At 40.8% G+C, this 72,089-nt stretch overlaps 2 protein-coding genes across 2 annotated transcripts in view; both read left to right on the plus strand.

Moving 5' to 3' along the window:
• Positions 1–20,511: 20,511 nt before the first annotated feature.
• Positions 20,512–47,500, plus strand: T265_13108 (hypothetical protein; the record flags this gene model as incomplete). Its single annotated transcript, XM_009167219.1, has 9 exons — positions 20,512–20,750; positions 26,070–26,196; positions 28,201–28,316; positions 28,973–29,501; positions 30,448–30,663; positions 39,387–39,839; positions 43,480–44,196; positions 45,790–45,826; positions 47,388–47,500. Coding segments are annotated over 9 exons (2,544 nt in total), but the record flags the coding sequence as incomplete, so codon positions are not given.
• A 19,553-nt stretch (positions 47,501–67,053) lies between these two features.
• Positions 67,054–72,089, plus strand: part of T265_02859 (hypothetical protein) — a gene marked incomplete at both ends in the record, with an annotated part of 20,698 nt that continues 15,662 nt past the window's right edge. The window contains one exon of the mRNA XM_009167203.1: positions 67,054–67,114. Coding sequence (XP_009165467.1) covers positions 67,054–67,114 — 61 coding nt within the window. The remainder of the gene's footprint in view (positions 67,115–72,089) is intronic.

The following is a 72,089-nucleotide window of genomic DNA, read 5'->3' on the forward strand; positions in this document are numbered from 1 at the left end:
AACTGTGGTGGATGAGCCATGCATGCGCCACAAGTGATGTAGGTTGATACGCGCTGCTCCGTCCTTCCCAACCGCATAGGAGTGTCACTTTTGTCTAAACCATTAGAGTAGATACAGCTATTTAGGTTGAAAAATATGTCCACTACCTCAACTGGTCCTACCCAGTCTAGCTGCAACAGTATACACCTCGTAGGTGAGAGGCGCATCCAAAACCATGAGAAAAAATTATTTAGGCTGATATCGTCTGCATTAAGATGGCATCGGATGCAGAAAAATCGGTGCCGCCTGAGGCGACGGTATATTTCATTCTGAAGTTGGACGTCCTTCACTCATCTGCTGTTCGGCGATAGGGTTTTGGTTTACCGCAGAAAAAGCTAGCTCGGATTAATACTGCTGATCCTAATAGTTTCTCGAGGCTGATGGATTGGTGTACTACTCGCTGATTTCCAAGAGCATCAAAAATCGGACTATTATGTGTGCTTGCACTATGGAGCGCTCGGAATTATTCTGTGCCCCGGAAGATGGGGCTTTCTTGGACTGTGCTTCTTTATCAGTGGCTGTTGGCCGTTCGGTACGTTTAAGTTAGCGATTTATTTGTACTCAGTTGCCACTAGACTGCACGTTGCGATTGCCGAAAATTCTTTCCTTTCAGAAACTTTTGAAAGTCAGGATAAAACTGGCGAAGTCACCATCCCTTTTCCAAGCATCGATTCCGGATTACGCCTATGTGTGATTTCAAGGAGCTCAGACAATCACCTTGGGCCTTTGTAGCATCCTTCTTCAATTACGAACAAGCCAGGATAAACCCCAATGGAAAATGTCGTTTTAAAATTAACCGACATTACACACAGGCACCAAGTTTTCTGTTGAGTAGCATTGAAGCCAGTTGAGCTGGACAAACGGATAGAAGGAAGCCAACTGTCAACGGGAAACCAATCAGTAGCAGTGCGTTCAAATATGGATAGGAGATGGGTGAAGAACCCCATTAAGGTTTGAAAGCAACCACCATCCCAGCTAACCATCACACTACTATCAAGACAAAATTACAATTTATTCTCTCGCCAGAATGCTCTTTGGTTGCTATTCATGGTGCTGCGTGCATTACCTTAAAAGTTGGTACAGCTCGGTTGTGTATTTCTCCTTCAAAATCTCATTCACTGGTTTTCAAGTACAGGACATGAAATGCAAAAACAATTCCTAAAAGAAGTTTTCCAGAGTTTTGAAGACTAAAATGACGTTGCACACCTAATTTCATCGCTCAGCTTGTAATGGCCACCGAACGCCTCACACCATTCTAGCGGGCGACAAGTTTTGTACTTAAAATCTGCCGTTAAGTATGAATGACTCAAATATCAATGTTCTCAAGGTAAGCAAGAAAGCTGAAAATTCTGGTAAAACGGGTGTGACAACAGATGAGTCTTCAGCTTACCCGCGCCTTAAAATCAGCTGTTAGGAATTCTTTCACTGCTGGTTGTGTGCTATATGTTAACCACTTTTAACAAACGGTCCTTTCTCCCAATGCGTGTCTACCAGCTCAACTTAAACTACTCTAAACTAAGCCGCAGAAATATACGTTCAAGTTCCATGTTTCAAGGGAGCAGAGGTGATGTCCCACTCTAAAACAGACGAAAAGTGAAATCGCTCACATTGTGTCTGGAAAAGCCGTATAAGTCGGTCTCTTTGATTACAAAACCTCATGCAACTCTTCCATCCATAAGAATACCCAGTTCACTACCAGGGATATTTTTTTCCATTAATAAACATAAAAGGAAGGTAAACACAGTTGATTGTGTTGAACAAAGTTCGATATTCTGTACGGAAACATGAAAAGAAATGATTTTCTTTGTTTTTTTTTAAAAAAAACTATGCTTTCCAGTTTTATGAAAAATGGATGGGGTAAAACAAGTGATAGCCAACCTGCTATTTTTGTTTGTTTCACGAGATATTATTTCCTCAACTTCAAGACATTCATGGAAGCAGATAAAAAATTTTTGACTGCTCATTCTCAGTGTTGCCTTTTCAACGATCACCAAAAATGTGTGGTGTCAGAAACTTTGTGGTTTTACTTCATACAATAATGCAAAATTAGACGCCAAAGTGAACACGAGGTAGAATAATAGTAGCCCAGGTGCATTCATTGATATTTAGTCAGTTGGCTGTTGATCTGTTCGCCGAGAAACTCATTGATGATACTCAATAAAATAAAATCAAATGTTTGACTTTAAGCTAAAAAGATCAAATAAGACTTACTGAAATTTTTTGTTTATTATTTTTGCCCGTCGTTGAATAACGCAGTGGCTTTTATTTTCAAGATGCCAGTGTGACTTCTGTGAGTGTAATACGGAACGATGCTGGTGGAAACAGGTAGGCAGTCCACCACAGGCAGTAACATTATGAGAACCATCACAAGGGGCTAACTAACAAATGCGAAACAGCTATTTTGTTATCACTAAAGAGAGACCAACCGAGCCTGATCCAAATCCTACTTGAAAGTTGTCTCGATTTGCAAGTGCGTATTTATTTTTTTTCTATTTATTCAAAAGAATCGTTTTGAAAGGTTTTGCTCATGCACAGAGTAGAATAATAAATTGATTGGTAATAACAGCGGTCCGAGACTATCAAATTAAATTGGTGCTTGTTCTTGCCAATAAGCCAAGAGGATGACGGCTTTCATCGGGCATCTTTATTTTTGCTAGCTGATTTCCCAACCTCCAATTTACATCGATGTTAAAAGCTTTGACACTTCATCAGATAGGATGCCAACGATACCTCAATAAAGAATATTTCTTCGCATTTGAAAACCTTTATTCTTGTTGTGGCTGTGGATAAGCGTGACGTACGAGGGTCGTAAGAAACAGGAATGGATTGATCATTCATCTTATGTGAATTGCATATTTATCATTTATTTTATAAGTACCACTTGTTATGTATTTTTATTGTTGTTTATTAAACAATCACATAAAATGAACAAAAAACAACGATTTTCACTACAATAACTACGATTACCACACTTGTGGGAAGACAAAAAGAGGACATTTAAAGATGCACTTCATTCCCTAAAAACGTCGTGTTACTGGCTAAAAGTAGTTGGGTTTTCGCTTGCGCAGGCAAAGTAGTTCACTGCTGTCACCAAACTTATGCAGTTTATCGATAACCAGTCTACAGCGCATCAGTTTGTCGCCAGTTCAAATTACTGAGAGAAGTTTGGAACACTTGCTACCCGAATCGGTCGCCTTGGAACAACTTAACAGATTACAGCCCAGCAAATGACCCGGGATGTTCACAAACAGGTGCACGAATAAGTGAAATATTAGATTATTGGAAAACGAAGTTACCTAGCGGTGAACTTAGAATCTGAATAACTGCCGGAATATCTTGGTCCTACGGGGCAATGGAAACAGCGAATATGCAATTTACCAAAGAGACCCACCATAAGCATGTACCAGAAAGTCACACGCACACACAGAAGACTTTGGCCGCTTCCGATCAAAACTAAGTTTCCAATCGCATGTGGAACGGCCTAAATTAAAGTGACGAATTTCGCATATAACGACCGTGGTGTCGTGTATGTAGCTATCTTTTTGTGGAACAAATAGCCGTACTGTATATCGTTCGGGAGTCTTCCCTAGACACATGTGCCTAAGGGCGTTTTAGTGAATCTAAAGATTTGCGTATGCGTTCATGTATTTGAAAGCCACTTACTACTTGCGCGCCGAGTGCGTCTTTGATCTGTGGATGGATAATAAAAAGGCCCAAGTAACTATTTCGGAGACGGTGAGAACAGCAAGTAAATCAGCGGGTGAGTTGCAAAACTTTCGATTGTTTTCAGTGACTATGCTGCACATCATTACGTACAACCACAGATTTCATTGATCGTGGAAATACACAAAAACGAACGCAATAATTTTGGGGAAAGATGAAATTTCCGACATTTATGGTCATTGTATTATCGTTGCTATTGCTCCGTTCCCCAACCTCATCCTTTTATCAAAGCATCATTCACCTTTCTACTGCAAACATCTGAACCACCATCCCGGGTTGCTTACATATGTGCTCTTCTTCCATAAATCGGAAGGACTGTACAGCGCCAAAAATCAAGGTGGCCCACGAAGGGAAAACCCAGATGGTTTTCGAATCAGGTGTAGGATAGCAGACCCTTTCCATAACCTGAAGTAGGTTCCTTTTATTTTCTTCTCCGAATTTAGCTAAGGACGGCTGCTTCTTTGCTGTAGGTCGATTCAGATCATTTTCGCCAAAATGACTGGTTTTACGTTGTAAGAGTTGGAGTCCACGTTCTGAGATCCGACTGCCCGTACAACCCTTGCGTCCTTTTGTTGCAGAGTTGAGCGGAAATTTGTGTGTTCTTGTTGTTGCACAGATCCTACCTTACTTTTGTCAGCTTGCTAAATCTATTACGTTGCGTGAATTTTGAAGAATGTTATAAAACTCTTTGGAATGAATATCTCGTCCATCCCGATTTTTCATCAATCTCACTTATCTAATGATCGAAGATCTGTCAAAGTGGTTTTAATTCTCATTGGGCTTCACCGTTAGTGGTCCATGAACCCGCCTTGTTTTGTTCTCGTAATTTTACCTCTTTTTCCTCTAGCACTTTACGTGCCTACTTTTCCGCTCAGAACTTCTTTAAAACTATTTTTCTGTGTTGCCAAACATCCACGTTTTGTGTATAAAAGAGGATCTTTCGCGCGAACTTTTATACAAATCAGGCTTCTCAAACTAAACGTGTTTTCTAATTTTGGGTTTGGTTGCTGCGAACACGCAAAGAATCGTCTCCCCCCCACCTCAGTCAAACAATGTTTTATTACACTATTTTGAATTTTCTGCTGTTCACTTACAGCATTATTTATTTGAAATCGTTGTGCGTTCCTGCTTACTTCGATAAAAGCCACAGCCACTTCGTGAGCAGCATTTGTCTTCCAAGCAAGCTGAACGGAATAAGAACAGCTTTCTATTTTAAGAAATGCTAGAAAAAACAGTTGATGACTTCTCAACTTACCAAAGAGTTGATGACTTCTCAACTTACCAAACATCGTTTTGGTTAGATTATCTCACTTGGGCGTAAACACGTAGGAGGAAAGCAAACCCTTGATTTGGTCCTTATTAATGTTTGTCTACTCTCAGGGCGTTTGGTACATAAACCTACGTAAAGGAGCTATACGAATATAGGTGAGTTATAAAACCACAAAGGGAATGTGTGCATTTAGAGTTGGACGACCGTTTCATTCAAGTAAAAAGTTATTCACCGTTTCGTGCCATTTTTTCAAACAGGGGATCTGGTGTCGTGAAGTACACAAAAGACAGGCATGTGTCGTTCTGCACTTGTCCGATACGAATAATTTACGGAGTGCATAATGCTCTGAACTGTGGAACACAAACTATGCCCTTGCAGTAGTTGCCAAATATGTGTTTCAACCAGGTTTAGAACAGCCCAACTTTGGTAGCTACTCTTTCACATCACTTCTGACTGGCTTTGCTTGGCATATTTTTCGCGCCTGATGGCAAATCAGACAAGGTCTTACTCTCTAAACACATCGTGAATTCCTGTTTGTTTCATAAAAGGTGGTGAAAACAAAAAGGGTGTCCTGGTTTTGAGAGCCCGTCTGCCTTAACACATCCTCGACAGAAGAAAATGAAGCGAAATATGGCAAGCTGCACTCTTCCAACGATATCTCAGCTGTACTTTAACCAATCAGAAAAATCGAGGTAGAATTGTAGGAACTCAGCGTACCGTGAAGGCCATGATCGCTTAACAACCATCTATGTGGATGGTGGCTTCATTGTCCGACTTGGGAAAAAGAGTAAAGCTCAGCCCTGTGTCCTGTCTTGACCACGTGACTAGTAACCGATGGCTTGACATGTGATTCGTTCAGAATTAGATCAGAATTAACCCACAGTTCTCAAATTGATATTAGCAGACATCATTTTGTTGGCGCTTTTAGCATTCGTTTTCTCCTACCAAGCTCTGCAGGCCAGTTATTTTATGCCTCCTGTTGAGTAATATTGATTTTTAGCTAACATTTTTTTCGATTCAACCAAAGTTAAAAATTTTATTACACAGTTTGGGGGTGGATTAAACTTGGTTTAAAAGAATACTACTGCCTTTTTGCTCACGGATATGTCCAGTTTATTTTTTCTTCATAAAATTTGTTGTGCCTGCTTTTCTAAGGTTAACTCTAATGAAAAGACCTTTTGCCAATGTGCTGATGTTGAACACAGGTTCAATAAAAGATACCATTATGCTTCGGAGTAGCTGTAATTCGACCACCGTTATTCCTACTATATGTGACCCTGATTTTTACCATATCACCGACGTCTGTTCCAGCAAATATTACCAAGTTTAAGTTATCCATACAGGAACTAACATGCTTAACCCTTGGCTAATTAGAAGACTGGAAGGAGAAGGAGGGTTTTTGCACACGAAAATGCTATGTAACTTTCTCTGGGCGTTCACAAGTAAAGAAATGTGAAGCTCCGTAATAATAGCAAATGGGCTCAGGCGAGCGTTCTCGCAACGTGATTCCCCCCGAAATTCTGAGTCACCTTCTTTTGTCTTGCTTCTAGCATATGTAAAAATGAACAAGCCAGTGACCACAAATTTCTCGGTGTTTAGAGTGTCACCCTCACCGGAACTTCCAGTTTGTGCTAAAGTGCTGTGACCCCAACGCAGTATTACTATGAGACTCATTTCGGTTTTTTTTAAATATCAATAACGGGGTTTCGTGGGACATGAATGCGATCATCTTTGCATAAGCTATAGTGATTATGTCAGTTATAGCTCACTTCGGCATAACATTGGTTTTTCAAGCCTTTGTTAGATAGTGTTACCCAATGTAACGGTTTCTACAAAAGTGTCCATTGGTTAACAAATAGTTTTCAAATGGATAAATAATTTGTTGTTCAGAATTGGATCCTCCAGGAATGTAATAAGTAGGAATGGTGAAATGAAGGTGCATTTGATTAGCTACTATGCTACGCTATGTTACCTTAAAATACCGTATGTCTAGGGTTCCTCTCAAAAGAAGTTTAGTTTTGTGCAATTTGACAGAAAACGGAAACTAGTTATGATAGATAGAAATGGTGTACCGTGTTTGGTTTTTGCTTCCAAAATTGTGCGCTCGGTTACAGGCTAATTCAAATAGTGTGTATTTTGTTGTCCTGTTTGCGTCTAACAATATCCAGTTAGTAATACAGACAGTAAATTCTTGGGACCTCCTTTGTTGAACTGCTGACGTTCCACTTACGGTTACTACTTTTCTGCACCTGTTGCAGCTAGATGATGGTGCAATCACTGTACAGAAATTCAGACTTATAACTTATTTTCTAACGTTAATACAACGGAGCAATTTAGAGATTTCGTTGCCTGCAGTTAACCCATCCACCTGTCAGTTTCACTGAAATAAAAATGGCGACGAACAATTTTCCAAAGGGTTCACCAGATGTGATAAAGTGCTCAAAAAAGTCTGGCTGAGATAGTATAGTATGGTTGCACTATGTGTCTATGAAGTAAATAGAGCGCTCCTCCATGATATGCATGTAGAAAAAGGAAATATTTTGGCTTTTTGTTGTACCACATTAGAAGTTCAAACTATTTGAAAATATCTCGAGAGAAAGTTGCCACCCAGAAAACTTTCTTATTTACAAAATTGTTTGTTTGCCAAGACCTCAGAATTCTACAGCAGAGTAGAAGCCCATATGCTTTTTTCTATCATACTAAGGTAAGTTGTGGATGAAACAGCTCAGCCATAGGCTCGATGAAATCACAAATTCCCGACGCCGAGCTCAATACTTTATTTGTTAGTCAAGTTATGAATGAATGACCGCACGGACATGTCCAAAACATCCCACTATAGCCCGTCTTCTGCAACTGGGCTGCAGAGTACGTTGAACGTGTGATACTAGAGCAGAGTCAGATGATAAACGACCTGCGTTAGATGAAATAGCATGACATCTACATGCAGTAGAGTCTGGCAATACTACAAGGTAGGAATGATTGACCAATCTCAGATCCTCCATGGAATGCAGTCTCAGCAAACCAAATTCCACGCTTTCTATATGCCTGAATCAAATTCTATTAAACGGTGTTTATATTGTGAAAAGATTTAGGTTTTCTTTTTGAATTTTCCTCCTGTACGTTTGGTTAGTCCTTGCTGAAAATTCGAGTAGTACTGTCCAGTTGTTTCATCCTTTTTAGGGGTCATCAGAAGTGTGCATCTCACGAAAATTCATAGAGCTCTGAACCTGTGACCTCTCGGTTGGTGGTTTGAGTACTCAACCCTTTGGCCACCGATAGCTGATCAGCAGTGTGATAAACTCGTACTCAGACGAGATATAGTGCGCTTATCCTACAATAACTGGGATTTATTGCTCGAGGAGTCAGTCAGCATGATCGCGTGATATCGATCACGAAGTTAGAGGCTGATCGGCGCTATAATGCGTCCCAATGCTAGCTAAACAAACCGCTGATCAGATAATTTTGATCGAATGGTTAAGTGCTTAAACCACTACTTGGGTGATCACGGATTCAAGAGATTTGTGAGAAAACGCACTTCTCACAGCTCTCAATAAAAATCGAAAAGATGTGCAGTGCTTTTCGGCTTTTCAGCATTGACTGACTTTATTTACAGAAGAAAATCCCCGTTCTCTTCGCACTATTAACAAATCACTATTAGTAGATCACCTTACGTCGTAAATACAGACAATGGTTGTTTAGTTTTGGTAACGGTATGTATTTATGATATGCCAAAGAAACTACTCTTGTTTGACTTCAACAAGTGTTATTTAGTGTCAGTTCGTTATTTACATAACCTTATAATCTTTGGCTGGGAGACTCTTAGATTTAGACTAGTCATTGGGGGAAACAGTCTCTTCCAGCACCTCGACTTCGGACATAGACATAGGTGATTTGAAATGAATCCACTGACTGATGAAATAACGGGTCAATAAATCGTAACACAGCCCCAACAAATATTTCTGACCGCAAAAAGCTGATTTGTAATGCGGATGGTAATATCCGTAGCTGGATTCAGAGAGGGCCTTGAGAAATTAAAACTAACTTTTTGATAAAGCTGAAAAATGCGGCAGCACCGCTGAGCGGCAACCAAACTCATTGTGCGTTATCCACCCAGGATCCTATATATTCAGACATTCGATTGGACGCTGGTCTAGTAGTTTGGCCGGTATTGCACGCCAAATGGAAGCGAAGAAACTGATGGACACATGTACGTGTTTGACGTTAAAAGCAAAAACAGTTCCCTACCCTAACCTGTGGAAAGTTCCGTGCAAGCGCTGTTCTAAAGTTTCACCATATTTAAGCTCTATAGTTCCTGAATACTGGACACCCATCAAGTGCAAACAATTTAATCCAGCAGCTATTGGTCATTTGGACGTTTAAAACAGTCGGGAACATTTTCAAAGCTCTACCCAACAATGAAGCGGAAATCGACATTTTCTAGGAATACTGTATAAACATCAGTCAGCCTTACGAAATGGAAGACTCCATATCGGTAGAATAGGAAGTGGCGCTGTTTTGTGGAAGCTTTGTAAGCTGCATAGCCGTCAGATATACGTTCCAGTTGGCTTGTGTTTTGAAATACCTCTTCCGTTATATGATGCTGTTATGCCAAACTTTTTAGATTCACGGTTGTTCATTTTTCAAAGTTTGTAGCGTCAACTCAGTTAGACAGCAATTGAAATTTAGCAGTATCACAGTTTGACGAGTCCATCTTGACTATGTTGCCCCTGTGGTGCAATAAAACAACACTAAGCTTTTTGTCTGGCTTTCATATGAGAAAGGTCTTGTTTTCTCTAAATTATCTAAAAATGCTGTTAATATTCCAGGTTTGTATTCCGAGTTTGTGAAAAGTCTGTGAATCGTTCGCCACCACTTCTCCTGTTTCGTTTCTGGATGGTTTTTGTTGAGGAAGTTTAAAAATTGCTGGCTATTATTAGACTAAACGGGAGAAAATTTCTTACCAAGCGATAAGATCTGTAGTTAAGTTAGCAGCAACATAAGATGTTATAAATCTTTGGGGAGCAGCAACCCTTATCAGGTAAGAATTCCACTTGTAAAAGAACTTTGCCAAACATATTTAAGTGAATGGTTCCTTTTTGGTTATCTTTGCGTTACAGAATTTATTCTTTTGCCCCTCGGGCTATTTGCGGTGAACAGAAAATAAATACACCAGTTGTTCTTTCAGAGACAACTTGTGTGGATTTGTGTAGGATAGGATATTATTGTGCTCTAACTGATTGACAGGTAGTCACCTTCATTACTGAGTTCACAAACTGATGTCAAGATATAGCTTGCCCATTTGTATGGTTACGCATACGTACAAACTCAATTTAGGTCTCCTTTCCGGCGTTTCGACAGCCTAATTTTAACCTACATGTGTGTCCGAATCAGACAATGAAATTCCTAAAATAATTCCTTCACTCTCATGTCTACAAGCACAGATTACACAAAAAGTTAGTGCCACTGACGCGAGGTTTTCGGATTTTTTCAAGTGTAAGACAATGAAACTGCTGGTTAGTTGCTTGTGGCTGAAATTTGGAGCGTTTAAGCCACTAGCCGCGATATTGTGGATTCAAGTCGCTTTCAAGTTTTAAAAGATTAGCACCGGCGATGAATCCCAATAGGGATGAGCCAGTTTCTCCATGCTTTTTGGGCTTTTAGCACAGGTTGGCTTCACTTACAGAATAAAATCTCCGTTTAGAGGTTGGTAACAATGTTTAGAATATGATTAGACATGAGACGGATATCATTGGCAGGTAAAACATACCGAGAATAGTTTTGGCAAACATCCTGACTTAACGGAATATTCTTTCAACGTTAAACAAACTGATGCCGTAATATGTGACAACGGACGAGTGTTTAGGATGTACATCAAGGATATTAGCATGGAATGTTAGTCCAGGTACTAGACGCATTTTAGTGGGCAAATAGATAGCCAAGAGTTCACATCCATTCTTCTATTCATCGATGAATTTTCTTTGAATAAATGAAGGCACGCGTAAACAAGCATGGTGTCGGATTCAAATACTCTTCAGTGACAAAAATTTTTGTTCGATTTGGGGCTATTTGTTCATAAAACCCCGAATTATCTCTACTTCAACAAAACTTCTCCCTCAAGTCGCTAAGCTGTGGATTGCAGGCGAGATTTATCATTGCGCAGAAATATGAAAAGACATGGTTGCCCTCTCTACCGTTTAATCCAATGGATTTATGCGTGCTATTTTAAGCCGAAACTAGATAGATTGACTGCAACTAAAACTGCCCTATCTAATCCTAGTGAAGGCAATTGTCGATCCAAGTTAACTACATTAGACAATAGTTGATAAACTAAAACACGGCAAACTGACCCTACAAAACTGTAAGCTAACTAACCCCGTATGAGCCAGGCACTTATACAACGCAGTTTGATTTTATCTGATTGATGAATAGTTGTTGGTCCGACGTTGGTTATTATATATATATATGTATATTATATATATATTATATAATCGTTAAGACGAAGTATAAATGTGAAATTATTTGACCTTCTGATGTGTGATATAATAATGAACTGCAGTACAATCCAAAAAATCAAGACGTGTTCTTATGAAAAATCATATTAAATATATGCTAGTTATTAGGAGTCTGTTACCAAATGTAGTATTTCCTAACGACTAATGTTTGTGAATAACCGGATTCTTTTTCATGGAGGAAACTACTCACAAGGCTGCTGAAAGTCTTCGGCAGCCCACAACCAGTTTTGCTCTTATTGGGACTCATCAGGTAGGCGCAGTCCCGGAGTTTCCGTCAACCTTATGTTCTACTTGAAACTAAATTGCACAAAATGAGCGAAATACACTCATTTGCAAAAAATTTGGTTTTCAAGAGAATCACCTGGTACCCTGCTGAATCTCTTGTTACGATGTTCAGCAAAATTATTAGTAGTGCATTACGAATACTCAACTTTGAAACGATTTCACGTGAACTTGTTTGTTATCAGCTGTTTTGGCGCTTGTGCATCACGTGATACTAGTTATCTTCGACACATTCATAGTAAATGGAAGAGTAATTTTTCGCCCATGATGCCTGAATGTGGCCCAATTATCTCCCATTTGCTAACTGAAGCTTATTCAGCGTGTGCAAATTGATCGACTCCTTCATCCCAAGTGCAGAGGAGATTTTTATGCGCACTTTTAAATACAAGACATCTTCCGTCAAAATCATAATCACGTCACTGACTGAGAGAGTTCTGTTTCTTCCGGTGTCTGGAACGATTTGCAGTCATCACTTGTTTATCGATAAAACTGTATACCGGAACTGGAGATCAATATAATCAGATGACGACCTCTTTACATAGGTGTCCCACAAGTGCGGCAGTAAGCGCTGCTTTGGAAATTCCAGGACCATGGTCCCCGTGCAGGTTTCTTTGAACTTCAGAGACTATGTTTAGAGAACGCAAAATCATCTCCTTGGCCTCTTCAAGAGGTCATTTTTATCAACACAAATATCTGTGAGAAACCGTGTTTATAAGACTGATATATACTGTCGCACAGCCATGCCGTACTTTTGAAGTTTCAACGTATGACATATTCAGTATGATTTTATCCACCACGACCAGAACAGGACCAGTGGGAATAAATCACGCCTTACATCTTGGTTTACAACCTTTGAACATGTCTTGAAAAAGCGACATAAAAAAATCACTCATTTCACCGATTTTTTTTATTTTTGTTTCGTGAACCAGATAATCAAATCCCACTGGATATGAAACTGTTTTAAAAAGTCCCCTGAAGTTACGGATAATTCAATTTACTGTGTTGCGCTTCCATCACAGAGATGTTGGGGGACTCATTAGTCTAAAAATCTCATGCACGTGTTCCAAGCGACTATAACGTATCATCGCTGACTGCGCATTTAGCTGACATAGATCTTTGTTTTGCATCAGCGCAGCAGTTTGTGTGCATAAAATTTCAACTCATCAACCCTTTAAATTTCTTGTAATAAGTTGGTCTTGTCAACAAAGTTTCATTCGCTCTCCTCCGTTGTGCCTTCGTCACAATTTTGAGTTCCGAAACTTAGCCTGTTAATTAATTTCTGCCATATTTGATAAGAGTGAGATAACGCAAGGATAGTAAAGTCTTATAAAATGTTTTGTGTTTGATCCAAATACCTGTCGACGGTCAACATCTCAAGCCGCTGACCTTATCATCTCGCAACATTTTTCTTTGTTTTGGGCATTTGACTTAGTTTCAAAATCGACGTAGTTTGTGCTTTTTTGGGTCGGTGATGAGCAAACATCATATCAAACATGAGCAATGCACAAATTTATTTCTACTTTAATTGTTCCAATACCACATTTATCGTGGTCGGAGATTTCGCTAGGCATCAGGCTCTGTTAACGTGAATTGGTAAAGCAAGACATTTGCAGTGTAGGCTCATTTGCCTGTGAGAATAATAATAAAAATTTGAGAACTTCATTTGCAGTCAAACCCAACACACAAAATTATCGGTTCTACCTTATCAGTACATCTTATTTGAGGGTACCACCTAGTTTTATGTAAGTAGTATAAACAGTGGTGACCAGAAAACTAAGAAAGCTCTGCTTATCTTGAATAAAAAGCGTTCGCTTAAAAAGCCGGTTTTTTAATGCATGTATAAATCTTGCGTTGTATGTAAAAAAAACGTCCCAGTTCATTTCAAAATAATGAAGTAATGAACATGTGACTTTTGTCCCATGGGCCTTTACAAACCTGTTAGCTTTGCGTTCATTTGACTACGGCTGCATACGTAGAATACATAAACACATTTTCAGGGCTGACACAAGGAATCGTTTTATTCAGCAAGGATTTTACGTAATGAAAATCTATTGATGTGTAAAGCCGCTGCATTTATTACGTTATCTTCAAAACAAACTTTTTTACGTCACGCATTGTTTAGGGCGCTCATCAACTCTGTGTTTTATGTCCGACTGAACATCATGAACGTAGTTAACGAACCATCCTTATACGTAAACCAATATATTTTTTCTTTTTCGTTGGTTCAAATTTAGGCGTAAAAATGGGAATGATGTTGAATTTGCTGTGGATTTTCAAAACCGCTACGTCATTCACTCAAACGGTTCGCTCCAAATTCGGAACGTGAACCGCCATGACTCAGGTCAGTTCACCTGCTATCCACAAACAAAACGGTTATTGAACGGAGAAAACCATGAGAGTGGGAATCAAATTAGTTCCAACTTCATGGGAGCAAATTCGAGTACTGATAACCCGATACGGGAAGATGAAGCCTTACAGAATTCGGCACAATCAGCTCAGGCAACGGCTTACTTAACTGTGCATTGTAAGTTTTCTCTTCCGTAGCACGATTTTTATAAAGAAAAATACTATTCAGTACGTGATTATCAATCTAATTTTGTTTATTTAACTCTGGATGATAAGATTGGATTTCTGTTAAGAATTTTATTTTTTTAGGCATCAGATTACATCCACCGTAAAATTGCATTCTACAGGTAAGTACACCAGAGGTAAATATGCAACTCTGGAACTAAATATTCTGTCTCACGGGTCTTTGGCGGCATTTGCTCTCAAAAGGCCTGCTAGACAATCGATTCAAACAATCTACCGGTGTTTGTATGCAACTATTGAATGGCTGAAAAAGCCTAAAGTCAACCTCAGACAAGACAAGGGAAGAGACTACATGAGGATTCTTTTGGTAAGGTCGATTTTAAAATGTGCCGCTGAAACTACATCCTAAAGCTCCAACCGGGAATTACCTAACCCATTGCGTGGATTGCCAGCCAGATTCCCAATACCTTTGTGAAATATGAATGGAGGAGTTTACCTAAAGAGCAAAGAAAACTAAAAAGTCGCTATTCGATTGAGCATGGTTACAGTTTAACCTCCTTCTGGTACATAGATTGTGACTTCAAAAAAAAAATACCCGTTATTTGTGGAGTTAGGAACGTAAAGTGAGAATATTTTACAGCCAAAGTTTTACCTTTTTGGAGCAACATGCACTTCAAATTGTACTACTTACAGGAGGTTAAACTTTCATAAAATTTCTGGGTGACTTAATTGTTCTCATCTTCTGGAGAAATTATTATGTCGTACAATTTTATGGAAGAAGGAAACGACGTGTGCTGTTCCAGTGGTTCTCAATCATGCATTATAAGTGATAAACCGAACTGAAGAAATTCCACCGACTATCCGCCATCAAGGGTGGCAAGAAAATCTGCTGTGTTATTTTGACGGAACGTCATTTACTAATGCATGTTGTTGAACTGAGTGTATTTATAATGTTTGCAAATATTTACTAGCAGTGTTTGCACTTTACACTATGAATTGTTAATAAGTTACTTTTAGTACCGTAATACTGGATATGTTGCTTCCAACCAAAAAAAGCTGCTCATATAACCGCGAAACAAGTGGTAATTTGCATTTTTCACCAGTCACCAACACGCATTATATCACTTCTTATAATAGTGCCTTGATTAGTTGATTTCCCCTTCTGCAACGTCCTATCATGTGTGATGTTTTCCACGCAGAGACCAGAATTTCCTCATTTTAACTAGTTCTCAAAATGGTTTCGCACAAATTTGGTGATGGTTGCGTTGAACTCTCCGAATACCATTAGATCCATTTTTTCCCTTTTTGGTCATTTGCGAATATTCAGTTCCTTAAGATTCACTGTCCAGTTCACTTTGGCGCCTAATAATATTGTGAATGTATCCATTTCGTATCCACTTCTGTAACTTGTTTGTGACCAAAAATTGTTGAGTGTATTTTTTCAGGTTCTCGCCCATTTTAACACGTCTAAAGTTAAATTCGCAAAGCTGACTAAATCTGCAAAAATGATAACTTTTATTCAAAACAGCCTATGAGGCTGCGAGTTTGAGAGTCTTCTGCATAACTAAAACGCGCACCTGAATGTAAATCCATCAATTTGTTTTCTTATGAAACCAGAACAGAAAGGTATGGCGTCGGAAGACAGTCCAGATTGCAAACGATGAAAATATTGATGCCTGTTGTTATGTTTCTGTGCTCATTTCTGATTCTGGATTCCACCTGACCCCCACACCACACGAAAAATTAGCGTATTCCTAATAAAAAATCCAGAAAACATTATCAGTAAACAAACTCCTAATTAGCTACGCTTTTAAACATGTGCCGTGCTAGATCATCCAGATCGCTTTTTGCAGCAAGTAAGTCAGAATAGAAATGTTCAACCGAGAAAGTGATTTACTTCTTCACTCGAAACCACGTAAATTTTGCTCAGACTATTTATCAAAATCAGTTTCATGTAAACAGTAATGGGTCGAACATTTACTTTCGTACCACTGTTTCTGTCACACAGAATGTGGGAGTGGAAGAATATCTGTGGATTCTGTGATGGCAGTAAAGTTGACATATACTATAAACTCGATTAGAAACACATCCATCTCTTTAACCTGATTTGCGTTGTCATAGCCGAAGTAGCTGTCTAATGGACAATACTGGACTTGAGTGTCGTCAAGTCAATTAAACCCAACTGACCTGTACTTGGGCAAAATTTTAGCTTTATGGACTTTTTTATAGAAGAGTTCCCATTAGTTTCATTACTCCCATAAAAATTACTACGTTTGCATATCTGAGAAGCCAGTTTAGCAAAGGTTCATTATCGATAATCATATTTACGTCGGCAGAAGAAGCAAAGGTCATATTTATCTTATCTATGTGACGTGACCAGTAGCACTTGTAGTCCAAGCCCGATCTTTGCCTGTATATCCAACTTATATTTATCTAAACTATCCCACCCAAACTAAACAAATGTAAACCGTGGTAATTACGTGGAGCATTAAGGCCCTGATAAACATTATCGTAATCTCCCCTAAACTTCGCATTTTTGTGCTGCACACCAGCAGTGTTGGCATGTGTGTTACTCACGTGCCAATCGTAATTTACGCCTAGTTGTGTTGAAACCCTGCAATAGTTTCGAGACATGGTAAGTAAAAGCGTTGTAAGTGCGAAAGAAATAATTTATAGTTTTGAATTATTCTCAAAACTTTCCTTTGCTACGGGTGTAGTTGATAACGTTTTATACCTGAGGAAGCATACCCGTAAATCGATGGTGGGTATACCAAGTCTGTCGTGAATGAGAGTTATGTTGAACTTAGGGGGTAATTGCGGTCCGTGAATAATCATTAAAACGACGTCCATTGTACCCTAAAAGTACACACCAACCACAGCTTTACGGTCCGTCAGCAATTCATCAAGCATTTGTGCCCATACACATGGTAGCAAAATATGTTCCTCGTCTCATGAACGAGCCCTTAGGATGTAAGTATTACTTATAATGGGAATTCAAACAACTTTGCCAAAAATGTGACTGGTTTACTTGCGGGACCAGATGAAGTACATCTGAGTTTTGAATCCAACTCGTTGTACACAAACGTATTAAAGAGAGTGCTCTTTGGAAGTAGCCAAAGAGGTGTTAATTGCAACCGTCATACTTTCGTAAGGGGCAAACCTTATCCTAGGACGAAAGCGTGCGTGGATCTAACTAATTTGGTTTTTGGCTGCAAGCTTCAAACCGAAGAAAGTAGTCTAACAATGGAATATAAAATATCCTAGGCTTTGACTAACATCTTCATTGAATATTTTGAACAAAAACTCAAGCTGGTTTCCCGTACCCACATTTTTATGTCGTATAACATTTTTCTGTGTTTTAATGAGATAAGCTCAGTAAATTTTACCACTATCTAAATGACCGGAATCCTCAAATCAAATTTGGTATGAGGATAAATTCAACTCCAGACACTGACCTTCTTGAACTGTATGGCACATAATGTCGGTGGGAATTCAAAACTCACTGCATCAGAAGCCATCTAACACTGAAACAATTTTGAAATTTTCGATTGTGCATCTTGAGTCGGGTTTTGCTAGTAAATCCTCATTAGTGTTTAGCCATACAGTTGCTCTGTGCATGGAAAAAGTCGATCAGACATCTCTTTCCCCTGCACCGCAGAAGCCGGCAGTGGAAATCACCATAAGCTAAAGTATGTACATAATAGGTCACAAGCTGATCAAATTCGTTAAGAATTGCTGTGGTTCAATCGGACTGACTCGTTGTGATGGATGGTTGTCAACGAAGTTGAATCAGTAACAGAAGTACCCTAGGTCTGAAGTGCATAAACCAATCCGACGAAAAAACTCAACGTATTATCACCTCTACCCACCCAACTAAATTTTAATAGCAATTAAAAGCAAACAAATTTTATCAGTGGCACCCGAAAGGAATCACTAAATGAAGCAACCTAAACCGGAATATCGAGAACCCAGACCTGGTCACTATAACTGAAAATTTCTTCAACCCATCAACCATAAGTGTTAGCCCCCACATTATTCGACAATGCGTTTCAACTGACATTCAACACTGACCTGATGTGCTATTCAGAAGAGATCTTGCTGATCGGTTCACTGTCTCCCTTAACCCCAGCCATATTGGTAACCTGCTCACTTTGCCTAAAGAACCTGTTATTTCAAAGACGATACGCTGCCCAGCTATGGGATAACCAGCTCTCGACCACAGAATTCTGTTTATTTCACACTGCTTAATTAATCATGAATTTGTTTAGAAAGGATCTAGGATGCAATTACTGGGTTTTGTCTAATGAGCTAACCAGGCCGTTACATTGACCATACTGAATCAGCTAATACCAGTGCAACAGCCGGCTTCTGTAGTTTTCAAAAGAATTGTAAACCGTTCACAGATCGTCGTTACATCGATAGTGGTGTTCATGCACTTGTGATTTTGTTTCTCTGCCACTGGATGGTTACCCTGGGATGAGACGACACTTAATAAAGGTATCGGCATGTGGTATCTATATGTCCGGTTCTACTTATTGGTCTGCTCCTCAAAAATATTGGTTTGTTTTGCAAACGTCTTGGTACCTTTCAAAGAGACATTCGTTGCTCAACTTACGCCCATTGAGGATATCTTCTGAGAGTGAAGTACACCAAACTTGTGACGAGACGTTTTCAGGCCACTCGCCGGTACCGGCAAACAGATAAAGAATAAACAACGGCACCAAACTACCGGTGTAATGGTGATACTGCTGACCGGGAGGCACGCGAGTAGTATGTGTCGTTCGTAGAATTTTGCGTCGGTTGCGTCGATTGAAAAATGAAGTTCTGTTGCGGAATTCGCGGGGCCACTTTGTAACATTTGCTTTTATTTGACCGACGAATGGTTGGAGGCAATGAATCTACAGGAAGACTCGTTCGGGAGAAGATCTGTGTCCAGTTTTTGTAACTAAGATGCAGATAAGAGTTTTGCTTCCTTGTTCGATGGTCTGTAACCGGTCAGTCGGCATTTCCGAATAAATAACTCCGCAGCGAAGGCCTTCTTCTTTTCACCGGTACTTCGACAAATCGACCCGTTCTATACATGTGTGGAATAACAAACTTGAGACGCCCAAGTCGCGGATATGCAGGCCGACGTACGTCGCTAGTGACGTAAAAATGATCATGGCTTAAATTTTGCCTCAGTAAACACTCACATACATAATCATACCCTGATACGTTAATCCGCTTGAAAGTGGAATAAAAAATTGGTAAGCAAAATGTTATCCAGCCACGCCAGACCTTTTTTTACTGAGGTTAGATTGTTACATCGAGGGGCAGGTTCTGTACATCGATCGGTTTAGTTCTCTATTTTTTATTGATTATGAGTGTCTTTCCTGTACATTCTGCGTCCCCTTTTTAACTGTGTTCGCTCGGTTCCTATAATTTAATCGTGAGATATGGAAACCTGAATGAAAGGATATGGAAGCACTGATATTAAATTTCTGAACTCATAGTCCTCATGGAGAAATCATCGTTACATATATTTTTTTGTTCTAACATGTCAGTCAAACGGAATTATGCCTGCAATTTGTCAGACAAATTGGTTTCCAAATCTTGGTTTTAGTAGACTGACTGTACTCCCAATATGTCACGCTTGGCAAACGTGTCAATCAGACTTGGTAGCATAAATCCTTCTGCACCACCAGGCTCATGCTGGCAGTTTGTAAAAGCTGCTTGATAAACAAGAGATTTACCTGGGTTTCAGGCGAGTCTTCCGTGAAAAACAACTCAATATTTAAATGAGTATATAGTTGTGGAAAACTGGGTTATTCATTTAAAAAAAAAGTCATATCCGTCTCTCTGTTTGTTCAACACACTAACCTGGCTTAAAACGTACGTTTATGGTGCCATTTCAGAAGGCAAACTAACGGCTACTTGGATAACCCAACTTCTTAGCGGTTTCCTGAATGGAATCCGTTTGCCTCATCCATTGTCCTTCATTCCAGACGGGCAGGTTCAACACATTCACAGCCCGTGATGCTGCCAGGGGCCAGTGATACTGCTAATCAACTTTTCTACGGGTAACCTTTTAATCACCTCTATCTACTTGTCCATCGAATGATGCAGATGAATTAGGGTGGATCATTATCACCTTGCGTCTTTTCTTGTCGCTTTCAGTTATCCCTGATGCATTTGGCAGAAAGCGGCATCCGACTTACCTGGGGTTCAATGGACCAGGGCGCATATCCTGCAATATTATCGCATCTCCGCCGGTGGAAAAAGTTGAATGGCGGAAGATGGACGCGGTAAACGCCCACATCAATCCTATGTCTGTCATCACACCCAACAGAAGCAAACAGCGTTGGCCCATGTTGTTTGACGCTGGACAATTAGCAAGAACCAGAGATCAGAATTCCGTGAGTAGCACTTACCTTGCGCTTCAGACAGCGTAAATGAGACAAAAACACGGGGGATAGGTTTTAATCAGATCACGGGTTTTTTGGACATAAAAGAATATACAAAAAATGAAAGCCATTTTCACTCAAGTAATGCACTGTATTCTTCGAATTCATTTCTCAGCATATTTTACATGTTCATATAGGCAGTCAAGAAGTTGATTCTGTGGCTCTGCACATGATGGCTTTTCATCTTGAAGGAATTCCTCGTGAAAGCTGAGACTGAATGAAACTACACTGGAATTCAGCCAACACCATTCAAATATTATGCTGCCTCGCTCCATGATGTAACTTTTGATTTAGCTTATTGTAGCTGTTTTTATGGATAAAAGGAGCCAGATGAGTTAGTTTTATCAAATAACAGATTAACGCTGGTTAATAATCTATAGTCCATCTCATAGAGAATACAGATCAGTGTCCAGCCGAAAGCAATCACTTTTATACTTGCTTGCCAAAAGTTCTCAAAATTTCGGTACTCAAAACAACTGGACTACGTTCACCTGTTTTGCAAATCGTTTTTTACCGTTTGTCATCCGCTTGTTCGGATGCCATGTTTTTAAAGTATCTCATTGTTTTCGCGCTATGACAGCTCGCCACAATCTATGGCTTGTCATAAAATCCAAGAAGTGGACCGCGTGAACCAAATGACCGTTAAGTTGTCAAACTGTCACGCATAGAAAGGTCTACAAATCACGCTGAAACAAAATGAAAAAAGTGTTTGACTTTTTCACGCAAACTCAGGTTTGCATAGAAATTCAAGGTCAATAATGTAACAAATGAAAAATGATTGAGGATTCAAAAAATGTCCAAAATCTAATGCCTTTAAGCAACATCATGAGTAGTGTGTTAGGTTGAAACAGTCCAAAGTTAGTACGAACCATGGGACGTACTCATCTCCTCCAGTGACAAAATTAAACACAACATGAACAGGATGCTCAGTAAACAGTATCAAAAAGGGGGCTTTTGCCCAGATACACATTAGTCACAAAGGATCTATACGTTTTATCTAGGACTTCTTTGTTTTTTTGATCTTAAGCGCATGCGCTGTTCCAATATACGCGTAGTTTAGTTGAGACGTAGACCTAATGGTAAAATAAAGCCTTTCGCAAATTTCATTGTTGTATTCGACTTTCCCTATGCTATTTGACTCCTCATAATTGGTAATCGGCACAAAGTTTTCTGAGTTCATTTACATCACGCCAGGGCGGTTTCTGCTTAGTGATAGTGCTAAAAAAAGACAAACTGTTTGCTTTGGTTCGACCATTAGCCTTTCGGTGGATTCTTGATCAAACATGCTGGTGAGTGATCTCAACAATCATTCAGTTAATTGTCAAAGCTGTTAACTATGAGTGAAGTAAATGTGGTACTGGATGTAAAAAATTTGAGCCATGCCGGTGAAATAGCTGAGGCTCCCAAAGTGGGCGAATAGTCATCAAACACACGGACTGTTGACCGTAAATTACAGGCTTTAAGATCTGAATAGGGATTTATCAACCTGGTTATCTCGCAAGTAAATTAAAGCCCGCTGTTTGGCCGCCATCTCCAGCTTTTGATCACACCTATATGTTGGCCGTCTAAATGATGCTCACATTCACGAGAGACAACTAAGTGGGTGATATTAACACAGTGGTTGGTTCTAGTTTTATACTCCATAACAGCCAGTCTAGATCAGAGGGCTCATAAAGTTTCAGCAAGAAGTGAATGTGAACATCATAGTCCGGAAGTACGTTTTACTTTAAGCGAGAAATTTCCTCGTCTCGGACGGTGAGCTTGCGTGTGTGTGCGCAGCTTTATGACTGAGTTTGATTTTGCCAGACAGTTTACGTTTGTTAGGCTCAACAAATGATGGACCTGAACGGTGTTTCTTGGCTCCTCGCCCGCCAGAGTTCTGGTCTAGACTGAACTGAACCCATTAATTCCAGCTGCAGAGTTTTGCCTTATTGGGAAAGGTACACCGTAAAACTGATCCTATTGCTTTGGTGGTATGGTATCTTTGGGACTGACTTAACAGTTGGAGATACTGTCACTTGCTGAGATGTAGGTTTTTTTTGAATTATGTGTTTTACAAACTTCGTTTAATGAACCGTAACTTAATCACGTTTACATTTAGAGTCCGTTAATGTTTAATCAACCGTTGAAATCCTTAGGCGCCATGTTGATGCTCTTTATGTGGCTCGTATAAAATTGCAGATTTTTTTACTATTCATTCGTCTGAGTGACAGTGAAAATGGATTTGGCTTAGAAGGTACTGGTGTGGAAAATGCAAACTCCGGCTGCACGAGTAATATATCTACTCAAACCACTTATTTACCGATACGGGATTTCAGTTGGACAGTACTTACGGAAATCAGCATTTATCTAGAGAGGTGGCCTCTCGTAAAGATTTTACGCATGGAAAATTGAAGTAACGCAAATGTACTTCTTAGCTCGGCAGTCCACTGGACTAGAGGTTTATTAGTCATGTTCAGCACCAAACGTCTACAAGTCTATGCTACACATCAAATCCATAAGAGTTCATGCCACATATGCGCAATACTGCAAAATGATTCCCAATTGATTTTTTGACGAGTTCATGTTTGCCTAATAGATTTAGGTGTTTTGTATGGCTACTGGCTGGAAAATTAACCTACTGACACAGGTACACCTATCTATAAAGCTTCGATGCCAGAGAATGCACATTTTACGTTCGTACAGATTTACCAAACTAAATGGTCTAGGTGTTCTTCTGAGTCCTTTAGATTCCTCATCATACACACCGACGTAGCTTGACAGCGTGGGTTATGAAACGCCCAAAATCACCTGAAAACTCCTAAACGACCATAGCGACGACAAGTCTAACCATTTTGAGATAAAACCCGAGTTCAGGTAATTTGGAAACGATTTTACTACCTACACCATTGAACGACCTTATTCACCATGTGATCAGTCGCACTTAAAAAATTTCATGTGTTGAAATCTTCGAAAATTATGCTGCCGTAACCTACACTATACTCAAGATAGCAATTTATCTGGAAAATTAGATATGTGACACACGGTAAGTCATTTGAACTCGTTGTGTGTAGACATTTTTGTGGCTACACGAGAACAAGAAAACGATGGTGATAAGTTCATCATCTGGGCGAATACTGTTCACGAAGAACAGATACTTTTATATAAATAACCATATTAAAACACAACACAGGAATATACAATCATACTTTGGAAAAATGAAACAATAGCTCAAATATATGTGCAGCCTATCGGCTGGAAAATGGATGACGCTCACACTTTATTGACAGGAACGCTCGTCACAGATACCACATGATTGGAAATGCATGAGTTTATTCACATCAGGCTAATGATGCTGATAGTGTGAGCTCAGTTCCCCGGATCGCACTGAATGTGCCCCTAGGCACGTTTGAAGCTGGGGCCGAATTTGTAAGTTAGCGTACGAAAATGGGAAGGAACCGCACTCAAAACAAAGGTGTTTTCCATAAAAACATGCTTAGATTGGAGAGGAAAACAGTTCTGCTCTGTGATTAAAAGGATTTCCGAAAAGACACATGCCTTTTTAAAATGCTGAGCAGCTGCAAATAATGCGTTCATTTTGGCTTGAGAAGTTTTAATGTTTTCCCATCTACTCTACGTAACGGATAGTACTGACATGTGGAGTCTTTTTCGCGTAATTTTCTATCAAAAAGCACTCTAGCTTAACAGGTGCTTTCCGAATTGGGTTGTTTTGAGCATGGCTTTGGTTTGTTCGGGCTGAATAAACAGCACTTGCGACAGATCACTTCCATGTTCTCAGTCACATCAGGCTAATGATGCTGATAGTGTGAGCTCAGTTCCCCGGATCGCACTGAATGTGCCCCTAGGCACGTTTGAAGCTGGGGCCGAATTTGTAAGTTAGCGTACGAAAATGGGAAGGAACCGCACTCAAAACAAAGGTGTTTTCCATAAAAACATGCTTAGATTGGAGAGGAAAACAGTTCTGCTCTGTGATTAAAAGGATTTCCGAAAAGACACATGCCTTTTTAAAATGCTGAGCAGCTGCAAATAATGCGTTCATTTTGGCTTGAGAAGTTTTAATGTTTTCCCATCTACTCTACGTAACGGATAGTACTGACATGTGGAGTCTTTTTCGCGTAATTTTCTATCAAAAAGCACTCTAGCTTAACAGGTGCTTTCCGAATTGGGTTGTTTTGAGCATGGCTTTGGTTTGTTCGGGCTGAATAAACAGCACTTGCGACAGATCACTTCCCATGTTCTCAGTTCCGCTCCCCTATTTTCTTTGTTTTTGCCATACCTCATTTTGTTTTTAATTTGCTCCCTTTCCACACCTCTTTTAAATCTTGATAGGTTGCAAGTTTCACCATATAATTAATATCGATTTCCCACATATTCCTTTTGGTTAGTCTCATGGCTGCCTTGTTCATGTTAAGTGTGGTGGAAATAGGATGCTGCAAAATTTACTATTCTCCACAAAATTGTCTGTTCCCTGTCAGTCGCTCAGCTACACGCTTCTCCGCGCTTCATAAAAGTAGAAATTTCAGAATCACAGGTAGGAAACGTCGAAATTTCTTGAAATCTTATGTTCATGGCCTAAAATGTATTGCTTAGATCGAGGATATGAGATGAGCAATCCTGAGGGACGTCATATAATTTCAGAAGCTAAACGAAACCCACATCCTGCAGATGACCCGTTAAACTGTTTAGTATTGGCGGCCTCGTTATTTGGAACATTGTGTGCAGCGTTATGGCAAAATCATCAGGTAGCTCTTCCAGTCTATCGTGCACTGCATAAAGTCAATCCAGCGGAGATTAGATCATAAACTGACAGGACAGAATGAAAGTCACGACCATTAAGCTGCGTCATTCTGGTAGCTATTAGAACAGGACATACAGATGGTTGGAGATACAACCCACTAACATATACCGATGCTCGTGCACGAAGTCCTCGCCACCAGCGTTGGTTTATCTTCATATCATCATCAACACAGATAGCAACACCACAAACACAAACGATCATGTCATCATCGGGTCCACAGGCCATATGTGCGGACATTAATCCAGAGTATGTACTGCATTATCTACATGTATAATGTCGCTGGAGAGCAAACGGTGGAAATTGCGTCAAAAATACCTGTTCAGTTGCTATTATTCGTCAATGAGCAGACGAAGTTTGTTTACTACTAATAGGCAAATTCGTACGATTTCCTGAACTTACGCTTACGGCAAGGCTATAAAATAACTTTGATTCAACTTTTGTGACTTTCTCGTACACTTCCTACACCTTAAAAGGATGCAGTGACCTACTGGTACGAATGGGCTTTCGTCGTTTGGGAGGACGCAGGGTTTTATCAATGCCGGGGACAGAGTCGCCTTGGGTGGAGCGCATGGTCCGACAAATTTGAGATTATCGTAGCAAGTAAGCAAACCTGATGCAGCATGCACGACTAATGGTTGAACTGTGTGAGATAACTGCCATTTGTTGTTCGCGAAAAAGCCATATATTTTGCCCATGCGCTGCACTTTTCCTCGCCGACATATATATCTAACATAAATCACAGCTGTCTGAACATTGCCGTCCAATTATGTCTGATGCGTGGCATTAGCAGCAACCATGGCAGCAGAAATACAAACCAAAAATATTGTTGCACATGTTACAACACAAGGAGCACTGCAGAAAGCACCTGTTTGCTTGAGGTTGTCTACTGTTCGTTGGTCCACTGCCAACCAGTGTCCGTCCAGTGTCCGGTGTATATGAACATTCAAGAATCATTGTGTTCCTGGTCTTTACGGTCTTTCACCTACTCTTTTCAGGAATGGCAGTGAATTCCTCAGCCAGTGCCTTTCTAGTATATTTGCTTCTATCAGTGAATCTAGAATTCCTCATCAAGACCAACGTTTATGTGTAAGGCATGGTTTTTGTGTTCTTACCACATATAAATTTCGGAACCTCTCCAAAACAAAAAACTGGTTTACTGGTAGTAAAGTGGGCATCATTTTCCACTTTTGTCAAAGCCGCTTATTAAATGATGATTCAGGTTATACAGATTACATTCCAACCATCAGTAATAGGACAATGTCACCCAAAGTGGTTACCAGTTTGCGTACTCAGAACCACAGACCAGCAACAATCCGTCGCACTTTCCGGTTGTTTCTGGTGTCCTAAGGTGGCGGGACCGAACTATAGGGGATACTTGTCGAATTGTCTGATAAGTATAGTAAAACGCGCTTGTTAATGCATTGATTCTTTCGAAAAGTTTTAATCAGTGTTAATTTTGTATTGTTATAAGTAGACCAACTTAGTCATACCTTGTAGCTTCAAGAATATAGGAGGGGAATGCCATCAAGACCATATGGAACGCTAAGTGCAGCTTTCTATGTGTCTCTGTAGTGCGCACAAGCATTATTCCGCAGGAAAACGGAAATTATCATCCTGATTCACAGAACAGTATGTTACTCAAACAAATTTGGTAGATTTACCCGTGAATTCTCGTGACCCACTGCTTGCAAGCCATAAGGCACTTGTCATCGGGCACTGGTAGTCAAAGGCCTGGCGAAAAGAAAGTCTGACTCGCTTTTCCAGCCTATTATCTTCACTGTCGCATTTCACATCAAATGTCCCTTTGAAAAGATGTTTTTATCTTCTGTTCACCTCCATCAAATCTACGGATGGAACCTTCAAATGTATACGGTCCAAAGCGCGTCTCTTAATGTTGTGACCTAGAGAGGAAGGCAGAGTTTGGCGGGTTTCTGGGACATGAGGTTTGGGAACACAATGTAAGTATGCAGGTCTTGCTGAAATAACAAAACTTATGAGCAACAGATCACAAAAGATGATTCTGAGCTTCTCGCTAATAAGGAATGGTATGGACAAAGTCAGTGCCGCCATTCAGCCATGCACACACATCCTTCCTACAACAAAAAGGGATAATGGGTTAGCGTAGCTACCCTTTCCCGACTAAAATTTAAACTCACATCCAAGCCATTTCACGCCCAAGTTCAACAATGTCCTAAACTTTCTCACCATTTTCGCAAGTAAGTTTACTTCATCGCGGCACATTTTTGATCTCAGTCTGTAGAGGGGATGACGGCGGACCATTGGCTGCCCCTGCCGTAAACACCAACAACACTCGCTTCAGACAGTAGGGCTAGCCTACTCGCATCTGCACTGTGTTCAAAGGGTTAAGCTACGCCTGCACACAGGTGAAAGCACTGGAGGCTGGAAAATGTAGCATAGTCAGCTTGTCTACACCATGTTGGTTGAAAAGGACTTTATACTCCGATAGCAAGCTTGGTAAGGCTGATTGGTCTATCTTGACAAAAATGGCGGCACACGAGCTCACCCACTACACTCCTTATTTTTTATGGTGTTCAAATGGGTTTTTTTCCAGATAATTCTCGTGGTTCATTTGCACGTTTTCAGCACCACCGACATTTAGTCTGAGACCCCCAGATATACTGACCGTTCACAAAAATTCCCTGGTTCGGCTGCAGTGTCAAGCTGATGGATTTCCACCTCCAAAAATTAAATGGGTCCAGGTGAGTATTGTTTTGACAACACAAATGAGCGACAGACAAATCAGCTGTTTGTCGGGTCAATTTTGTAATTCAGGTTGCAACTGCTGTTGAAATTATTTTTTCGTCCTTCTTTGTGGGTAGAATGAGACCAATAGTAAAAAAAACACCCAGTCTCGATTCTTCTGAGTGGAACCCATCAAGTGAATGTAGCGATATCGGTCGTCTATACCATCGGTTAAAGTTTCTCGTTGTTTCCGCAAATAAACATATCAGCTTGTTTTGTTTTTCCTTTAAACAGTATTCAAGGGGTAACTTTAAAAAAGCAAACCTCACACCCTAACGTTTAATTTGGTAATATGCCACACCACCATGTTCCCTTGAAGTAGATGCTGTGGAAGGTGTCCATGCAGGGCTTTCATGGGAATCGTTTCGCCCCATATTCGCCATTACGGTATAGGTCACATAATCTATCCCGATTTGATAGCCGTGGAAAGCCCCAATTCATGATTTTTCCTCACCAATCTGCGATTCATATAGTGAGCTTGTTTGTAAAGTCAAACATCTCTTGATCTTAAGAAGTTACTTCTGAATAGAGAATTCGGTTTACTGTGTTTTGCTAGAGATGTTTACCCTTATAATCTGCTGCACAGTGGTCGTTTTTGATACCTTATCTTTAGTCAAGACCGTCAGCTTTTCAAAATGATGCATATTACACCAACATTGATGGTTCCGAGAGTGTGCAACCTACAGCGCACGACGATTCACTTGTCGATGACACAGGCAAACTTGTGTACAATCCAACAGTGTCACATACCATCGCGCCATCCTTGCCAAGAACAGCCGAGGCTGCGGCAGACGGCAGTCTCAGACTGCTAGTTACTGAAGCAATTGATGTGGAAGGCCTTTTCCACTGCATTGCAATAAATGTATTTGGCCACGTCATATCAACGGTCAAACTCCTGTACAGTAATAGCTCAAAGGGGAATAAGGATGTCCGAGAGATCTCATTCCACTTGCACCCAAAGTTGTTCGGTGTTTGGATTTCATGGAATGCATCCAACGCTCTCGATTCGCGCTTGGGAAAGGCAATTTTAACACCAAATCAACAAACACTACTGTACCATCCTGCTAGCTCTCCAGGAGTTCAGGCTTGTAGCCACGTCATCTACTACCGAATTATACGCTCAGAGGAGCGGTGGAATTCAGGTACTTCATTTTGTTTATTATATAGTAATATAATTATTCATTTGCAGAAAATAATACTTGTTCGCCATCTCGTTACTCTGATAGCCACTTTGCGTATATTCAGATGTTTATATTTCCTTGCTCGCTGTCAAAATTTAGTGGAGAGTTGTCTATCTGTGTTCTTCAAGAGATTCCTGTGGTTATTTATTTTTGTGGCTTTCTGGTTTGAATTTTAGGCTAGAATAGCACTGACTCGACTACCCTTCATAGTTTTGTCAGGCAGGTGTTCGATAGCCCTCATTTCAATACATGGGCTATATACGAATCCTGCACATGTCAATTGATTCGTTGGGACTAACCGATATATGACCGATATGAACATTGCTGATACTCTAGGCCACATACCTGAATAACGTTTTCCGCCGTAAGCAATAAGATTTCATTATTTTTTAACTTTATGCACCAGCTTGGTTTTAATAAAACCTTCAACTATTCATGTGTATTGTGCCAGGTTAATGTGGCTGAGTTGAGTTTACAACTAAAGTTGCTTCCTTAATGTCAATAAACAAGTCATCATCTTTTCAAATTTTACTACGCTGAAATCCACAGAGTTTGTCTGTCTTAGTGACTTCCTACAGAGTATAATGTCGGTAGCTCAGGTAGAGCAGATGTTCATTGGCTTGTTCGCTAAGCTGGGCAACTTGACTGCAAAAGTTTCATCACCAATCAAGATGACATCATTAGTGTGTTATTGGGGAGCGTAGTAGTGCGTAGCGGTGGGTTAGCGGTAGCACTGGAGCACTGGAGCTGTTTAGTATGGCAAGTTATTTTTTGTTCAACTTTAATCTCTATCTATGTCTCTATCTCTATCCACGATATTGGGCGGTTAGCAAAAGAGTTAGACGCTGCCATTTCAAGAGAATACTTTCTACAGACTCTCTCAAACGATTTTCATGTCTCATACCAGTTCGTGTTCAGCCGACAGCAGCTGAAAACTTATGGGTCGGGAGTCTTATTCCGGACGAAATTTACGCATTCAAAATGGAGCGATGGTGTAAGGCTGATGCACCCTCCGGTCAGAGTAAGGTTGTTGTGGTCAAAACGGAACACGAAGACTCACCTGGATCCAAGTTCAACGCATTCCTATTAGAAACACCCGATTCTCCTTTGCAGACAAACCCACGTAAGAATATTTATATACATGATGTCGTATTCTCACCATACATTAGGCACATTTATGCGACGTAATGTGCCTCGTTACTTACATCATTGTCATGACCAAGTCGGTACATATTGATTAAGTATTTGACAATGTCGCTACTATAGTATGCAATATTTTTCACTCGCCATTCAGATTATCAAGTAACACTCTATGCGGACATCCATCTTCGGGGCAACACTACCTCACGGTAGCGTAGTGTCAACATCAGATTTCGATCTGCCTTTTTTGATCCCGCTGCATGTTGAAAACGGTATGCGGCTGCAAGCATTCAAGAGAGCACTGTCAATATATCTTGTAAATGGTCAAATGGAATGTCTTTTCAAAATACGTCAGTTCACTTACAAGCTGACACAACTGGTTATTGGTTGCTTAAAGACACCCCTGAGAGAGATCTACCCCGTGGCAAAGGAGCTTAGCCCAAGGGAAACACAACAACCTTCCGTTTTCGATGTCTGAAATGTTAAAATTTGGCAGTCTGTCTTCAGACATGACAAAAGTCTTAAGGTTTCGTTGTTTGGTGCATAAAACAAGCCATCGGTTGCTACAAAACTCCAAAGTTCTAAGTAAGTTTCCAAAATTCACTTAACAAATTTAGAACAACAGATCGCCGGTATCTACACCGATGAATACCTGACTAATGTTACAAATTCCACTTCTCAATTTCAAAATTGACATCTTAGCAGCCACCGTTCCTGATGTCGCTTATAAGGATGATGATGATGAATTAGTTTGCGGGTTCATTTTGCTTTCAAGTTCCACTGAGGTTGACGGCGTCACGAAATCCAGCAGTAATCTTATGTGTAAAGGTTGGCAAATCTTCCTGTGAAGTCAAGTTAGAGCAAGAATAAAACAGAAGCGGTGCAGTCAGACGGCAGTTGGCCCATCGGTTGATCCAGATAGTATTCACTGAAGTATAAACTTGAAATTCTTGTGCAATCTAGGGTAGTTAAACGGAGAAGTTTTCCTTTAATCCTCTATACCTTTTATGCAGCTTGCCACGAATCAGTGGGGTGGCTTTTCAATGCATATAATAACGTCAGGGAAAAGTCGATTTCACCTTCATGGTTCACTCTTAGCCAATTTTTTATCGGAATATATTGTCTCTGTGTAACCATATACGTTCCGTATGAAGAAACTTTACTACGTTCACCCTCCAACAACTTTTTATGGACAGGACAGTGAATTAAACGTTCCTAATCTGTTTCAGATAGGTTTCTTTCTGGGTGCGTTGCCCAAAGTGTAAGCCATTTATGCAGCCACCCATTGTGACTTTGACCTCGCTCTCTTGCATTTGTTGTTGCGTATTTCAACTTAAACCCGGTTACATTGAGTTCCAACTACTCACGGCTATTGCTCCGGCGATGCCACAAGGAGATTTTTTGCCTTATTTGTGTTCCTGGCTGGGTATTGTAATCGAAAGCACTCACTACACCCATTCGTTGGGTACCTAGACACAGAAGCGGCTAGCAGTTTCAGAAAAATTTCACAACTCTCGTTCACGTTACTGAGACTGCAGTCGCACCCATTTGACCACTTCAAGTGACGCGAATGCACCCCGTTTGCTTTGTACGAGAGATATAGGCTAAAACTAGTCCAATTTATTCAAGACAGGTTTCAAGAATGCATCTTTGTGATCAAGACAGAGTTAATTTCCCAACAAAATGGGAGCGTGATTCCACTACATTCTTGTTTTAGTTTACTGAGTTTCAGCTCATAAATATCTTGTGTCACAGGCTAGCGAGGACTGCTGATCAGTGGAGAGATCCATAAGTAGTCTTTTATCCAGCGATGATCAACAATAATCCTTCACTAACTCCGAGAAAAGCCATGTGCAATAAGGCTGTCCATTATTAATTTTCAGTGCAAGTGGAAAATAGTACCAACATCGTGTTAGTGCGTCGAATAAGTTGTGCAGCCCCCAGACCAGTGGTTAAATGAACCCACAGTTTACTGACTAATGTAACTTTCTGAGGAAGATCGTTTTACTCACTTATGCTGTTTAATTAAGAAGGTTCCGAATCGTTAGCACACCAAGATTTTGTTGAAACTGACGCAACTTGGGATGCTGACAGATTCACTCCACATGTGGAACGCTGGCTCCTTAGTGCTTAAGCAGATTGACTGGTGAGGATACTGAGGCCACGTTTTGAAGACCGAAAGGGAAGATGTTCAAACATTACCGTTTGTTTCGACTATAGATAGTTCAGTAGTTGCCTTTTCAACATCATTGCTTGTCATTCAATGCTGAACGAAAATTTGCAGTCTAGTCTACAAGTAGACACTTATAACAAAACACTGTTAATCGAGAACACACTTGTCGGGTTAAACGTGCTCTGAGAGTTTTTGGATGCAACATTCAGTATTTAAGTACAATATAGAACAAATACAACTATATGGAGCACCCGCTTGGCAGATGATACCCTCTAATGACTGCTTGAATTGCATCGACTGGTTTTGTTTGTCACTTGTTGTTGGACAGTAGTACTAGTTCTGTTTTCCGGATTTAAATGGCATGGTTAGATAACATGACTGTGCAAGTGTCTTTGTATTAACGAATCGTCTTCTCATGATGGATTTTTAGAAGGAAATTTTGGGAAAGCAATGCTTTAACAGCTGATGCGTTGGTTGCCTAGTGTAACAAACCTTGGTATTACTTTCCTGGTGAATGTAAAACTTATGTGTAGGGCATTAACCATGCCCCACGAATGCTGGCTGATTTATGTTCCTGTTGCTGTGCGGCAGAAGACACCGGCCATAAGACAAAGGTTCTGAGCCAAAATATAATGGGGCATTGACCGATCTGGTTTAACTGTGGATGCGGAACGAGTAAAACTATAATCATTGCACAATATACGGTTGTCACTAATTACCACTTAAAAACAACAGATTCAATTCAATCTCCCCAGTCGGCATCGAGCCCTCTGTCTAAGCTAATGCGGGGGTACCCTGCCAACCACTGTTAAATGTTCTCTGAAAACAAAAAGCAATCCACACGAACGGAGAATCTCTGAAGTTCCAGCCCCACACAAATGAATGCCCGTATACCGGACAGTTCTGCCTTGAACAAGATTATTTTCTTTCGTTGGCATATCTTGTGACTACACTCTCGTCGGTCAACCGCACTTGATGTTTAGCAGCCTTTAGGACAGGTCCATCAAGCAAAGTTGTTCAAAAAGCTGTCATCTCTTTTAAAGCTCGAATCATTTTCAGTGCAACAACATCCCTGTATAAGTAAAAACAGCTGCATGTAGAGGACCGTCTTGACAAATTTTGTCGTCGACATGGGTATGTTTTCGGACACCCGTTCAGCTCATTGGTTGAATTGTTTGCACACGTAAGCGTTTTGACGCCCAGACTATCGTTGTATTGCCATCCGTCATATACATTACACTACGTTTGAAATTGTAGCGAAGGACAAGAATGATACATGGTGCCATTAACAATTCTGGTGTACGTTGGGTCATGCCATGTTTAAAAAGTGGAGCTATGTTATCAGCACAAGGATCACGCTGTCAAATTCATATCAGTGGTCCTCTCTGTAAACATAACTTTTCCGCAGTTTCTTGGCCCTCCGAAGACAGCAGATTTTGTAGAAAGCCCCCCGACAACAATCAGTGAGCACCTACTGGGTGGCTTCTACTTATAGAGGACTCATTTAAGCAGAGGCAGCTACCGCATAGATACGCGTTCCATGAGAAATTTATACTTCATCCTTTGTGGAACACTTGAAAATTTTGGATTCTTCTGCTTCGGTCGTAAACTCCAATAGTAGACCAAGTAAGCTTTTTTACACCAAAATTCCAGCAAGTATTTTGGGACTTCACTGAATGTCGATGAACAGCAAGCAGGGGACACAAATTAGATATGCTGCAGGTAGCATTAACAAAAGATCAATCAGACAATCTGAATAATTTGTATATACATATATGTATATATATGTACCAATGCTCTTAATGACATAAATTAGCAAGCTTGTCATCCAGCTTGCACGTGCCAGATGAAATTGCTGGTAAATAGCAAAAGTAATTTACAGCTCCACAAAGCACAAGTTTCTATTGCTCATGATTCAATAAGGTTGATACACACTGACCGCAAGCCTATTCTTCACTGTCTTTTCGAAAACAATGTATCGTAATTGAGTTTGGACATAGAAACTAAAAAGGACTGACAGGATGCTAACTCAAAGCACTAGAGTATTGAAGAAAAATGCCGGATATCTTTTGCGTTCGTAACCATGACAACCGGACATGTTAGACACGACTTCAGTAATCGCAACTTTTGGAATTCACTGTTTAGAGTAATTTGGTCCCTACACAGATCAAGTTCTTGGAAAATTGGTGAAACTGAATAGTTACCTGGTGATATGAACATGGTAAACCAGGCTTAGCTCCTTATTGGGATCATTTGCATGTTGTAAGGAAATATTTGGTTCTAAAGTCACCAGAAATATCACTGACAGCAACACCAGATAAAAATATTGAGGACATAAATCCACGGGAAGGGAGAGGACATATCACCAGACTATCACCAACGTCCGAGGGTCCTATTCCTCCAACGTTAAGTCAAACATTCTGGATGATAAATATCCACAGATATCGATTAACCACCATTTTGTCCCTCGTCTCCCATGCAACATAGGGAAGGTTACGTGAACCTGATCCTGGAATGCGAACATTACCTACAGCACCCAAATTTCCTGAACATCCCTCCATTCTACCATGCCAAGTCTTGTACACCTCTGGGTATCCTCCACTCCAAATTAGGCAAGGAGAACACCGCCCTCCTCGTTAGTCAATAACTCGGAAGACGTGACGCAGGGCCCAGAAAATTTACCTTTCAAAACATACCATCAAAGAAGCACCTTATTCTTCCCCGAAAACACGTCTCCTGGTTACCTTAGTTCGCGTTTGCCGGTTGCAGGAGATTCCAGCCATAGTTCCGAGATATAAGCGGTCAAAGACCTGAAGAGTAAAAACTAGCCTGGGGATATTTATAAGTTTCCACTTGATGAACAATTTCGAAGCATAATCCCGAGCTAATTTGAAAATGCAACTCTCCAACTCTTAGTAATGCTTACCGACTATTCACAGCCTCATTGAATAACTTGACTAGCAACCCATGCATATGTGCTCAGAGGCTCACTGGAGAGTCAAACTTTTGTCAGCTGATCAGGAAATTGGATCTTCAAAGTTAACTTATATTGACATCTGTTTCGCTCAATTCAAATGCTGCCATACGGGTCAATAAAGTCAATAGACGAAAGACATTGATAGAACTTAGCACCGAACTATACAGGCTTTCATAAGTTATGCTGTTGGTGCGATTATATCCCACAAAACATGAGCGTTTGATCAGCACCATGGCTCCAGCCTAGCCACTGACCAAACGGTCCTTCATTACTAATCAATCTCAGCAACTGAGACTATAAATTTTACAAAGTTTGACAAATTCATAGTCTTTGTTCCTACGTCTGATCACATAGCAGTTTCGTGATATACCTGATTTCCCTCACTGTGATTTATTTTGACTTGAATTAATTGACTGCAAATATCTTGTGAGGGAAACAAGTGGCCTTCACATAGGGCTGATGCCCAGCTGATGATTAGAAGATGTTCCCGAAGACAGCGCCAACCGGTTTTGTTTTCGTTGCTTCGTAACCGAGGGAACATTTAAAGCCAGTAACTTGACCTCATTCCTTACTGCTGAAGCCGGGTTTAAGCTTCCCTCCAGTATGAAAGCTGAAAGGTAGAGGTCCTAGAAGTAGCTCAAACAGTCTGCAGGTAGGTTTAAAAAAGACTTGCCAAAACCGTGCAACCAAAAGTCGCAGAAAGAATTTGGATGGGTTAAGAATTTCTCAGAATTATCGACCGACAATGAAGGCAAACGTCATGTTCCTTCAACGCTATTTTAGTATTGTCCGTGAGAACTGGGCTTAAATACTTTGGGTCTCGAAAGATCAGTAGGGACAGGATTGTCAATACAAGGCGAATGATAAACTTCTGCAAATAAAACTATGTTCATATGCTGATTCCTGCTGGTGATGCGGTGTCACTTGTAGAGAATTCATTCCAAGACCAAAGTGGCTGACCCAACCAGTTAATAGCCGATCGGTGGTACTGGCCGATTATTTATTGAAGGTTATCATTCCAAATTCATACGCGAACATAATTTAAGTGAGTGATAGAAATGGGTGGGCAAATTATTAACACACTGGAAGACTAATCCAATATGGTTACAATCATTGGGATTACTTTGTTACATTGTTACAATTTCGCAACATTACTCTAAGTAAGCCACTTTTTACTCAACAGTCACTGGGTAACGACCAACACTTGGTTATTTTTCGTAGAACTGCAGAACTCGGTGTACCTGTTTACTACAATATATTGTTAAGAACGCTTGAAGGTCTTTGAAAAGTTAACAAAGTTTTGACTTTTGTTTCTGTTGCCGTGTAGGGGGAATCCCACACTTTTCGAAAATACCTAATACTTTTTTGATAACTGAGAGCATGCTGACTACTCAAAAGCCACTCACTCAAGCGAAGCGAACTGATGTTTAGCAAGCAGACAGAATTATTGCTGGAGCAGGCACCCTTATGCGCTTTGGGTGGCGATTAGTGCTATTTTGGTCACTATAGGAGACAAAGTTGGATGATAAAATTTAACTCGTCATAATGGATTGCCACCATAGTTCCAAAATTACTACGTCCCACGTAAGGAAAGCCAAACTGAAAGCATCGTTGATGCTGTCGGAAACGATTTGTAGATCTGGCGACAAGATCCACAAAGACTACAGTCTGTAAATCTGACAAGCGAGACCTGACAAAATGATGCTTTGACGCCACGTTTTGACTTCGTTGAACCTTGAATTTTCCGCGGCCGACAAAATGAAATATTTTGGTCTTGAATGTAAAATCTTCAGTTTCTTGGATTTTCCAAAACTGGTAAAGCCGTGAAAAATAAAGGTCTTGCATACGGGATAAAGCAGCAGAGTATACGAGGATAGGCGAATCTAATTAACATAAATCTCGACAGTCCATTAGTTTTGAAAATTGAAATTATGACTGTTTAAAATCTAATAGTTTTCAATTCCTGTGCGCCTTCACTAATTACACAGTTTTCTGTTTCTCCGTGACCGTTTTTCGTGTATCCATACCCTTACATCGCTTGATTTTACTCATCATACGATGAAGCTAAAGCCGAATTAACATGACTGCATAGTGTACGCATAATGCTTAGTAAAACTTTGTAAGCTTCAATAACTATTCGATCTAGGATTGTAACGGTGTATATTACTGATGAGGCATGCGAGTAATGTCTGGTGTGATGTCCAGGCTCTGTCCCCTGCATATGATGAAAGTTGAAGGTTACTACAGAAATTATGGACGTCCAGAAATGTCCAAGAGGTCGCTTGAAAAACTTTGCTTCACAAACCTCTGTGCTGATGAGATATTTAATTTTGTATTTAATGACCGTAACCGCTTAGTTTGTGTTTCCTAGTAAGCAACTTCGCTGCGAGCAGCATCTTTCCTTTCACGACTGTATCCCTCGAAGTTTTGCTTTGTCGTACGGTTCCAGCATTGCTTAATTATTCCGTTTCTCAGATCGCCCGATTAATTTCGTTCAGTTACACATGATGCCAGTGGCATGATGTCAGTCACCACTGTTTGTTTTGGAGAGATGGTAGAATTGTATATAGAGCGTTTCGAGAACAAGTATTATTCGTGTCACTGTCTTCTGACCAAAGCTTTTTATTACTTGGATAATAGGGTCAGTTCACACAAAGTGAAGTAGTAATTACACTAGTTCTGCCGTAACTGCAGTTAGTTGGTAAGACATATCCTTGGTCGTGCCCGCGTTTGAACTCCAGACATCTGACGAGCGAGGCTCACGTGTTACGACCGAACTTTACAGGCACTTGGATTGTCACGCTTATGCAAGTTCAAATGTCCGTGCAATGCGTGGCAGTGTGTGGTGGCAACCTTCTGGCCTTCTGTGCTATTTTCCTGTACGTTTGATGATAGATACTGCTGATAATTTTTGAAAGATAGCAACTCGAGTTCAGTGTTGCTCCGGTTGGTGTGACAAGTTGCGTCACGACTGGAAGAGTACTGTCTAAACGTGATCGATGCGGACACAATGTTTGCAGTCCCCTAGCTACTCAAAATTGCACAATTAACTATTTGGAAGTGTAATATGGTGCGACTGCCTGGATGCTTGACAGGGTTGAAAAATATTGAATAAATCTTTTGTTCATTATATGCTGATGTTCTGTCCGCCTTGATTTTGAGTTAATTGACGATCATGGACGTAAGAAAGAGTTCATTGTAACCCCATTATGTGAACATCGGGACAAATACGATAACTACAAGTGAAATATACCTTCGCAAGTCCACAAAGTTGCAAAATTATGATAGCGTATTTAGTGCTTTCTGCTGAAAACAATTTACGGAGTAATCTTTCACACCCTTCACCGTACTTGGAAGACACCACATGTGTGCCTTATAGTGCATGCTTTCCATTTGTTGAAATGTCCTGTTTTCCCAGCGTCCTCATTATTTCAGGGGATTTCTGATAAATTGGTCTTTGTTAGACTGTCTGCTTTCGGCAAGGTTCGCTTTACCCAAACAGTTCTCGCCAGTTGACTGAGTGATCATCTCTTTTATTCTGCTTTCTCCTTCACAGCATTACCAAGGCCAATGGAATTACATTTACTTTTCCCTAAAACGATTGATCAGTGGACTAGTGGCAAACTTGAAGATGCCTATGAGCATTTCATACTCGAATGGGGAGCAGGCCCTGCTACGAATGTACAAACAGGCGTAACTCCAGTTCTACACTATCGTGTGGAATATTTACTGCGAACGGCTAACATAAGTAGAAGAGTAGGCAATGTCACATCAGATTATCCTACGAATATACTATGGTCATTCGATTCAATGAACCGTTGGCTTACATTGGCACCAGTACGTGCCCCAGCCACAAAGTTCAACTTTGCTCCCGCTGAAGACAGTCACGTGGATGGTCAGCAGCCGTATCAGAAGCATCTGGAAGAATTACGATTCCGCGTGCGCAGCTATGGACTGATGAGCCGCAGCGAACCATCGGAGGAACTCAGAATAATTCAACCTGTTTTGGGTTAGTAAACGGAATGTTTTGTTCTTTGTGTAATTACTCGAAAAAGTCTCTCAAATTTTAATGGTGTCAAAATGTATATATCTTTTGTCATCGATACCTACTGTGGCACCTTTAATACTATATGAGCATTTGACAAAATTAACTAAAACGTGCGACTCCCATCAAATGTACATAGAAGAAAAACAGAGATATTCTGTTCTTCAAACCCAGGACAGTGATATACTAACACAACAGTTCATTCTCAATAGCTAAACCAAGGAACGAATCACTGTACATGCCGGGAATCAATACTTTAAGTTGATTATTCTCATGTTTATGACTTACCATCCTGTTTAAATCGGATGTGTCAAAACGAGATCGGGTTTAATTTTATCTAACAAACTCTCATTTTGAGTGGAGGAAATGGAAAGGGCATGTTTTCCAGTTGGTCGGAGAGGTACGTGCTCATACAACGAGCACTCAGCGAATGAGAATGTTTCATTATTTTGTACCTTGTTCTTTCCTCCCATCTCAGTGCAAAACTTACATGTGCCACATACAAAACGTTAGATTAGTCACCCACTCAAGATTAAATCTTCCAAGACAAGTAGGTTTATTTTGAGATCCTTCCTGATTAGCAACTATTAATACGACGAAGTTATTGTTTTACATTACAAAACGATTGGTATTGAGCTTGTGATCTTTGAAACATGTTACACCCACCAAACCATAATGAAAATCTTGTTCGAAATGATAGCTACTTGCTCGCTTGTCTTCCAGTAGCTTGCCAGTCATTGTGTTATCGGCGTTCACAGTGACGTTACTAGCTTTGGGCCAGCTGGAGCTGATCAGTTTAATGCAACTGTTTATACGCAGATTGCTCTCCAGGACTGAGACTCAATAAAATATTTCAACGCCTTTTAATTCTGCAAGCGATATCACCTTAAGTCCACTATCATAGAACCACCTCTAACATAACCAACAGAAAAATTTTTCAGATGGAATTTCAGAATTCCTCTGCCACCTAAAGTAGATGTTGATCATCATTCTCAGCTATCTCCATGCTTGATGATTTATAGACATCTGTTCTGACTGATGAGGGTTGAAGTGACTTCTTAGTTTGCACGCTCTGTGTGTAAAAGTTTTGGCACGACTTGAAGATATTTCCTGTCACACAAGTAGCAGCTTCACTAAAGTATTTGAGTTGGTATGTATGAGATTTGTGACTCAAGTTCCAAAAGTTGTCTTGAAAATGAACATTCATACCATAAAAAAGGCTGATGGAACGATTCAAACTTTCTCGAGCCAGAAGAGGACGCATGCACAAAGCAGTTTAATGACACGTTACTGGAAGCGTTGAGTACTAGGTTTGCCACTCCTTTTTCTCATCCGTTTCGCTACTTCACTCAGCGGACAGGCAAATCTGTATCCCTCTTCAACTAAATATGGTGTCTCTGAAAAAAGGACTCAAAAATTCGAACTTATTCGGACAGAATTAATTTATGATCCAATGGTTAGCTTGGAGAAAATATGGAATAATTCATGGCTATCAGCTTTCACACTTATGTTGTTTTGCTGAGCGGGTTTTGTTTAATAAATTAAGTGGCACCATCCACTGGACGACTGTATGCTCATTTTAGCGAAAGTCAACAAAATACTGAAAAGGGAGATGAACACCGTAAGATGACGGAAGAAGCAGCCTAATGCACGTCCATTTTCATATAATTGAGTAACTCAACAGCATAAATAGAATCAGATCAATTACGCGGGCGTAATTGACGAGAACGATGTGCATCAACTGCACCCTTCATTTTCTAATAGTCTGTCTGGTCGGGACTGGATGTGCTAGCAACGCGGGGCCACATTGCGGAAAACTAAATAAACCAGCTATATGAAATCTATTTTACCTTATAAATCAGTTAGTAAGGCGGAAAAGCCACAGGGATCTCCACTAGTTCTTGACATATCCTTAAGATTCCAACTGGAATCAAGAGAGGTGAAACACTTAAAATAAAGTATTCGCGCTAATTCTTTGAGGAAAATGAGTACGTTAGGGGCAGACTGGAAGAATAGCAACAACTGACTTATTGGTCGTCATTCATCGAAGCTAAACGGTATCTACTGATGCATCCAGAGAGCTGATGCCTCGTGCTTGGCAAATCAGAACATTCGATTTTTAGCACAACGATTTTGTTGTACAAGACCCCTTCACATGCTAGGATTGCGAGAAATCTAAAGAAATAATGCCATTCATCTAATGATGCGAAAATTACATACATCGCCTTTTGACCCTATTCCTGAATCCTAGGTGTAGCGCTGTTATTCACCCTTAGTTGGGCCTCAGAATGAGCTCCAATAGCCAGCTTAACCTTGTTAAGTCAAGCAGCTGGATCAGTGCACAACAGCATCAGAGCAATAGGCTTGCAATAGAGATGTTGATCCGATACGTAAGAACGCATGTGCAGCATGCGGTGTCCAATTTCAGATTATTGTGCTGGAATCCACACTAAATGGGTGGCCTCATACGGCGGCCCAATCTTCACATCTGCCTTCTGCTATAGGTGGGTCTGCCCAAAAATTTAGTTTTCCAGTCGGTTACTTTCTTAGCCTCTTTGAAATTCGAGGAACGTACACTAATTTCTACCTACTGCTGAATTCACGACTGTTCTTAGTAGGGAAATGTTAAGCGGTTTAAATGGATCAGGCCTATACCACAGTACGAATAACGGGCAGTAATCACGATGAGTTATAGTAGTGCGTGGGGTTTGTGGAATTTTCACTCGCATAATTTCTGAACAATCCTCCAAAAGGCTGATAACTGGGCTGAGACGTCAGCATTTCCAGTTGTGGACGTTATGTGGCGCTTCGCTTATTAGATGGTATTTTCGCTAATATTCGTGATGTCACCACGGATAACTGTGCATATATCATGTATGCACTAAGAAAAATTGATTCGTCACTCGTTCCCTCGGTGCAGAATACTGGACAGGGGAAAACAAGACAATTACGATCAGTGACACTACCTCCGTAAATCATTTCTATCCGCAAAACTATTTGAAATTTCTCAAATCAGAAAGAATAAATTGTTGTAATAAATTGGTGGGCTCTGGAAACCTGTCAATAAATCCTTCTTTTTGGAAGAGTTTGGAATACATTTGTAGAAAAGTTCATATCTTGATACTGAAGCATCCCCAGACTAAAGGATTGGGTTAGTTTTGTCATTAAGCGAGATCTACTAGTTGCGGGATAAATAGTGTCTTCTACTCTCAAACAAGACTGTGTCGCATCCTCAGCCTGATCTGGCTCTATATAGTTGTGGTGCTTTTTAATTTTATGAGAACAACATTGAATTATTCATTGTCATCATCATTGTCATTCATGAATGGCGGCCAGTAAATAATGTTCACAAGGAACTCATGCTAGAGGGTTTCTCGTGGACCACACTAAGCGTCGAATCATCACTAAAGAATAAGTACAGTATTTCGTTCTCAGCCAGCCGAAGTCGAACTGAAGACAACATCAGAGGGTTGTGTATTCAGTTGTTTTCCAGCGAAAATGTGTTTACATTGGCATGATACTACTATACTTAAAGAATATAAGGCAAATTATTGAGTTACAGTTTGATCCACCAGTCAACATTTTCTGATCCCTTGCCGTACAGGAAAGATTCTGCCCGCTTTGAAAGCTACAGTACACCGGGAGCATATCGCAATTGAAAGGGTGTTGCATGCTGAGACTACCTTCACAAACCTACCGGAGAAAGTGCACCACAATACCATGAACGACGAATCTTCGATTACGACTCCAAGTTCAGTTGGTGCCCTGGACACACTCTGGTATACATTAAGCTATTCTTTGCTGGGCAGCTTGCTGTTGAGCCTCCTTCTTCTTGTTGTCATTTATGGGTCACGCAGAATTCGACATCACAGGAGCAATAAGAAGCGTATTACTAGAAATCAGGAGGAAGCGATCGCACTCAAAAATCCACGTGTGCCGGATTCAAACGCTTCTGTTTCGAGCTCCGAGCACTTGATGCGAGAAGTAAACATGTTGCATCCAACCACCAGGCCATTTCCACCAAATTCGTATAAACTAATTCATTTCAAAAAAACATGTTTATCACCTGATCCATGTAACTGGAACAATTCAAGTTGTCTGGTACACAATGACTTCAAAGGCAATGCGAAATTCGAGGAATTACACCCCATTCCAGTATGTTGCCATTCAAGAGAGGGAAATTGTGAATCTTGTCAGAGTAACTGGCATGGGCACAGCCAGACAATGATTTGGAAGGATGACCATTATCTTGCTTCATTGGATTCGCCGCAGACATCCATTTCTATCGCTTCAGGAAACACAAACCGCTCGAACAATTTAAGTGGGTCCATCTATAATATTATTCTTGTTTGTTCTTTGTATGCAACAAAAAGCCATTTACAACAATTCTGACAAGGAGAGATGAATATAACATATGGAGACTGAACCTACAAATAGTTGGTGAGCCCCAATAAGGGGGAAACCAGTCGTGAGCCATCAAAGAATTTTCAGCAACCTTATGAGTAGTGTCAGGTGTATACAAAACTATAAGCTATCTTGATAAACAAATCTCATAAATTGAGACCCAGTTGCTGAAATTCAGCAGAAAGGATAAGAACAAACAAAAAGACGTTTCGTACTACCCTTGCGCCTTCCCACGTCTATTGATCGATCACAAGAAAACTAAAGGTAGACAGTCACATTCGGGATGCGATAGGTTGACGACTTTGGATTTTCCAAGCTATAATTGTTTTATAACCAAGTAAATGGAAAATCTTCCGTATTAGATACGACACCCATGAGGCAAGATACCAATCGATTTCGTGATTTGCTCGTGATTGCGAATATTACTAGCAGTTGTTGCGACTCGTCCAGGAGGCGGAAATTGCCAGCGCAGCCGAGTTCACCAGTCATGACTTTCGCGCTTTGCTGTCAAATCACAGACTGGTCAATCAATACTGTTTCGGCCCTTCATTGATGTCACGTCAATTGAGATTACGTTTGTGACGCATTAGATCTAGGTTACATTTGCAATGAAGTCCGACGTGAACAGAAGTTGTGGATTTTGCATAAAGTTGCATTGATTCAAAGTTTTGTTACGCTTCGGTAGTGAGCACATAGTCCATAGGTTTTGTGTCAGTTGATGACTTAAAGAATGCAGGATTTGGATGATCTAGATAGTGAGAATAAATCTGATTTATTGGAACTCTGATATGTTCAACCGAAACTACTTGTTATGTGTTGGTAAATTGTGTAGGCCCAGAACAGACATATTTTTGAATTATGTAGCGTTGCCACATTGCAATCTGTTCGCAAGTTTAGAACAGTGTCAAAGTTCTTTAGCATAACTAATCGTCCGAGTGTGCCAGACAGGATGAACGTACGTAGATGCGGATATTTGAGTTCATAATTTGGGGCTGATGTACCCAATATTCGAGGCAGTATCCGAGTCAAACTGGCAGGGAATTACAGTAAATTAACATCTCCCTAGTTTGTCATCCAATCAGGCAGATGGAAAAGAAAATACGTTTGCTTACCTTTAAAAACATAAAACAAAAATCGGCAAGCTATCAGGGTACTCAGCCGTCTTTGCCCCACATACTCTCTGCCTAGACAATGAAATCCTGCATTTTATGGGAAAACGAGTCCAGAAGCGTGGCTGTTTATTTCCCGAACATTCGAATTTGACGTGAGTGACTGAGTCTGATTATTGGATTGCTAAGCCATTTTAACTGAGCACGCTGAGGTGCTCATTTCAACAGCCATCGAACAGCTGAATCAACCTCTGTTTCCAGTAACAGTGGCCATTCAGGTGGGATGTTTCGAAGCTCACAATTCGCTAGGTTGACGGCATTAAATTACACTAATGTTTAAGATATTCCTAATTGACATGTTATGCAATTTCATCTTTACGTCTATGATTTATTTGTTTTAGTTCTCTTGGATAAACCAGATAGTGCGTGCACTCCGAAGTGAGTTTGAATTCCGAACCGCTAGAGATTTATATGCTGTTGCCTTGGTTATTGCAGGTGGTGTGCCTTAAATCAAAGTAGGATATGCCGTAAACTCTGAGTAATAAAAAAGTAGAGCAAATCGTCATATGTAGCGCAAAGTCTTCTTTTCGCCGATGTCATTGCAACATTTGCCAACTGGCCTCAGGCACACTGACTTGTCACATTTTATTCCCTTAAAGGCCATAGTTTGTTGCCGTTGTTGTCGGGTTTTTGACCGCATATATGATGAATGGGTAAATTTAGAATTTGCGTAAATTTTTAAACCAAGAAATGTTCTTATTGGCTTAGAAGGATGAGCTTTTTTTCCTGATGGAAAGAAGGCGACTTCAAACGAACGAGGAAGTGTATGTCCTCAGCTAGAGGGCAGGTGACCCACAGCTACGCAGTTTTTGACACGTACCGAAACACGTGTCCACATCAAAAAAAGGTGAGGACCTGACTTTCCTCATAATCATAACAGGGCAGTTGTGCTAACAGATGAGGCAGATCTTGCAGGTATGTTTGCATAGCAAGCAGAGTTGTCTAACGTGACTAACTGTGAAGTAATCGGAAGAAATGTTTTTTTTAAAAAAACAACGCTTATCTTTGCTCGTTATCCTTTTAAAACCTATTCAAAGATGCACAAACAATTGCGAATTGGTTTAATTTATGGTAATCACCACTAGCCATTAAATTTTATCCGCATTTACCACAGATCACAAAGCGCAGTCACCTGATTAACTACCGGGGCTTTTCGTGTCTTTATGCTTCACTAGGTAAATTATAAAGCCATGCCGAAAACAGACGATGCTTGTATGTGAACAAAGCGTGTGTTCAAAGTGTGGAACAGCTGATGCACTTAAGGACAGAGGAATAGCGGTCCATTTGTGAAGTGAAATCTTAGACGTCACAGAGACTGAATCGCGCATTAACAGTTACAAGTTGCGACTGAATATACTCTGGTTGTAGACTAAAGATTTTGTAGATGTATTGTAATTGGGTTACTCGTATGGCTGTTTCCTGCAGTAGAAGGACTTCGCCCCGTTTTTCACTCACTTTCGTTCATTCATTTGCTGCTACTCCGATATCAACTATAAAATTTTAGGAAATATCTAGGTATTGTTAGGATGAAAACTTTTTTGTCCGAAGAATATACTGCAGTCTGTTTCCAGACGCATCGATATATCAACTGCGAGACAATCAAGGGAAAAGTAGTTAGTCTACTACTAATGTGGTCAAACTTTTTAATCATCTGTGCCGACCATGTTCTGCGAAGACAAAGCCGACTGTGTGATATTATGTCGATTTTTGAACCATCGATCAACATAAACTTCTGATGCCCAACGAAACTTGGTAGCAATGAAGTACAGACCCAATTTTACCAACAAAGTACTGGACCGTATATACGATTGGAGTTGGGCTTCGCTTAGAATAATTTCACTTTTTATATGCTCGAGTGTGCAGTTTAACATCCATAAGAAAGTAGCAGTAACCAGTTCCAACCGAACATAAGGTCACTGCTACCCCAGATTTATACTAGTGAAAGGAAGAGGGCCTTTGTTGAGGAGTTATTTATTAGGAAATGCCAACTGAACAGTTACAGACTATTGGACAAAGAATCAAACTCTCATATGCATCTTGTTTACAAAAACTGAATATCTATCTTCTTTGAACGCATCTTCATGAACTTTTCTGGATATTCCTTGACCGTTGCTCAAATCCAAGCGAGTGCCTCAAAGCGACGCTACAAATTCCGTAGTAGATCTCACTTTTCAAGAGACGCAAAGCGGATTTACGAGGAACCATACCACTCACATGCCTTCCCCACCAGTAGTACCACCGTCACACTAGTACATTTCTTTCTTCCCATCTTTCATCGCCATTTAAAAATGCCACATCTCATCATCTTTACCGGCTCTCGCATTCTTCAATCAATACCTTCATCTGAACACGCAGACGAACTGAAAACCTGTACTGAGAAGATATGGTTCTTGAGATGTCACAAAATTACCAGCTGATTGCTGAATCAGTCGTGTTGAATGACTGCGAAGTTTATCTTTGTAATGTACTACTCATAAGGTTGATGAAAATCCATCGACAACCCACGACCGGTTTCGCCCTTCTTGGGGCCTGAGAACACCATAAACGAGAGATTCAGCTGGGTTCCAGGTGAGTCTCTCGAAAGAGCTAAATTAGTTTGCAAATGAGTATATCTTCGCTAATTTCGTGCAATTTGGTTTCAAGTAGAACATAAGGTTGACGGAAACCCGGGGACTGCGCCCACCTGATGAGCCCAAGAAGGGCGAAACTGGTCGTGGGCTGTCGAAGTATTTTCAGCAACCTTATGAGTAGTACATTACAAAGATATACATATGTCGCGATATTTCAAATATCGTAGCGACTGAAACATGAGGCGGCCTGGTGCAGCACATTCCGTTGCCTGAGAACATCATAAACGAGAGATTTAGCTGGGTTCCAGGTGAGTCTCTCGAAAGAACCAAATTAGTTTGCAAATGAGTGTATATTCGCTAACTGTGAAGTTTAATTCGAAACTACAGAGAGACAGATAACATAAAGTATCACCTAGAACAAAATGTCTGCCAAACAATTCACTAAAAACGCTAAAATACTTGCATATTATACTTATGAAAGGCTAATCAAACTAGTCACTTTGGTGCCGGGTTCCATACAAATGCTAAATGGGATAATTTCTGCTGTCCAGTAATGCCTAAATTTAAATTTTCTGTAGTAAAATGACAAATTCCACCCAGATAGTTTTAGGCCACCCAGATTGAATCCATAACCGATTGTTACGGTATCAAAAAACAGTATTTTCCAATTCATCAGGTGATTTTTGGTTTTGAGTATGTCTTTATTCTGCACATCAACCCTTGCTACCAACCTAAAACAATCATGGTTATTTCATTGTGCAAGGAATCACTAGGTTGAAGACGTTAATCGCAACGTAAAACTGGACTGTCTGGTCGGATGTACAGTAACGCTCGTCACCTTCCTGGAACAAAACACCAAATTCTGAATGAGATGTGGGAGCTGACTAGCTTTTCGCCCAATTATTGCCGATTACTGACCGAGAGTACCTTCCGAAGTATTTTTCAACCCTATTAATAGCTCAGCTTATGTAAACCGAAGTTCAAGCGTGTCTCTTACAGGTAGTCTACGGCAACTCAGAACTGCTACTTAGCTAGTGGTGAATTTTTGCCAGCAGTCCCAGATGCATATCGCATGAAGACATGTGGAAGTCCTCATAGAAGCTCAAATAAACCCTAAATGGCTATGTGTACTACCTACTACCTTGAAAAATTCAGAAAGCAAACACTACTTTTTCACACAAGAAGTCCGTCTGCTACTTATATTTACTCACTCTCGGCCGAAAATTAGCAGCTTTCCAAGATCCAAATATAAAAACACTTGTAATCAAGTTTATTCACCAATGGCACCCATTCTTCGACAAGTTCCTGGTCGGGTCAATTTATTTGTAATCAGTTTAGTAGAGACAGTTGAAGATTCCTAATCTCTTGTTTGTTGCTAAAAGAATCCGCAGTTTACTGAACCTAAACATGAGGTTTATTTTCAGCGGTAGTTTTTCCGGTTTGGCTCTGGTTCTGTCAATTTTTCTTCTAGCGGCATTTTTCTCATGGCTGTACTTTAAAGTGGAAGTTTTTCACGATCTGTTTGTCACTGACTGTATTACCTGCAGATACGACGTTGACGTATGGGTTGCGGCAAATTGAATGATTTAGACTAAATGTTATAGGGACAAAATTGTTTATGTCCACATGTTGGTGCCCTCTGACTAAAAGGGAGCAAAATTTAAACAAACATTTTTTGCAATCCCTTTACAGTATTTGTTTTGTTCGGTAGCTTTCATCGCTGGTTAATTATGCTCAACTGTCAGGATAGATTTGTCAAAAAATATGTATGCGGAAAGCCATAGTACATCAGTACTGTCTCCCTTTCGAACAAGAGTGACGTAATGAGTGTGACATATGTACGCATCATCAGCATACTCCCTAAATGGTTCTACGATCGGGGCCAAACTGAGAAATATATTCTTCGCCTGATCACAAAATTACAACACCCCAGAAAATGCTTCCAATTTACGCAACCATGCATACTTTTATACTAGATCCACCAATTTATTGTCTACAAAAATATCGTGAAGAGCTGAAAGAGGGTTATCCTGGTAGCGGGTGAAACAGGAAGGTATTTACTGGAGTTCTACCGCTGTCGAGCACTACGGCTGCTCAAATTTGTGTGCTTGATCAATCAAGTATTCTAAACAAAGTTTAGAGTTACCAAATGAAGTGATTACAAATAAGGTAGCTCCACTTTGGTTTTTTACGAAACCATACATCGCTAAGTCACACTTGTCTAGCTCTTTTCAGAAACCCCCAGAATTCGGTTAGTGGTGAACTACATCGCTTGCCCTTGTCACAATATTCCTATGCTCTATGTCGCAAGGAAAAAGGTTATTAGTTAGTTCTCTAACATGAGTTTCCATGTTCAAGATACTAGTTCTCCGCAGGGAATTTGTACTTCCACGAAACAAAAGATACAGTCGGTTAAGCAATGTTCACCTGATGTATCAATTTTGAATTTCGTACATAACATCTATGAGCGATCTATTATTTTTACTTGCAGAATGTTGCATCAAGTCAATCAGTCAGACGTTACTGCTTCCCAAAGAAAAGATGAGCAATCGGAGGTAGATCACAAGTCCAGATTTGTCGGTGATTCAACCAAAGCTTCAGCCTTGCTAGACCTCCTTGTTGCGCCATCAGCATCTTGGATGGAGTGCAGTTATGGATCAACAATGCCAGTATCGTCCCCACACCTCGTTAAATCACTTTCGACACCACCGGGTGCTGCATTTATGTTACTACCACTGTACACAGATGATTCCCCGAAACCTTTAGAATTGAGCGTACTGCCGTGTGAAACTTATCCTCTACCCATTGTGACTCCCGTCGCTTCTCCGAAAGAAGCCACTAACTTATATCAGACCTACTGCCTTGTAGCAAAAACTGAACTCTCAGAGGACCAGCCAGGGTAAACACGGTGTTTTCGAACTATTCTGCATTTTTCAAACATACCCCGAAAACCGAGTATCGTAACTAATATTTTGATACAAGTGAATGATATTTTAAAAACCTCTTTTCCTTTTTATTTGTACCCGGGTGAGTCGCTATACAAGCAATCTTTCAGCTAGTACCCAGTGGGAGATTACAGATACTTTGCGGTATGCCGCGCACATTTCCCCATCCATCATTAGGTAAAACCTGTTCAGACCAACAGCCGAACAATGTCTGGATAACAAAGATGATGAAACGTTCATTGTCTATAGCGGGTATAACCTTCAACAAAGTAATTTAGTGCATGAATTATATATGAATCCATGTGTAAGTCATGGATTTGGTCGAAAGCAATATACCGCCTCTTCTCGTAAGTACATTCTAGCAGTGATCAAATTCCCCATTTGTGATTATGTGGTTAACATTTAACCAGTATAACTAGCATCTAACCAAAAATGAAAAGTAACAAGCAGTACACTTTTGGGTGCCTAGCTGCTGTGCTACCCGGGCAAGCGTGAGGCCAGGTTGTTCAATTCGAGATGTAGAGACATGGCATTCCATCCAGTCAGTAGTTTCTAACCTATATAACTGAGCTTTCTCGAGCTTAAGTTGCAAAGATGCTCATAAGGGATTCAGAGACAGAAAAATAACTTCACGATTTCTGATGTACACACCATTGCCGGATTACGTTTTGAAACATTAAGCGCATTAGCGACCTAAACTTCACGGGTTTCTCGGCGTATTCTACGATACTGCTGCAGGAATATTTTTTGATTTGTCGCAACTTCCACACCGCACCCTCCACAGCTTTCACCATCTTGTCTGTAGTTTTCACTGAATAGCTGGGGACATATCACAATGAGTTTGGACTCTTGCTGGGCAAGCATGGTTGGACCCACGACTGTCGATTACGTGCAGAACTTGCTGAATGGTTGCATTTGTTGGATTAAACCGTTTTTCTCAAGCCTATCATATTCGTGTTCAGCAACACAATCAGTATTTATTTATCTTCAATATGCTGAGATGTCGAAGACGCATTTCAAAGTTTGGAAGCCTTAGTTGCAAAAGTCTTACTTATGATAAAGAGAGATCTTGCTTCTGACAATTATAGGGGCACATTCACCGACTGTGGCATCAGTGATCAAATGATCTACCTTGATGCCTGATATCTAGCCAGTCATTCATCTACCGAAACAAGAGGACCTTTTCTAACTTTAAGAGTTATTAGTCTTTTTGATAATATGAGGCTTTAAGTTTTTACTCCTAAGACGCTGAATGAAACGCGAATAAGCCTAGCCACTCTCAGATCTGTGCGTTTGACATTTTGTACTCTCAGAAATGAATAGAAGCCACCATGCCGTGAGGTGTTACCTCCACAAGCTGTCAACTGATGAAGAGGCGGATATAGATCAAAAGCGATTAAAAAACATGAGTTTCCGAGGCAATGAGGTCTTATAGGTAACAGGGTTGCATTATGATATAGGGTAGGGAGCGTGAAACGCAGCAGATGCCATTGACAGAATGTTGATCACAACACGAAATAGATGGAGTTCATCTTGCTGAGTGACAGTCCTCGTGTGATTTCAAACTAGATTAAGATAGTGAAATTCCCATTAGTTTGAGGGAGCATTTTTTGTTGGTCGTGCAATATTTGATTAAAAGTGTTTAGATGGATACTTCTTAGGATGACATCTCGTCAGCTTGGTATCCCAGAATTTTTAGTTCCCTTGAGCGGAGTGGTAATGCGAAACGCGCAGATTTTGCGTAAAATTCACGCCCGATAATTCTGCAGATTTTAATGGCAAAATCCAAACAAGCAGATTGTCCTGAAGTTTCGTACCGCAACTTTCACAACACACATTACCTGTTTTTATCAGTTTGATGATATGTCAATCTTGAGTGCAATGAAACCAGTTCTATCACAGTTACACTACTAAAAGCATGCAGCCATCTAATTTTTCATTAGTCTCCATCATACAAACTTGGAGCGTTTAGTTTCATAGCGCTTCATATCAACAGCTCTTGTTGAGTTTTTTGCGAAAACGCGAACCCCTTCAGAACGACAATAACAATAACCTGGTATCTTTTGCCAGCAGATTTCGGCTATTGGTTAGTCAAAGTAATCAAATACGACGAACATTCATTTACGATATTTGGAACAAAGATTGAAAAAACAGGTGTCTATCTAGAATAAAAATTTTCGCACCAAATTAGCCTTTGGTTTCTCTCCGCCATGTATTTTGCTGCGTTAACAGGCAAGACGGACAGTGTTGGGGACTGCATATATTTCAGTTTTGATTGCAGCGACGATAAACGGTTTTGGCTTTTGTGGTATACGTCTACTGAGAGAACATGCGTCCATTGGGGGCGTCGTTCGTCAGGTAACTTGAGCTTCAACGGGTGAGATTCAAAAGTGTAGGATTCGCTTGTTTTCCTTCTTCTTTTTTTCGTTACCAGCAACTAATTTGCATAAAAGATTGCTTTATTTGCCACCAAAAGGCGTTTTTATATGTAAAAAAAACAGTATACAAAAAGGGGGCAAGGAGGCAAAAGAGGAGACAAAAATAACAATGAGAAACCTAGGACCAGTAGGACCAGTCGCTGTTGGTTTGGATTAGCTATTTGCATGGATGCATACAAATAAACGCACGCCAAATTGGTCGTCGCGTTGTCATCAGCCAGATCGCTCTACTCACTGCACACAACAAGTCGGATAAGTGAAAACGGGTTACTGCTCATACCTCCCTTCTTCCCCTTTGACACAATTTTTCTTTCCTCGCTCCCTCCACCGTAATAATAAATCTTTCGGCAGCTAAGCATCAGTGTTGAGCACCGATGATAAGCATGATGATGGTTTCCGGTTCGCCGAGCTTAACATTTTTATCGCCAACCGAAATGAAATCGTCAGTGCGGGGTTGAGTGGATATACTTCACCTCTTCCACCTGTGCTTGCATAGTTCTAAACAGTATATAATGACCCTAGAGTGGTTGGTTGCTCTCCAGTGGCTTTTGTGCAATGTGGTTGGTCAACGTGGAGTCTGGGTTGCATTGTAAGCTCTTTTCCTTGTACTTGTTAGGTACGTTGGGTGCCTTCAGTTCTACTGTCCTGTTCCTCTGCGGTGATTGGACCGTTTCTTTCTTGCTACGCGATCTGATTTTACCACTTGATTAGTTGATTTTGCATAATGCATAGTGTTTTCCACATTAAGTTATTTCATCTACTTGTCCTCGTTTGGAATATTCTTCTTCTTCTTCTTCTTCTGGGGACATCACCTCCAAACTTGTTTGCGGAATTTCGTTAAATTAACTAGGTTCCCTGCAAAGTTTCCCGTGGTTCAAAATTCGGTGTTTGATCACTTTTCGTTCAGGGTATTACCTTTAGTCTGACTGAAAAAAGATTTCTTACGTTAACACATTGCTATTTTGTCTTTCCCTACTCCTTATTCAAACGCAATTTGTCATGTATGCTGATGAAATGCAGGTTTGGGTCTTGAAACTGATTGAACCCAGCCTGAATGGTCGCAGCCATGGACTATCACATCATTATGGGCATAAGTGAGTTGCATTTATCTTTTTAAACGAAGTTAGTATACAAATATTGAATATAATCACGCGGGTTTTAGATGCGATATTTTTTTACGGAAAAGTTCAGTCGTCAACTCTAAGATTTGATGGTTGAGACGTACATAAGGTTCTCACGAAACAGTGAATGAAAAGTTCTCTATATTCATCGATATTTGACAATAATGCGGTCCCTATATCAATAGCCGTCAGCATTTCGTACCAGTGCAACCCAAACGAAGACTCCTAGAATGGACCAGACGTCCTCAATCTCACCTATTTAGGGCGGAACCATATGATTCACGTGGGATATTCTTCCAGTGATTTAAGCTGTGTAGCTGCATTACTGGCAATATGGTTGAAATTTCTTCGAGTGGTTGGGCTTATGATATTTGTCAGTGTTCATAACGTTGAGCAGGAAAATGTACAAACGGCCTTCAAAATCCAACTCTGGTTAATCTCATGCTTGTTGTATTTGACCACCAGACCATCTCTTTCTCAGTTAATTCTAGTTGTCAATTCCACTGAACAATTTCAGGGGGGTGTATAATGATGGTAACTAGTAGAGTCAGACTTTGTTCTTGTACATTGTGTCTTATAATAGCGAAAAATGAAGAGTACTGAAGGAGACGAGTATAAAACCCTTCACTGCTTGCTGCTATCGTCAAACTATTTCCATGGGAATCAAAGGGGACAGATGTCAGAATTTTGATTTGGTTTAGTTAATCAGGTAATTAATGGATGAACGAACGAATGAAGGAACAACCAATCACTGATTAATTGGATGCAGGAATGCATAAATCCCGACTATATCGCTTGCGTGTGGAAAGGTCACGTGGGCTTTGCTACTCTTATTAAGGGTAACAAGTGATAGACTNCCAATCACGGATTAATTGGATGCGGAAATGCATAAACCCCGACTATATCGCTTGCGTGTGGAAAGGTCACGTGGGCTTTGCTACTCTTATTAAGGGTAACAAGTGATAGACTGCAATTAGTTGAGTTGAACTAAGCTGTCAACCATGGGATCGCAAGTTGGGAGATCGTGGTACTCTAAATAGCTTTTAGCGACACCGGCTGACCTATTTCCACAACATAAACACACTCAACGTTGACTACTACTAAGGAAGTGGTAATAGCTGAACGATATACTTCTATACAATACCAGCAGTATCCGCTTATACTAGTCAGTTATCTGATGCATACATCACAGGGGAGCAAGCGAAAAAATACATTTCTCCGGTGCATTCGTCATCAACGTTTCCGACTGTCTCGTTGGTCGTAAATTTCGTGCTGCGACATAAAACGGTAGTTTATCCACCATAGCCGCTTTAGCATCAAAGGTTTGCCCACCACTCTCACTGCATTCTCACTCAAGTGGAAACAGATAGGTCGCTAGACGTAGTGCTAACCACAATCCCGACAGCGGTTTTGTCACGTTTTCTCTTAATAATCTGGATTCAGACTTAACCAACCGTAACAAAGGCCAAAGTAAAACTCGTAAATGATCTTATCGCTGTGGAGGTGGTATCTTGTCTGCCTGAAAGGAGTCGAAGTGCTTACTTTACCGTTTCTCATAGTTGGGGACCATAAAGAAACAGAAACTTTAAAAAGGACCTACAACCAACAATGCACACTTCTCACAACAAGAAATGTTTAAATTATGAACGGTTTTTTAGGAGGCACCAGTATCGAATGTGACTATGTAAACGAACGTAGAAAAATGACCCGTTCGAAGAAAAACGAGCAGTCTCGTTCTAGACGGAAGTCTTCGAGTCATTCTGAATTCCAGTCCAATCAGGCATTCGTATCCTAGTCAAATTTCAGTCGCAAGATTGAATTATGCCGACTGGTCCTCATGTGACCTGGTTCCAATATGGGTCATCTAAAGATCATCTGCAATCCTCTCAATTGCCACAAACAAACTCTGCGGTTTCATTTGGTAGGTCTTTAACTAATGATTGTGAGAAGGTTCAAAATTAAAAAGGTGTTCAGACTATTGGCCGAGAGGTCAATGGTTAAAGTTGAGTTGCGCACTGCTGATGATTTTAAATAAGGATGGAGCAGCTGTAAGGTAATTTTCGGCTTCTCAGCACAGAATGACCTTACTTACAGGAAGAAAACCCAGTTAAAAACTACCAATGATACGCTCGTCCCGCATACTGGAGGTCCCAAGCTCACTGTCAACACATCCAAGTTAATGATTTGCCGATGAGGCCTACTGAGAATAAAACTCGCTTTCATGTGGCTCACTCAGAGTGATAGCGCCACGACAAGGTGGCTGTTCAAAAGAGAGCGGGGTGAAATGAGGTTGCGCACATTCGGCAACCAAGTACAAGTAAGATCGCGAAGAATTCGTGCTTTGCTCGAATGCCTTGGGGTGCAAGGTTCATCCCCATTCCAGGTAAGATTATTTCTCTTCGTCTGAGAAAGGCAGTTTGAGTCAAATGGCGGGTGGTTTTGTAACCTGACAGCTTCGATCCATCGGTGATTACCGACATACAACTATGCCAAAAATACAGTATCGAGTAAGTGATGTTTTGGCCACTGTTATGCTGGTCAAGCTAACGGTTTTGCCGAAAATTCACCCTAAGTGACCTGATAATTAAGGCAGAGACACTATTCTAGTTCCCCTGTTTCTCGCAGTGTTGAAAAACGCAATCTTTTACCCAAGAAACATTTATCTTTGGGGCACAATTATTGAGTCCTTCTAAAACAGGGTGTGCAGCAGTCGTGCCTCTGAATGTGTAGATTATTCAGTGATCAAACTGGGGAGTACCAAACTAAGTAAGACGAAGTGTCCTGGCTACCAGACGTGTCAGTTTGAGGCCTACCTAAGGGTGTTTTTGCTTCTTGTCTGCTTGTTGGATGATTTGCGAATCAGCAAATTCTATTTTGCCTAGCTTGACGAGGTTATCATCATTGACAGCACAGGTAATGCACATCAACTTTCAACCGTCACAACCATGAGGACTGACAGCCTTGGTAACGAGTGCTATGAAAAGTCGAGGGTAAGGACTTAGTTAAAAAAAGACCATGTTCTTAGGCACAAACATTAAGATCAAGATGCCTAAACCATTAAACAGTGTTAAAATAAGCGCGTCTGAACATCTTGCTGAAGTGAGGCACCAATATTTGAGCCGTTTGAGCGTTCTTATGAGTCTCAGCCAGACGGCGCGCACCGACGGACAAAAATGTAGCTTTGAAGTCTGGCAGGGAAGCCGCAGTATCTGTACCAGTAGGATCAGTCACAGGAAGTGTAATGAAAGATCTCCAGTCACGCACAAGAAGGTCCATATGGACCCCGGCCAGGATCCAGCAGCCCTCATTTAACCTGCAGAAGATTCGGGTGAACGTTGCCGTACTGCGTATTGTCCACAACACCGATAATCTGGAAGGAAAAACAACAATATCTTTGGTAAATATTGGTTTTGCAGATTCCAATAATCTTATACTTACAGGATGCAGGTGGTTGCGGAGCATTAGGAACGCATATTCACATCACGCTCGTTTGGACAGTTTTCCTCCTTTCCAGACATTTGACATGGGTGGTGAGCATGCTATCACTTCTCCATCGGTACACGCTGGACTCACCTGAGTTAACGTGTCTGAACAGGCGCACGCATTCATGCTACAGCGATCAGGTGCCCTGAACGACGACCCAATAATTGTCCTTGTTGTGTCGATTTACTGATCCATCTGTCACGACTTCTAAGTCAGGCATTGACAAGGAGGCTTGAAACTTGTGTGTACGTATGGTAGAAATAACAAACTCTTACTGGGCTGCGAAAATACAACCGACAAGACTTCTGATGAGGCTGAGAATCTCGGGTGAGAGCGGCCAAGTTGCGCAACCGTAAAGTAAGATCGCTATCACAGTTGCTTTGTAAACATGGTTCTTCGTCTCAATGAAATTCGTTTGTGACACCATAAATAATAAGGGTTTGCGGGTATCATTTGCGCCTATGCACACATTGATTTCACCTACTAAATTTCCGTCTCCACTTATGAAGCTGAAAGTCTGTTTCGAACAGATTAACAAACTAAGTATCTTCATTGGAAGATCTTAGCCTGGCCCACGGGAATTGGGAATTCTGGAACAAGACGAAGCCCTTAATCAGAAAACGCATGTCGGTATCTGATACCATCTTGGAAAAATTCACGGGTTATTCGTGAGAACTAATTTTTTGGAAGACAAATTGGCTTCTTTCAAGCGAGCTTCAAGCTGACTGGTCTCTCTCTCCACAGTTTTTGAAGCATGCCACCCATGTTTACACTGATAACCAGATTGGACGAAATGGAGAGAAAAATAACCCGGAATGACTTCAGTCTGTGTGAGGGGCCCAGATGACCGACTGTCCGGCATGTTAGTACCGGTGGCTGACACTAAGGAGTTCTCTTGATCGTCCCTATGCATTTTGTCTATTGGACTGCGACTGAGTATAAATGTATATAAGACGGCAGTCAAACAACCTGGGCAAATCTGACGATAAGCATGAACTGTGCTTCTTCTGGGTATAAAATTCAGTCGGATAGGTCTGACCCAAAATTGACCCACTCGTTGAACGGTTTTTCGTTGCTCCTTGATCACGCCTAATTTACTGGCACAAAATTGGATCCCTTTGGGATGCATTGTTATTCTTTCTGGAAGTGTACATTTTTAGTACACATCATTATAAAGTTTCTCAAGTCATCATCCAGAGATACCGGTTGAACTGTGGCCCATACACATATGACTTAATAAATAGCAATCTGGCAGCAAGTCAAGAAACTGACTTTCACAAATCAGTATTAAGAAGGCCTTAATTTTGTAGCTCCCACGTAGTACTAGTTTGAAATCTTGACAAATAACAACCAACGTCCTGTTGCTATCATAATCTTTACTGCCCTCTACTAAATCGGTTTCACAAATTTCTCCAGGACTCAATTCACATTCAATTCACTCAATTCACTCACTCACAAAAACTACTGCTACATTCATCCACACATAAACCTTTAAAAAACGGAAAAGTATTTCACTGGCTTTCGGTAGGCTGACTTTTTGTTTTGGCATTTGTCTGGTCGATGTCTTGTGCAGCTTCTAGGAACAAGATTAAGGAAAACTTCATTACCATCTGGTAAATCTGGGATTGACAAGGCGACAGGAAACATGCGCGTTTTTCAGTGTTTCTTTACTCACCTCGTTATTGTTTGCCCTCACTTAGTGCGTGTTTTAACAGTCTACTGTTGAAGATATTTCGCGTGATCCATGTGATACCGAGTGCTACTGATTGGCTTTGGAGAACATGGAGTCTCCACTTCCTCATCTTTTAGAACAGACATTTTTATGGGCAACCTTACGAAATTTTCAACTAGTCTGATGCTTGGGTACAATTTTTGTTTAAAATTATGCCCACATTTTGTTTGCCTATGTACTTTTTGATGGTTGTAAGGGCAACTAATGAATATGCTACGGTTAGAGTGAAGCAAATTAAGTAAGCTTCATTTTCTCACGTCTTAGCTAATACCAGAATCTACTTCTTCCCTGTTTGTAACAATAAGCTATTATTTGCGCGAGGTGGACTGTCATAATACTTGTTACATTAAGCGGAAATATCGATCAACCGTGAAGATAATGAGCCGCTAGTGGTGCTGAAATCTAGTTTGATGTCAATGCTCTAACCCATAAATCCCTTTCCCTGGTTGTCTTAGGAAGGAAAACTTGGCTGATGTGTCACTTTTATGCTACACTAGACAAAAGTTTACACCGGTCGGCCAAACGACTGTTACAGACTGGGTTACAATGACACTATCTCCCTTCGCACGTCTATCAATGAATGTAAAAGAAAAGTTACTTCGTAAACGTGGAAATATGTGCTTTCGAAGATTACCTCTTACCGCAAAACTGCAGGTTTCGAAGTCGATATCCGCGTATGACGTTAGAAATTTATCGTCAAGTTGAACAAAGAGAAGGGACGTGGGTAAATAGTAAGAAGTTCTGTACACTCACGTGAACTCCAGTGCAGTTTTTGTTGTATTGTCCAAAGCATCTACAGCTTATCTGCTTTTCAATGTAGAAAATAATATTTTCCTGAGCTAAAATTTAACAATTTTTGTGGTAAAATGAGTGGGAAGATTGTGAAAAAAGTATATATATAACGGCTGTCTGCGTATTTGTCGTATTTCCAACCCTTGGCTAGCATTAGTAACCTTTATACCAATACCTAGTGGCTCACAAAATAGCAAGTTTTATCAAAGAGTATCTCTGCCCAATTTTTCAGTAGAAATTTCACCCTGAAAATAGATTCATCCTATGCCGAAAAGTCAAGAAGCAGTGCACATTTCACAAATCTGCAGCGAAAAAGGGACCCGCAAACTCGTGGTATGTAGCCCAAGACTGAAGCGCTCGGCTAGGTGGCTAAACAGTACTGTGATTAACACGTAAACAGGATGTGGCGTCACTCATCCATACATCCCCGAATTTAAATCATAAGATAATGTGCGAACCGGCTCATCAGGTGATACCTCTTTAGGTGGAGACTAATTCGTCGGGTGAGCTGTCCTTCCCTCTGGATTACTTATAGTTTTTCGTTAGCATGAGGATATTCGAAAATATATCCTCAACGAATTCTCCCTTCCAAAAATTTCCACATTTCCTAATAACATCAGCCTAGTTTTCCTTCTGAGTGTATCTGAAATGTTTCAGATGAATTGTTGTTTCTTGCCATAGCATAGAACACTATCATGACGAAAGTCAACCCAGACAATGCCTTCAAGGCAAACAATAATTTTTTTTACATAGGCAGCCTAGGGACAGTCTTTCTTAGCGTAGATAACCCCATTCTCCTAAACAACAGCAAAAGTAGAAATAGCGTGAGACCTCCAAAGTAACCAAGTAAATCTATTTTTAAGTGGTTCATATAGCACCATAAGCGATTTGGAATGGTGTAGACGAGGTAGGGCACCTGTTTTTGGCCCATCGCAAGCATTCAGAGGGGCTCAATCAGACAGCCTTGAAAGAAACTGAAGCACGGACATGAGTGACACAGAACTAAGCATTTGTTTTGAAAACGAATAGAAAAACAAGGTCTCACAGATTCAACAATGACTTATCAATTTCGCTGATTTGTGCACATCAACACACTCAAAAAAATTTCAGGTTGATGAACTGGACTCAAGGTTTCTATGTTACTTCCCCCATATCAATCTCCCTTGCACATCCAAATCTGGTTTACAAATGAGTTGTCGGACTTGGCTACATTTCATAAGTTGACATGTTTCTGTTACCAAATGTGCAATTGCGAACAGTGTCTTGCGCCTTTTGGGGAAAAATTTGCCTTTTACGGACCAAGGCTTAACCGGAAATTGAGCCGTTGTAAACACTGGACCTGGCGTCTTCTGTGGTGTTTACCTTGAAGTTTCGGACGTTTCGGTGCCAAACAAAAACCTCTTTAGTTGTGTTCTTGACACATTCCTACTGAGAAGGTTGCTGAAAACTCTTTGCCTGTAAGCGATTGGTCTCGCAACTCCTGAAGATATACACAGGCCGGCCAAATTCTCAGTTTGGACGACATTCAAGATACTCCCTTAAAGAAAGCTGCTCGTGAGGGTACAACTGACGACCACTTGCCTCCCTGGCGCTTATTTGGTCGGCATAGTCCTCAAATTTCCGACGACTTTAGTCGGATGTCAGACCTTATTCAAAGGGCGAAATACATTTTGTTTACAAATTCATATAATGCTATCTGGTGCACCTTCATGCAGCGCAATCGGTTGAGCAATACCGTAAACGGGATATTGCAGTTAAGCTTTCGTTGAGTTTTTCGTCAACATCAGCTTGTAGCACAAATTGGTGCAATCCACTAAATGAGTATTTATCAGCATCCAAGTGGAAAATAGAGTTGACGGAAACTCGATGATCGTGCTCACCTGATGGTTCCCAGGGACACCGGTGATGGGCTGTCGAAGAACATTCAGTAATCTAAATAGTGTCACTACATGAAAATATAACTCGAAAATCTCGTGTCGTGATGTAGCAGTAAATTAAATTAAAGGATGTCTCGAACAAAAGACTCATCTGGGAATTCAATTAGTCTATATTTAGCGCCAAACTAGCTGGCAAATTTTGCCATTTTTTGTTACACATCCAGACGGCTTCCTGGGTTCCTCACTATGTTCAGCGCTGGCATTTAACAAAGCAGACTTTGATGGAAATGACCACCTTGGTAGCTGCTTTTTGGTTGCCATCCAAAAACGGGAAATAGTCCGCATTCGTTTCTTAAAACAGCAACTTTAGAGAGGAAGGATTCCACCTCCTACTCTTCCACTCAGCCAGCTGTTACTTTGGAATCCAGGAATCACTTTAGCTCTCAACTTGCACCACGAAACGCTTACATCTATATTCGATAACTGCCCAGGTGTGTCGAATTTTAATTACTAATGGCGTGTCCGAAAGGGGAAACCCAGTTTGAATGTGAGGACGATTTGCTAGCAGACGATTATTCAGTAGTTGCCTTCCAACTGAATTTCAGCTTTTTTGCGCCGTCGGCGGAGATGCCGTACTGTGCCGCAGCCAACTTCAGAACCTTGCTGGACGTCTCAGTAGGCAACAATACACACACGTATATTTACCGCTGTTTATGCCGTTACATTTGCATAACATAGATCACGAAGACAGAATTCACCATGCAGTGGTTTTCATTCGGGGACTACCAGCTAGTGGGAATCATGGAAACAACGGACCACAAAATTCTGAAGACTAACTGCTGAACTGCTAAAAGTTGGTTGGAGTTTGGGTCATTTGACACTGGTCTTTACCATTTTCCCGTTATTCCACACTATCCAGTCTATTCTATGAGTGACGTTAGGTAGGTGATCAGAGCGCAGGTGTTAACATGTCAAGGGGCTAATAACTGAACTTATGATCCAAAAAAGGTTTAAACTTTGCGAAAATTACTGATCGCCCTTCGCACGCATGCAATCAGTCTCCCATTGTTTTTCCTTGCATAGTCGTCCCGGAATTGTTCGCTATGGCATAGAATGGCATAAAATTGCACAGAATGAAGTTAGGATACGTGGACCGACAAGCTATTCAGCTTTGAGCTATGCTGCTTGCCTTTTTCAGGTTAGATTGTGTTGTTTTGTTCGTGTGGCATCACTTTATACGCCCTTTTTCTGTCTGTTATCATCTTATTGTTTGTGGCGTCCCTCACCAGATCTAACATGGCAGCTTGATTGACTTTTTGGTCTAGACCTAGCTGGTGTCTTCTAAGAAGAACGAAATGGGATCAGACTGTCTTATCGGTACTGGCGTGGTGATCGTTGATAGCAGGCTAGTTGTTGTGTGAGTAAGGCGAAACAGAGCCTCGTGTCAGTTTTAGCACTTCCAGCAGTGCACGATTATGCGCTTCAATGCAGCAGACCATCTATATCCCTGAAGTTTTCGGAAACATAAGCGAGAGAAGCCTCTCAATTGATGTCGCTTGTAGAGCTCTGTTTAACTTTTCAACTGTCTTGTTAATGCACACAATGCAGTCTGCGTCAGGAAATTAGCCACTCATATTGATTACTGTAAAGTCTTTTGTGGTTTATTAGTACAAATACTTCCCCGTTAGCCTTCTCGGAAGTAGGGGTAAAATCTGCTCCTCTGACTTTTAGGTGTGCCCTCTAGGTAACAGCAAGAATCTTGCATTTTCTATATCAAAACAAGACGATACGAACTTTGTTGTGTTCATTAGAGTAATCCATATTTTTCAAAGACTTGCCACCACCCTTTGTTTTTCCATTTTTGAACGTATTTCGACATCTTTTCTAATGTCCTAATTTCACCAGTATTAGGCTGTTCAAGTCCACGAGTTGTCCCGACAAGCTATGTGAAGTGCTTGCAAAGTGTCGATGGACAATCAGTTTTGCGAATCACCTGTAGAGGTCTGGGAGCGCTGGTGATGTTAATAGAGCTCCTAGGATCGGTTCCTTGAACGAGTTTCTTGGCAGAACCCTCACCTTAGTTTTGCCGTCTTGTAGCTGTTGCCCCTACTAAGTAATAATATATGACAGTGACAGTTTACTGAAAATGAACCGAATCTCCTGCAGGGCCATTTGCATGCATGAGACAGAAAACTGGAAGATGTTGCTTAAATAATAACACCGTGCACTATTCTGTATTGACTAGATAAGATTGTGGCAAGTAATTTTTGCATGAGACTATGTGGAGAATGATTTCACTGAGTCTCATCCGCATCTTTCAATCCAGGAGAATGTTTACTAGCCATGCGTGGGCGCCGACCGCCCTTCCCTGATATCCTTCTCAGTTCCGTTACATTTCACATCAGTGGTTGTTTTAACCGTCGTTCGCTGCATACCGTATGTAGTTCCTAACAGGGGTCACGCCGTCTACCCTCCACATGTGATCCCCAACTTGTGCCTGAAAATACAATCCAATTCATTTTGGTGGTAGTTCCTCTCATGTCATTTTATGTCATGTCATTTATAATAGGCTGTCAGTGGGTTCTCATTGTTCAATGGAAACCGGACAGGCAGGTAACTGATATCCTCAACAGGTTCCATATCACACTGTGCATTCAATGAGTTCTAAATTTTTGTAGTATGGATTTTTGTATGTGCAAGCACTGTTTGCCACGGTTCTAAATAATGATGGCTTGAGCGCAAGTAGATATTCAGGTATAACATCCCCTCACATATCATAGTTGCCAGCTGATCACTGCGGACGGTGTAATACCCGAGTAAAGCGATAAATTTATCGCTGATTTCGGGAGTAAATCATGTCTTAGTGAAAGGAAGTGGGTCATGTCCATCCATCTATCCGATAGTCTTAGCAGACTTATTTCCTCTATAGCAAAGTTTCTTCTAAACAAAATTACGTCCTTATAATTGTGCTTTTATTCGTCACCATACGAGGAGACCTCATCAGTGCAAGGACTGCGACAAACGGTATGCAGGACAAACAGGGAGGAAGCTCGCCACTAGAAGACACGATTAATTCTCCCTCATCTGCGCTTTGTTCGGCCATATTAGGACCAGCTGTTAATTTTGCCGAAAATCCACTGTCACAGTACTTTTGCTTTCCCCTGAAGGGCTATTTCTCCTTTTATTTGGCTTCTGTGTATAAATTCTCCACTATATTAATAGAACTGTTGCGGAGTCAGTATGGTGGGCCAGAGGCTCGTTCAGAGTCGCTGGAGGTAAGCCCACTTGTGATATTTTGTTGTGCATGGCGTTCAATTTGTCGTTCAACTGGGCGTTGTAAGGTACAGTTAACCATTACGTATCCGCATGCTATGGCGTGGGCCATGTAATCGGGTCTACGCCAGCAAGTCACAAAGACAAACATTTTCGGTGTCAATTCTTCATTGAAGTCGAGAAAGTAGTTTCAAACATTATAACTGCCCTAAACGATATTTGAGACCATAATATGGCTTGACCATCATCGTCGTCATTTGCGAGCCGTATGTTAGTTGTTTCAGCTGCCAAATCATTCTCATTGAACTTTATTGCCATTCGCGGAAATCATCTGGTTTCCTTGGGTTTGGATGACAAAGTCTGGAATCCTGACCGTTAATTTACACTCCCCATGATGACGAACATCATGAACGAGAGACTCGGCTGGGTTCTAGATGAGTATCCCGCCAAAACTAAATTGATATGCAAATGAGTGCATTTTGCTAATAAGGTTACGAAGTTTCCCAGTGTTTATGCCGAATTACCACGGCTAGTCAAAACGTTTTTAACTGGTCCTGCATTAAGATCACATAGGAAAGATCTTTGATCGCGATTAGTTGTTCGATAGGGCGGTTCCACTGGTTGCCCCGGTTCCTTTGTCCCCGTTCGCTGATGCCCACGCGACCTTTGAGCTTGGCATCCCCTACCGTCGTAAACCAGTCGATGCTGGAGTGACCTCTGTCCTTTCGAGTATCGGCTTGTGACCTTTATTGAGTTGACTCCAATCTGGAAAACGCAAAAAAAACATTTCGCCATGCGGAGACACGAGACACGGAAGAAAATTTCTGGAAGAATGGTACTCCATGGCAGATTTGGTAAACCAGTGCATCAAACTGGATCCAATTTACGCACCCCCACTTCCAAAGGCCAACATCTCAACCGGAAAACTCAAGGAGGACCGAATATTGGATTCACAGACAAAGAGAGAAGGAACTCCTCGGAGTCAAATCAATAAAGGTCACAAGCCGGACTCGAAAGGACAGAGGTCACTCCAGCATCGACCGGATTACGACGGCGAACGGGGACACAGGACAACGGAGCAAGTAATGGAACCGCCCGACCGAACAATTAATCGTGATCAAAGGTCTCCCCCTGGTAGCATCACATATATCAATACACGCGTAACACTATTCAACGCGCAACCACCAACCCACCGCTACGCACCACTACGCTTCCCGACAGCGCACCAAAGGTGTCACCTCGATTGGTGATGGAACGTTTGCAATCAAATTGCCCAGCTCAGCGAACAGGTCAACAACCATCTACGCTACCTGAACTACCAACATTTCTTTCTATAGAAAACATAAGGAAGACCCGTCGCATTTTTTTGAAAACATGCAATATGCGAGCTACCTTGGAAGTCACTTCCAAACTGGTTATAAATACCGTCCACAGGGTTCGTTCGCTTATTACATGAAATAAAGTTTTCTATCAGTCTTGTACAGTTGCACGGTCTTATTTCCATCTACGTCACTGCTACCTCAACTGTGGAGGAATAGGACAAGCCATCAGCACAGTTATCCATATAAATAAAAAAATCAGTAAAAACATAACAAGTTAATAAGTTAAGTTTAACCATGCCGTAAGCTATTCTTCTGGAAACCATGGAAGCACTTTTCCGGTTTAGCTCGCAAATTAGCCATTGCTTTGTCGGCCCCAGTGCTTTAATGGGTGTTCCTACAGGGTACCACCCATTCAAAGTCTATTTCACCCAAAATTTCACAAACGCTCCAAGAATCCATACCGACTAGATAAAAGTTTCTGAGCTTGGTAATGCAAGAAGGTGACCTTTAGCTCTTAGAAGCTCGTTTATCAATGCAAGCAGCACAAAGTGCCGATAATTTCGGTAACCTTCAGAAAATCGGTGCTGGGTTTGTGCACCTTACAACTTTTACTGTTCTGTTTAACAGCTGAACTTTATTTACCCAAACGTCACAAAGTCGTAAAAAATCTATGCCACTGGTTACTCTCCACCCGATTTTTCACGCTTGTAATTAGAAATCTGTCTAAAAACATATTAAAACTATACTGAAAATTAAAAATGAGAGTGATTAAAACGGCCTTGAAAAGTTGGTCGACAGATTTAAGGAACCGTACTAGGATTGCGCGTTTTATTCGCTTTTAATTAATTAATTAGTTATTCAGCTACAGTTTTTCCAATGTGCGTATCTGCAACCATAGAATTACAGTGAAGGAAGACAGAATCTCATCTCAATAAACAACCCACAAAATGAAGTAGTTTTTCTGGACCATTTGGTTTTGGTAGCCGCAAACTATTAAGAGGTTACTGTGGTCAATCTTCACTTGTGCAAGCAAAGGTGTGGACATCAAGCTGAACAAAACACGCGATCACTCCTGGTGAACTGATGCGTGCAGTTCGGATGAACAAGACAAACCGTCGACAGACAATGGGGCAGATAATGAGAATTGCTCATTTTCACAGGTAAAATTGCTTGTAGGTTCGTTTGATTCTCACTTAGACACTGGTCTGTAAACTTGGTTAAAATAGTATCATTTAGTAAGCATTCGATGTAACTTCCGCTACTAGGATGTCACATGGCTCTATTGTGACCCAAGTGTAACTTTCTCTTCAGCTGTCAAATGTTGCAGCACTCTCCAAGAAGACCTAGCACACATGTATTCACAGAAACTTCATTAGACTCAGAAACACGGACTAATTTTCATTTGAACTGCAGTGCTGTATTCGAATGTCACGAAACAAATACGCTCAGGTTATATCCAAACAACGCATCAACTTTGAGCTAGATGTATCAACTGAGTATGACTTCGGCACACTTTCTCCGTTGGTGGAAAGTCTAAACATTGCGCATTTTGTGAAAAGTGCTTGTAGAATTTTCCAAAATGCCCCGACGTGGTTTTTACGGCTCACCTAAAATAGCATCGTCCCTGGACGGATGATCAGAAAAGCTTCACGGAATCAACTTTGGAAACATAATCACACGATCGCTCCTTGCTTGGTTCCAGCAGGCATCTAAGACGACCACCAGAAGTTCTTTCAGTGGAGTATTATGGACCATTATCGTGTAGCACTTAAGGATCTTACAAAAGTGTGTTTCCCTAAAACCCGTAACCAACATTTCTTGAAGGGAAAGAAAACTGCCATTAGGAAATGTGTGGCTGAGTACAGATTAGCCTCAACTACGACTTTTTGAACAACTCTCTTGGACCTTTATTTACCGCCCAATGCGTAGTGGCTGTATAGGGTTTAATCAGTCCTAACCAGTTTAGTTTAATCCATCGGTCTTCATTTACTTTTGTCGCGTAATTTCGAATGAGCCTGAATAGATACATCGAGCACAGTACCCCTATAGGAAATAACGTGAAGCAGGAGGGTAATTCTCAAAAGTATATATTTTGTTTTTCTGTACAAAGATGTATGACGTAATGTCGTGCCATAATACCGACATGTTCAAAAGTATACTTTCGAAATTGCCCTGAAAACAGGGGCAATCCACGATTAGTTGTGCCATTAGGCGTCCGCAACGCATCTGGGCTTGCCACACCGAAGTAAGCCCGGTGCATTAGTAGCAGCAGAAATTGTCCCAATGTGCACTGAAACTCCAACCCCTTGATCTAGGAACATAAAAGCAAAGGCGTGAAAGTGCCACCAAGGGCATTTCCAAAGCTTAGCATGCCATCAAGCATTGAACGTGTACACGCACTCGAAGTAAAGTAGTTCACTGTCCTCGGTGTGGCATAAACTGACCTGGCCTGTTCGCCTCACTAAGCTCAGTAAAAACGTTACATGAATTAGAGTTGCTTGAGTCGATGACAAACGGATACTAGCATGCAATGTGTTTCTACGCAACTTTTGATAAACAGAATAGCATTGGCGACAGACAATACAGGAATGCATTAGCACTGCTGTTTTTATTGTTATAAGAGCAAACGAGCGCGAGCATTTGCTCATGAAATTGGTCAAAAGATTTCGATATCAGTATCCAACGGTAAGCCCTATTCGTTAGCGTCACGGCAAAATCCTCTGATTGCAATCACACAAGCTAACACTCCAAGAGTAGTAGAGTATGAAGCTAGCCTTTTGGGTTTTGTCCGTGGCATCCCCAGCGTGGTTTCAAGGTGATTTTGTCCGGTGTAGCGAAAATTCCCTTCATCTAATCTTGTTATCTCCTGTTTCCTGGAATATTCAGAAAAATAAACCCTTGAGTGGAAATCAACCACACTCAATAAATCTGTGACCAAACTGCTCTAGTCGGACAACTGCACAGTTGACACTTGTCTAGATAATTGGCTAGTTTCCGCGCCTAGTAGTTTCCAGCCATTTAGATTCGGCCACTCTGCGTTCATTAGTCGGATAAGAAATACTGTCACAACGTATTATTTTTCAAAAGATAACCAGTCGAAAATGTTGGACTTCTTATGTAGACGAAATCTTTGTGCCCATGGAACTGCACAGGTGATCCCTGCTTTTTAATGTTTAGTCTTTCCACACTTCCAGTACCCTCAGGTTCACTGACTAGAACCAATGAAGAAACCAAAAAATACTCTGTTGTCAGGATAATTGATTTTCCTGAAGTCGGCGTAGCAACCTCAGCTGCGCTTGTTGACGCTGACATGTCAGTATTACTTACGCGACCGTTCTTTGTGACACTAAGATAGAGACGTATGTATGCTCTAATAGAGATTCGGTTATCTTATGGGTAAGAAAACTTGTGAATGTTAGTTCATCTTAGATTGACTGCAAAGTTTAGACGGTGAACATAGCTCCGGTAGTGTGTTCGAATGTTGGTAGCTCAGATGCTTTCATTGGTAGCTGGTTAGTTGGTTGTTGTTCTGTTTACCAAGCTTGACTGTTGACTTGCTAGCGTTTCGTCATCACTCGAGGAGGCATCGTAAACGCACTGAAATCAACGGTGCACTGGTGTTATCTCCTCGAACAGTACCGGAACGTCTGCGAATCAACTACCACATTCGGTGAGCAGATCAATGAATACTTCGTCAAACGTAGCTCCAAAGCTTCCGATATACTTTTTGTGAACTTGGTTTGAAGAATCTAAGTTCTCTAAGCCATGATTGATCATTCATCTGTTAATCTAGCAATAGTTTGCGTACCTGTTATGAGTGCAGCTTGACCAAAGTCATAATTACGAGAACAGCAGGGCTTCGCATGTCTTAACATCCCCTTTGATCTGCTTCACACACACTTTGAAAAGCATACAGATGACAAACGAAGCCAGGGTAGAAATTGCTTCGGAATTTGAAAACCAGCCAAATGTCTTCACTTTTGAGGTTTTTCATCTGGTCTTTTGAGATCGTAACCCAGCCGGGTATGTTTACCGTAGTATGAAGCTCAGTTTATTTGGCTTTCTTTTCTTCAACTATAAAAAGTCTTCCATTTTGTCAGTAGAAACAGCCAATCTTCGATCAGCTGTAGTACTCTTTCGGTCTCGAGCTGCCATGCTACCCGAAAAAAGCACGAGGGCTGATATACTGCGAGGTGACCAAGCTTAAACAGGGAAGTCGAGACGCAGGGGTTGGGTTCGAACCACGGACCTTGCAGTCAGTATATTCGCGCTCTAACCACCAAGGCAATCTTAGAAACTGGGGACGCCAGAACAGTTGGGCTGTTAACCGGTGTAACGCGACGCTGGTATAAGAAAGCTGCAAACATTGAGAAAAACCCTATCGACCTTTATGAATGTGACATGTAAGTCTAACAATTTAATTTGTCCAAAATTGTATCCATTTAGCAAGTTAACATGGACATTCATGTTCATTCTCATCCCAGTACATTTATATGCTCATCAACGAGCCTCGCTCAATACTTTTTCTTTCATATTTTATCCTAATTATGGGTAAATTTATTGCCCTGTAAAACCGGACACTCAAATACGTAAAAAAATACTTCGTGTATTTCTTGTGACATTTCGTCGTTATAAACATCATCATTATCATAAAAAGCGGACGCAATGCGTTTCTAGCCAATAATGGTATGGTTGATTAACGCTTCCGTCGCCAAATCCAGACAAAACATTTTTGGAGACGTTTTTTGCTAGTAATTTGGCGTATTTCAAAGTCGGAAACATCTCAAAGATCTAAGCAAACAATTTTAAGCACATCTATCTCAGCCAGGTTGATCATCCACTACTTGCCCGTATCGATTTGAACTTATATGGATCTCGATCACGTTCACATGGTTTGGCAAACTTTGATGAGTTCGCCCAAGGTACTGAAAACCTAATGAGTATTAGTCTAAACTGATGAACCATTTCCCGTAAAAATTAGCCCATCATACTTTCATTCTAATAAGGAATATGTCATCCAGTAGCAAAAGTTCTTTGATTCTTGCTTTTTGGTGACCAAACGCAAGTGGTTTGATTATATTGATCTCC

This window comes from Opisthorchis viverrini (assembly GCF_000715545.1).
Source record: "Opisthorchis viverrini unplaced genomic scaffold opera_v5_37, whole genome shotgun sequence".
NCBI classification, from domain to species: Eukaryota; Metazoa; Platyhelminthes; class Trematoda; order Opisthorchiida; family Opisthorchiidae; genus Opisthorchis; species Opisthorchis viverrini.